We start from the raw sequence: 72,089 nt of genomic DNA, 5'->3' as shown, positions 1-72,089 counted from the left end.
GCTAACTGACACAAATTTTGAACAATGGAATAAGCATATAACAATATCATTAGGTTGCATGAATCTAGACTTTGAATTTAAGCATGATCATATACCTTTAACCAACGATTCCATTGCAAATCAAAAGGTGATCTTTGATAAGCGGAAGTGATTAAATCGTATGTGTCTAATCATAATGAAATGTCCATTCCAAAATCACTTAGAGGTTTGATTATTGAAAATGAAAATGTTAAAACCTTCATTAGAGAGTTAGCAGACTGATTCACCTCAAACGAAAATGTCAAAACTACTACACTTCTCACGAAGTTAGTATCTATACGATACAACAAGAATGGTAGTGGTCGGGAGTATATCATGGAGATGCTAAACTTAGTTATAAGACTTAAGATACTAAAGTTAGATATGTCTAAAAGTACCCTTGTGAACCTCATCTTAATCTCTCTGCCTTTAAGATAAGTTACAACACTCAAAAAGAAAAGTGGACACTAAATGAGCGCATAGCTCAATGTGTACAAAAAGAAGAGAGATTAAGGCATAACACATCTTGCAGTGCTCACTTTGCATTTTCATCTCAGTATTTGAACAAGAAGAAGAGAAAAGATAAAAGTAAGAGTAAGGGTAAACTGTTGGTGCAACCTTAGGTCAAGGTTGACCCGACTCGAGTTGACTTGACTCGAGTTGTATTTTGATGTTTGACTTGGGAAGATTGTCGGTGCAACCTTAGGCCAAGGTTGACTTAGTTAAGTTGCATGTTGATGTTTGACACTCGTGAGAGAGTTCTATTCTTGATATGGGACAAGAATAGATGTTTGGGAGATTATTGGTGCAACCGTAAGTCAAGGTTGACTTGGTTGACCTGATTCGGGAAAAGTCCAAGCAGGGAGCTTGGCACGCGAAAAGTCCAAGTATGGAGACTTGGCATTGGAAAAGTCCAAGTACGAAGACTTGGCACGGGAAAAAGTCCAAGCAGGAGCTTGGCACGCGGAAAGTCCAAGTATGGAGGCTTGGCACGGGGAAAGTCCAAACAGGGAGTTTGGCACGGGGAAAAGTCCTAGTGAGTGAAGCCAGGCAGTCGGAAAATCCTGGTGAGTGAATCCAGGTGAAAATCCTAGTGAGTGAAGCTAGGTGAAGGTGAAAGTCCTGGTGAGTGAAGCCAGGCATTCGGGAAAATCCTGGTGAGTGAAACCAGGTGAAAATCCTAGTGAGTGAAGCTAGGTGAATGAGAAAGTCCTAACTGGGATGTTAGGCAGTTGGAAAGTCCTGGTGAGTGAAGTCAGGCAGTTGTGGAAATCCTGGTGAGTGAAGCCAGGTGAAAACCCTAGTGAGTGAAGCTAGGTGAAAGTCCTGGTGAGTGAAGCCGGGCAAGGGAGGATCAAGGGTGATCGGACATCTGGTGATGGGAAGTCCAAGTAGGTCATAGGAGTGACCGGATACTTGGTACGGAGAGAAAAGTCTAAGTGGGTCAAAGGGATTGACCGGACACTTAGCGGGGAGTCCTAGCAGGTCAAGGGAGTGACCGGATGCTAGGCGCAATGTACCAACAGGTCAAGATTGACTGGATGTTGGTTTGGACTTGGTTTGGGCGAAAACCATGAGCTGGATCGATCTGGTGATCGATCCAGTGATACCGAGAATATTCTGATCGGTCTGGTGACCGATCAGTAACACATCAGTAGCATACTGTGTGTTAACTGATCGGTCTGGTGACCGATCAGGAGTCGATCAGAAGCCGAACAGGAGCGAGGCGCAAGAGGGGCTGATCGGTCTGGGGACCGATCAGCACAAAGCCTGATCGGTCCCCGGACCGATCAGGAGGTTCCCTGATCGGTCCATGGACCGATCAGGGACGGAACAGAAGCGAAGGAGGAGGGAATGGATCGGTCTGTGGACCGATCCACATGGAGCCTGATCGGTCCACAGACCGATCCAGGCACTAGCCGTTGCGACGCAACGGCTAGATTTCTTCTGTGTTTCTTCGTTTTCTTCGCAGGTTATAAAAGGAGGGCTGCTGCTGCGAGCCTCCAACTTCTTCTCCTTCTTCCTGTCCCTAAGTGATGCTGTGCTTGAGCTTTGTTGAGCTCCTCCAAAGCTTCGCGTGAGCTTCCGGCTGGGTTCCTGCTGTTGTAGGCGTCGCTTGAAGTTGCTGCTTCATCCAGCCGACAAGAAGGCAAGCTAGGGTTATTACATTCTTGTATTGTACTTAGTTTCTTGCTGTATTCTGGTACTCCTGTTTATCTTGCTGTTGCAAGACATTGTGGCGAGATTTCTCCACCCAGAAGGAGTTTGATTTAGCCGGTTTTCCCGGGGACTCATCCACCGACGGATTGATAGGCTTCGTCCACCTTACGGACACGCCGAGGAGTAGGAGTATCATCTCCGAACCTCGTTACATCCTTGCGTTGAGGTTTGATTTCTTCTCCTGTTTTCTTTCTGCATTTAGTTTCCGCTGCGCTAACCCTAGTTTGTAGAAAGAAACGCGAGCAATTGGGGTCGGCTATTCACACCCCCCTCTCTAGCCGTACGAAGAGATCCTAACAAGTGGTATCAGAGCGAGGCCGCTCTTCGTCGGATTCACACCCGTGGGAGCAAAGCTAGAGAATGGATCTCTATGGAGAAGACGTCACCATTCCACCCTTCTACGAATGCGGTGACTTCGCGTATTGGAAGGTAAAGATGAAGTACTTTCTTATGACTAACATAATGAATTGGTTTTGTGTACAAGAAGGTTTTATTCCTCCGGTGGATAAGGAAGGAAAATCACTTGAGAAGAAGGAGTGGACAAGAGAACAAATTCACAAATCCGAAATCAACGAAGAGGTAACGAGAATAATTGAATTTTCATTGCCTACTAACATCTTGAGTAAGATAGGTTACAACAATGCCAAGGAATTATGGGATAACTTGGCCAAGTACCATGAGGAGAGCTCCACTTCAAATCATGAAGAGGAGACAAGTGAGTCATCAAGTAGCTCACATCATGGAGGAGATGAATTAGAAGTTGAGGGTTACTCAACATCTAAGGACGAAGAGGAGGAGAGTTCTTCTTCAAGTTCGGAGCAAGAAGAAGAAGCTTCTACCTCCGAAAGGGATGAAGAAGAGAGCTCGCATCCACCCTCAACCCTAGGTAACTCAAGCAATTTAAGTTCAATTAAATTACACATTATGTGCTTTGAGTGTAGGGAACATGGACATTACAAGAGTAAGTGTCCAAAGAGGGTAAGAAAGACTCCACCGGCGCCAAAGGTCAAGGAAGCCGGAGTCCCGAAACGCAAGGGCAAGGAGCACATCGTGTGCTTCCAATGCAAGCAAAGGGGACACTATAGGAGCCATTGTACGAGGGGGAGGCAACCTCACAAGGGCAAGAGACCGGGCACATCAATAGGGGGAGCTAAGGCAAACCCTAAGGTAACCTCTAAGGTTCATTTTTGCAATTCTAATAAAATGCATGCTAGGAATTTTATTGCACTTATCGATAATAACAAGCATGATAACCTTAGGAATCAATACATGTGCTTAGGAGTTAAACATGTGAGTCTAGATAAGGATAATTCTAGAAAGGCTAACCCTAGGATCAACCCATCTAAGACTAAGGATAACCTAGGTAGGAATCCTAAATCAACTAGACACATGCCTAGGAATACCTCAAAGACAAAGGACAAGTTAAAAATTGAGGTATTAGAGAAGGAAAATCAAGTCTTGAGGTCAAGACTTGATAATTTAGAAAAGTCTCTTAAAAACATGGAGAAGTCATCTTTAGGGTTTAAGAGTCAAAAACCCAAGTCCAAGGACAAGAAAGGTTTGGGTCACAAACCTAAGTCCCAAATGGTTAAGCCCACTTATCATAATGTTCCATTCGATTATGGAACAAAACCTAGGGCTAGGAAGACCACCACCAAGGTCACAAGGGGAGTCACCCCTATAGTTGATCTTGATGAATCCCAAATGACCAAGGCTTCAAAGCCTAAGAGGGTCATTAGGAGGGTTGCTAGGGAAGTTATCCCTAGTGAATATTTAGTGAACCCAATGAGCTCAAATAGGTATTGGGTTCCTAGGAGCATCTTCTCTATCCCATAAATGGGTTAGAGAGTGTCAACTCCAATTAGAAGGGTAGTTAACCCAACTTTGAGGAAATTGACACTCAAGGAGCATTTTCGAGGTTTTGATAACCTTTGAAAATGAAAAAGAATTATTATTTACTCCTTGAAGAGTAAATTGTGCCATATTTAAAAAAAAAATATATCGATTTTAATCTTATTTGGCACAATTTAAGAAAATCTAGAGAAATACCATAATTGGGATTTTGGTTTTCTCTTAGGGATATATGGGCAATCTAGGGTTAGATTTTAAGTTAGCTAAGGCTAAGGATACTTAGATAGGGAATCTAGGTATTTTATTTGTACTAAATTGCCATGATTGGTTGACATATGCCATGTCATGACATCATATTTATCTTATTATCATTTGAAATGTCATGATAATGCTTAGGCTAGTTTATATGTCATGCTTTATTTAAGTTTTCAAACCTTATGCCATGACATCATGACATTGGCACATGTTTTTACTTATGATATCATTATATGCCATGTCATCATCTCTTGCATTATAATCAATGAAATTGATTTGAAGATAAACATATAATTTGATATTGAGATCAAATTGGTGTTTAGAAAATGTATGAGAACTTAGCCTAAGTTGACCTTAACCCATATCTCACATCAAATTGACTTGAATGTGGTTTGATACACCTTAGATGTGTGTGAGATATTAGGATCATGAGTTAGGATCAAGGTGCATTGTCCTTGTACCTAGATGACCCTAATTCAAGAAATTAAGGATCATAGGGAAAGCTTGTGTACAAGTCATGTACATCTAGCCCTAAGATTATGGTCCTAAATTCAAATGGTTTTAAAAGCATTTTAAAATTGATTTGAAAAACCTTGATGAAGCTTTCCTAGTGATTGCATTCATCATTGAACATTGTGATACAAAGTTGAGTTAAACTTGAACTATTTCAAAGTTTTTGAACTTTGTATCAAGATTGAAAAATGGAAGTTATTTTCATAGAAAACTATTTTTCCATGATAGTGTATGATATGAGGAATGTATCCTCAAAGTTTCGTAATTTTTGGAATTTTCTTGAATTTATTAGGAGTTTCTGATTTTCCGGAAGGGGAAATCAGAAGTTCTGATTTCAGTGGCTGGATCGGTCCGAGGACCGATCCAAGGAAGATCTGATCGGTCTGCGGACCGATCCAGAGTATTGTGGATCGGTCTGTAGACCGATCCAGTGAGTTCCAGTAGCACGAGTGCGATCTGGTGAAGGGCTAATCGGTCTGGGGACCGATCAGGGCGTGCCGAATTTCTGATTTTTTAGCTGTTGTCTGAAATTTCAGTTATGGAAGTGGATTTTCGAATTTCTAAAGGTTTGAAACTCTCAAAGACATTGTTGGTGCAATGGTCAAGGGGGAGTTGACCTTTAGGGGGAGTCTTAACTAATTGTCAAGGGGGAGTTGACTTTTAGGGGGAGTTTTTACTCCTTAAGACTTTTGAGGATTAGTGATATGGGATTATCACTAAGTTGATTGTTAAGTTTAGTATTAAGGGGGAAATTAAGAGTTTCAATGAAAGATATGGGACTTTCATTAGGAAGAAACTTTTGACCTTGATACTCTCCTTTTTCTTTTTGATATGTGTCAAAAAGGGGAGAGTGTTCATTGGAGAATTATTGGAGAACCCAAGTTAGGTTATCGGGTTAACCTAAGCTAGGGGAAGAATGTCAAGGAATGTTCAAGGAAGAACATTGGAATTCTTTTTGATGTGTGTCAAAAAGGGGGAGAATTATTGGAGAACCCAAGTTAGGTTATCGGGTTAACCTAAGGGGAGAATGTCCAGAGAATGTTCAAGGAAAGAACATTGGACATTGGAAGATGGTTGGAAAACCTAAGTTAAGTTATCAGGTTAACCTAACTTGATTATGGGTTTTGTCAAACATCAAAAAGGGGGAGATTGTTGGTGCAACCTTAGGTCAAGATTGACCTGGTTGACCCGACTCGAGTTGACTTGACTCGAGTTGTATTTTGATGTTTGACTTGGGAAGATTGTCGGTGCAACCTTAGGTCAAGGTTGACCTAGTTAAGTTGCATGTTGATGTTTGACACTCGTGAGAGAGTTCTATTCTTGATATGGGACAAGAATAGATGTTTGGGAGATTATTGGTGCAACCGTAAGTCAAGGTTGACTTGGTTGACCTGATTCGGGAAAAGTCCAAGCAGGGAGCTTGGCACGCGAAAAGTCCAAGTATGGAGACTTGGCACTGGAAAAGTCCAAGTACGGAGACTTGGCACGGGGAAAAGTCCAAGCAGGAGCTTGGCACGCGGAAAGTCCAAGTTTGGAGGCTTGGCACGGGGAAAGTCCAAACAGGAGTTTGGCAGGGAAAGTCACGGTGAGTGAAGCCAGGCAATGGAAATCTGGTGAGTGAATCCAGGTGAAAATCCTAGTGAGTGAAGCTAGGTGAAGGTGAAAGTCCTGGTGAGTGAAGCCAGACATTCGGGAAAATCCTGGTGAGTGAAGCTAGGTGAAAATCCTAGTGAGTGAAGCTAGGTGAATGAGAAAGTCCTAACTGGGATGTTAGGCAGTTGGAAAGTCCTGGTGAGTGAAGACAGGCAGATTGGAAATCCTGGTGAGTGAAGCCAGGTAAAAACCCTAGTGAGTGAAGCTAGGTGAAAGTCCTGGTGAGTGAAGCCGGGCAAGGGAAAATCCAGATGGATCAAGGGTGATCGGACATCTGGTGATGGGAAGTCCAAGTAGGTCATAGGAGTGACCGGATACTTGGTACGGAGAGAAAAGTCTAAGTGGGTCAAAGGGATTGACCGGACACTTAGCGGGGAGTCCTAGCAGGTCAAGGGAGTGACCGGATGCTAGGCGCAATGTACCAACAGGTCAAGATTGACCGGATGTTGGTTTGGACTTGGTTTGGGCGAAAACCATGAGCTGGATCGATCTGGTGATCGATCCAGTGATACCGAGAATATTCTGATCGGTCTGGTGACCGATCAGTAACACATCAGTAGCATACTGTGTGTTAACTGATCGGTCGGGTGACCGATCAGAAGCCGAACAGGAGCGAGGCGCAAGAGGGGCTGATCGGTCCCCGGACCGATCAGGAGGTTCCCTGATCGGTCCATGGACCGATCAGGGACGGAACAGAAGCGAAGGAGGAGGGAATGGATCGGTCTGTGGACCGATCCACATGGAGCCTGATCGGTCCACAGACCGATCCAGGCACTAGCCGTTGCGACGCAACGGCTAGATTTCTTCTGTGTTTCTTCGTTTTCTTCACAGGTTATAAAAGGAGGGCTGCTGCTGCGAGCCTCCAACTTCTTCTCCTTCTTCCTGTCCCTAAGTGCTGCTGTGCTTGAGCTTTGTTGAGCTCCTCCAAAGCTTCGCGTGAGCTTCCGGCTAGGTTCCTGCTGTTGTAGGCGTCGCTTGAAGTTGCTGCTTCATCCAGCCGACAAGAAGGCAAGCTAGGGTTATTACATTCTTGTATTGTACTTAGTTTCTTGCTGTATTCTGGTACTCCTGTTTATCTTGCTGTTGCAAGACATTGTGGCGAGGTTTCTCCACCCAGAAGGAGTTTGATTTAGCCGGTTTTCCCGGGGACTCATCCACCGACGGATTGATAGGCTTCGTCCACCTTACGGACACGCCGAGGAGTAGGAGTATCATCTCCGAACCTCGTTACATCCTTGCGTTGAGGTTTGATTTCTTCTCCTGTTTTCTTTCTGCATTTAGTTTCCGCTGCGCTAACCCTAGTTTGTAGAAAGAAACGCGAGCAATTGGGGTCGGCTATTCACACCCCCCTTTCTAGCCGTACGAAGAGATCCTAACATAAACAACTTGCATTGATTAGGACTTCAGGGTATAAGATGCAAAAGCAACAAGATTCGGACCCAACTTGTTTCTTTTGTAAAAAGAAAGCCTTCTGAAGAAGGATTCCCCCAAATACATTAACTGGCGTGTCAAGAATGCTAAACTTCTCAACTTTGTTAGTTCAGAAATTAATCTAACTATTGTACCTAATAACACTTGGTAGATAGATATTGATGCAACTACTCATATAAGTGTAACTATGCAGGGTTGCCTCAAGAGTCAGATGTCAATTGATGCTGAAAGATTCATCTATACAAAAATTGACAAGAAGGTGAAAGTAGAGGCAATATGTGTCCTTAGAGTTTGTTTAGGGAACAATGTACTTTTGAATTTGGAAAATACATTTGATAGTGTCATCATTTAGACGGAACTTAATTTCTATTTAATATTTGGACAAATATGAATATTGTTAGTGCAGGGAGAACCAGACGATCGAACCTAAGTTTTGAATATATCAAAGGATCTAAAGTTAAGATGTCTTGTTATCTAACAAGTCTGAATGAGCTTGCAGGAAAGTCCTAAGGGTTCTTAGGCAAAAGTCCTAGTGGATTCTAGACAGGTGGAAAATCCTAGGGGGAGGTAACCCTGGGTCCTAGGGTGATGTTGGAAAGTCCTAACTGCGATTAGGCAAGGTGAAGTCTTGGTGGGTCGAGCACTTTGGGCGAAATCCTAGAGTCGGGGACTCTAGGTGAAAATCCTGATGGTCGCGGATCAGGTGGAAGTCTAGATGGGCCATGGAGCAGATGTTCAGTATGAAGACCTGAAGTCTCGGATGCTAAGCAAAAGTTCAGACAGTTTGGAGGACCGATCTGGCAAAACGTAAACTCTCCTGAGAGGAGTAGGTGAGAACGCATTCCCTCGAAGAGGGAACAGTAGACGTCGATTCGACTTAGAGTTTTAATGAAACTCAAAGTCAGAACCGGATAGTCAGAAGATGTTAAATTCATATTATATATATTTTATACTACCTAGACTAACTTTATTTTATAAAAAATAAAATGCTAGAAAAAGTCAGTATGGGTGCCCAGAGCTGGTCTGGGCGCCCGGAAAAGCCTCGCCCAGGGCGGGCGACAAGTGCCCAAGGAGTCCGGGTGCCTAGACTCGATCCAGGTGCCCATACCCGAAAAGTCATCCACAAGCTAACATGGAGTGCGTCGATTAGTCAGGACACGTGGTCTAGGTGCCCGAAGGGGTTCCAGGCACTCGGAACAGCCTATATAAGTAGCATTTGATTGAGAGCTTGAAAATGATATTCAGAATGACTTCTGCATTCGCGCACTACTTCGATAAAGCCTCTACAATATCTAAAAGCTCCGACGATGACTCTGCTGAAGGTTTCATCCTACAAAGTCATCGGTATACTTAGTTTTCGAATTATTTGTAATTAGTTCAAACTGTTCTTGTAATTTTTACAAATTGATTAGTGATTGCCCATCGAAAGCACTCTCACGTGCAGGCCTTGGAGTAGGAGTCACCACAGGCTCCGAACCAAGTAAATCTTGGTCGTGTTAGCGTTGTTTGTTTTTCATTCCTATCTTTATTCCGCTGCGTATTACTCAACTATTTAAACAAACGAATTAGCCATGAGCGCTATTCATCCTCCCCTTTAGTGCAATGATCCTACAAATACTTTTGTTCATTTAGAAATGAAAAGTTTAGTATTTTTTAAAATTTTATCTTGTTTGGTACTAGTTCCTTGATTAACAGACTATACAGATTAAACACTGAAACTCATACGGATAATATTGTGCTGCATAGTATAGGTGTGAAGCATGGTGTGACAAATAAGAATTCATCCATGTTGTGGCATAGGCATTTAGAACATATCTCTAAACTGTATGATCAAAAAGATGCTAGAGAGGGGTAAATAGCGTTCGTTGCTTGTTCTAGAATAATGAGTTAAAACAATGCAGCAAAAAAGAAAGAAACAAGAACACACATAAATCTTTTTTACTTGGTTTGGAGTCTTCGAAGACTCCTACTCCAAGGTCTACACTTGTGAAGTGTGTTGGTGCAATCAAACTCCAAGGTTTTAATGTCTGACAAATATATTTAAATGACCTTGATTAAGGGAAGTCCTAGTCGTAGCTAGACAAGGGTGAGAAGTCAACCGAGTGATTGGTCATAACTGCGGTTAGACAAGGAAAGTCCTACTTGAGGCTAGGTAAGGGAGATCTCGGTAGATCTTGGAAGCTAGGTGAATTCGATAGGTCTGGAGGACCCGATATCGAATCCCTGAGTCTTACTAAGTGAAGTTAAGTGGAGAAAACTCTAGGGGGCGATAACCTTAGGTTCTGGTGACTGAAGTCAGGTGGAGAAAATCATAGAGTGAGATAACTCTAGGTTCTGGTGAGTGAAGTCAGATGGAGAAAATCCTACGGGGAGGTAACCTTAGGTAACGAGAAGTCTTGGAGGAGTAAACTCCAAGCAAGGTTCATTGGATGGTTTCTAGTCGACCGCGCACGGTCGACCAGACCAGCGGATTTTAGTAAATCTAAATTTAGTTTTACCATAGTATTCTGTATTACTATTATTGTTGTTGGCTAATATAGTATTACAGGAAAAGATCTTAGTGAATTAGGGATCAGACACTAAGCAGCAAAGTCCAAATAGGTCTAGAGGACCAATGTTTGGCAGGTAGGTTGAGGTAAACAAACTGGAGAGAAGTGATAGTGAGATCATGTTTCGGGAAGGAACATACTTTTAGATCGTTGATTCAACTGAAAAAATCAGGAAGGTTTTCAAGTTGAGATCAAGATATTGTTACTGTCAATTACTACTCATGCATCATACTATACTGTGCTAACCTTTATTTTACAGGGATATATTACGTTTAACTCTATTTTACAGGAACCGACCTGATCGATCGACCGAACCTGAGATTGATTGATCGAACTAGGTTGACTCAGACCAGAATTCAAACTAAAGCAGAGTCCAGTCAGACAACTGATTGGTCGACCGAACCAGTGGATCGGTCGACCGAACCTAGTCAACGTGGCTCAGACCGGGTCGATCAAAAACAAAGTTGGAAGCCATCCTGATCGATCAACCGACCACAGGGATCGATCGACTGAACATTAAATGCAATTAAAGCTCATTAATGGAGGATCCTGATGAATGGGAAACCAGACTGATCGGTCGACTAATCAAGGAGATTAGTCGACCGAACCATTAAAGCTCATTAATGTGCGAAGATCGGATCTCAGCGAAGAAGGAAAGCACAGGGTTCAGTCGATCGATAGGAGGTTCAGTCAATCGAAGGATTAGTCGATCGAAGAGTTTATCAGTCGACCGAACCATGCTTATAAAAAGGGAGCTTAAGATCCGAGACGGGAACAAAGTTTTCTATTCATCTTTGTGCAAAGTATCTGTTCATGTTATTGCTTCTCATCTCAAACAAGCTACTCCATCCAGAAGTGTCGATCGAGCTTCATCTTTTATTCTTGTCAGTATATTTATTTAATCTTGCATTGTACTACTTAAAAGAATATAGTAGTTTGTTACTATCTTCTACTTGTATTTGTATGCATTGCTTCTTTTTAAAGATTTCGGAAAGAAAAATCATAGTGGATTGCCCAATGGACCTACGAGACTCAACTCCTCACTCATCATTAACAAGGATTCCCGCATAAACTTGGACAACCATAGAGCTGACCAGGGCTCATCTCCCCACTTCTCATAGGCTAGGCTCCCAGCATAAACCCGAGTGGTCATAAAGCATAAAGCCAACTGAACCTATAGAACTCAACTCATCACTCTTCATGAATAGGGTTTCCAGCATAAACCTAGGCGACCACAGAGTCGGTTGGATCTATGAGACCCAGCTCCTCACTCCTCATGAACAGGGCTTCTCGCATAAATCGTGGTGGCCACAAAGCCGGCCAGACCTATGGGGCTCAGCTCTCCACTTCTCGTGGGCAAGGATCCCCTTATAAACCCAGGTAGTCACAAAGCTAGTCGAACCTACAGGGCCTAGTTCCTCACTCTTCATGAATAGGGTTTTTCGCATAAACCCAATTGGCTACAGAGTCGATCAAACCTACGAGACCTAGCTCCTCACTCCTTATGAACAGGGCTTTCCGCATAAATCCAAATGGGCACATAGCCGGTCAGACCTACGGGACTTAGCTCCCCACTTTTCACATGGGCATGGTTCTCAGCTTAAACTCAGTCGGCTCCAGGTAGATCGGACTCCCTCTAGGAGATAACATTGTCAGAGAATCATAATTACGTGTCAAATAATAACAACTACTTACCAGAGAAAATTTCATTTCTAATATATACATACAATAGAACCTTCCTCTACCTAGAGGAAGGTGTTGGAGTAATCTGGGTATCCTAAGTTTTGATATTTGGCCAAATGTTTAAGTTAGGTTTATTGTTGTATTTGATATGCATTGTGAGTGTGCAGGATACAGGTACAACAAAAAAAAGTCCAAGGATGATCTTCGTAAAGGAGAAAAGTCCAAGGATGAGTCTTGGCGGTGTAAGTCCAAGCATATAGTCTTGGCAACGTAAGTCCAAGTGTGACTTGACAATGGATGAAGTCCCGGAGGTGCGACCTCTTGGCAAAGGAAGACCCGACAATAATGATAAGGCCAATGGAAGCTCCAAAAGGCAAGACGTGAAGGATTGGGAGGCATCCGAGGTACGCAAGGCTGATGGAGGAGGCTAGAAAGCTAGGTCTAGATTGGTCGGGCGAGGACGAGTGCTGATGGAATGTACTCGGAGGTTAAATCCTAGGATTAGTGGTTTACTATAGCAGTACTGTATCATAACTGTAGCAGTACTATAACAGTTGACTGGTGTAGTCGACCAGGCAGTAGACTGGGAGCAAACAGAATACTTCTGTTCGTTTGATTAGTGTGAAGTAGTCGACTGATAAAAGTATTAGTCGACTGGTATCGAGCCGTTGGATTGTAACGGTCGAATCTCCATAGAGATCAGTCGACTGATAGTTTTGGCAGTCGATTGGTAGGCGAGATTTTCTAACTCGTGGCCTATATAACCAAGCATTGGAAGCTTGATTAAGGTTGACGAAATAGAGATGGTCAACCCCTATTAGTAGTCTTCTAAATCCTCCAAGCTCTTCTTTTGATCTAAGAGTGTTTAGATCAAGCTTGTTGTGAGGTTTCTCCACCGAGAAGGAGGTTTGAGCTAGCCGAAAGTTTTCGGGGAGTCATCAACTGACAGATTGGGATCGTCCACCTTACAGACAATCGTGGAGTAGGAGCCCTAATCTCCAAACCACGTAAACACCTTGTGTTACAGTTTGTTTTGGTTTATTGTCTTTCCTTATTGTTTATAGGGTTTAGCTTTCTTCTTGTTAGTTTGTATTTTTGTTTTCCGTTGCGTACTAACAAGTGTAGAAAGTGACAATTTGGGTGAGATGCAATTCACCCAACCTCTAGCGAATATCAAGGTCCCAACAGAAGGTTGTCTTACTTCCTCCACTACCCGACATATTCTGATACCTGACATTCTCTAATGTCTCATTATTACGGAGGTTACGAGAGGTAGTATAAAAAAAGGTCCTCTCTGTTGGCAAGTACACATAAGCACGAACACGTATCTATAAGTACCCTAGGGTAGTTTTGATATGGTTAACTAAGTTCAGTTAGGTTCTATTTTATTTGATCATTGTGTCTAAGTATGCAGGATCATATGCCAATAAGAAGTCGAGCGAAAAACGCAGCTAGTGAGAAGGATGACATGGGAAAGGAGCATACGGGCTTGGTGCATCCGAGGGATGAAATGCTATGGAAGAGTACACTAGTAGACTATAAGGAAGTGCGTGGCATTCAAGGGAATAGAAGCCGGGAAGAAACTTGCTCGAGGAGAAGGTCAGAGTTGGGTTCGAGTAAGCTCAACTTCGGTTAGCTGGAGAATCACCTACACGAAGAGATCAGCTTTGAGCTGAGTTGCCCTATGGAAGGCGTCTTCGATGAACAGTACGAAGACGTCTTCCAGCCTTTGAAGGTGCCTTCTCTAACAGTTAGCCGAGGATAAAGTTTTATACTCGGCGGATAAACTCTATCCGATGGAAGGCGCCTTGGATTTCTTTGGAGGCGCTTTCAAGTCAAAGCGCCACCTCAAGCAAACATGAAGGTATGTTTTAAAACTGACTTTGAAGTTTTATTAATAATTAAATATGATTTTGAAGCTCTAAAAGATCAAAAAGACAAACAAAAAGAAGCATACCTTTGGACAAAGAGAGAGCAAGCAGACTTTGTGATGAATGGACAAGCTAAATTCTATTTACTAAGCATACTGCCACCTCAAGAGATCAACAGGATTGACGCCTACGCAGTAGCTCCAGGAACTTTGTAAAATATTCCTAGAGCTACACGAAGGAGCTACACAAAGGAACGTCTGAAGCAAAACTCATTAGATGGGATCTTCTCCTGAACCAACTAATGAACCTCAGGCTAAAAGAAGGAGAATCAATAGCGCAACTGCACACTAAACTGAAGGAGTTGATCATCGAACTCATAAATCTCGGAGAAAAGGTAACAAACCGAGATTCTTTAAGGTACACATTAAATACTTTTCCAAGGACACCCGAATGATCTTTAATTGTCGACTCCTATTATATTTCTAAAGATCTAGAGGTAAGCACATTAAAAAGTTTATTTTCTACTTTAGAACTTCACAAATCTAGATGTACAGAATCAAAGGAGTCAAGTCAGATAATTGCCCTAAAGGCAAGAACAAACGATCCAGATTCTGAAGCATCAATCGACGAAGATGAACCAGCATTATTAGTAAGAAAATTTAGTAAGTTTATTAAATCTAATAAATTTAATAAGTCACAGGTAAAAAAGTACTTTCGGAACAAAAAGGAAAGTACAATGCTACAACTACTAAGGAGAAGTGCACATCAAGGACAACTACCCCGAACAAAAGAAGAAGGAGAAGGACAAGAGCAAAAGACCAACAAGATTGAAGCACAAGAATCTGAAGGCAACATGAGATGAATCTTCGTCCTCTGAGTCCGAGATCGAGGCATACACAGGACTAACCTTGATTGCAGACCACTAGAGGGACATTGAAAGTTCCTCAGAGATGAGCATCGACGAAGGAGGAGGATCTTTTGAAGAAAGCAGTGACAAAGAGGGAGCATCAGAACATGAGGTACGTGCACTATCTCCCAAGCAATCTTTTGAATTTATTAAAATATTATCTAAGAATATAATATAATTAGAAAGAGATAATGCTAGGTTAAAATTAAACTTAGCAAATTCATGCCCCTTAGATATGTTTGATAATCTAAAAATAGAAAATGAAAAATTGAAAGTACCAATAGAAAAACTAGAAAATGACTCTACATGCTTAAATTCGAATATCTTTCGAAAATAAGAAATGAAAATTAATGGTAGAATTAACTAGTACATTAAAACACTAAAAAAAATTTTAAAAATCTCTAGAAATTATGTACCTCCAAAATTTTTAGTAAATCTAGTAGTTAGAAACCTATATTATGTTCTAAAATCTTTTATAGATTAAAAATTCCTAAAGTTTTGAATTATTAGAATAAAAATTATTTTAATTAGAAATTTCTTTTGTTAATTTTTTCCCTATTCGAATTTTTAATCAAAATTTTCTCACTTTTAGAAAAGAAGTATTTTTGTCAAAAGAAAAAAAAAATCAGATTTTTTTCCCTGTTGAGTTATTTTCTATAAAATTCTTAACAAAAATAATATTTTAAAATTTAAAATTATTTTAGAGACTTATTTTTTGAAAAATTATTTTTCTATGATAAAATATAATATTCTCCATCAAAATAAATAATTTTGAATGTTTTGACCATTAAGTAATTTTTTATGAATTTATTAACGAAAATGATATTTTAAAAATTAAAAATAATTTTCGACTTATCTTTGAAATATTTTATTTTTCTAGGATAAAACATAATGTCTTATGTTATAACAAAATTTTTTGATGTTTTTAAATTTTATCATGCATTATGAATTTTGTTTTGAAAAATTAATTTTTAATATTAAAAATTTAGGAAAATAGAAATTCATAAACTTTGATTTTTTTTTTTTTTTTTTTTTTAGTGTTAGACAATATGTTTGCCATATATATATATATATACTTCTAAAAATTCTATAAAATTTTTCTTAGATATGGCAAACATATTGTCTAACACTAAAAAAAAAAAAAATCAAAGTTTATGAATTTCTGTTAAATTATATATCATATATATATTATATTATATTTTAAAGATTTATTGTTGAAAATTAGTTGCTTTACTAAAATAAATCATTTCTATTAAACTAAATAATATTTTTCTATTAAATTTTTTCTACTGGTCTAACTTACTTGCTTAAGTTTGACAAAAAGTTACAGAATATTTTGAAACCAAAACTATTTTTTTATATGTGATTAAAATAGGAGAAATAGGTATAAGTTAAGGGGAAGTTAGGATTTTTTTATTTAAAATTTTTATTTATTTTGCAATCTATTTTTAGTTTACTTTAGTTATGTTATTGTATTTTTTAATCCTAACTTGAACTTGAGTTGATGCATATTAAAAAGGGAGAGTTTATAAGTACCCCAGGATAGTTTTGATATGGTCAACCAAGTTCAGCTAGGTCTAATTTTATTTGATCCTTGTGTCTAAGTATGCAAGAATTTAGGAACACAAGAAGTCGAGTGAAAGACACAACTAGCGAGAAGGATGACATGAGAAAAGAGTCAATGGGCTTAGTGCATCCGAGGGATGAAATGCTCCGAAAGAGTACACCGGTGGATGAGAAGGATATGTGCGGCGTTTGAGGGACGAGAAGTCGAGAACGAAGTCTGCTCAAGAAGAAGGTCAGAGTTGAGTTTGGGTGAGCTCAACTCCTGTTAGTCAGAGAATCACCTACACGAAGAGATTAACTTTGAGCTGAATTGCTCTGTGGAAGGCGTCTTCCATGGTTGGAAGACGCTTTCGATGAACAGTATGAAGGCGCCTTCCAGCCTTTGAAGACGTCTTCGCTAGTCGTTAGCCAAGGATAAAGTTTTATCCTTGGAGGATAAACTCTATCAGATGGAAGGCGCTTTGGTTCTCTTTGGAGACATCTTCAAGCTGCGGATAACTTTTTTCAATGGCTATTAAAAGACCGTTGGATATAGAAAATATTGAGCAACTCTTATTTTCATTTCCTAGCAACTTTCTGAGCGTTCAACGAGTGTAAGAGGCTTCTCCACCTTTAAAGAAGGAGATTTTCAATGTTTTTTTTTGTCTTGGATTAACAACTACCTAGGTTATAATCAAGTAATTTTTTTTCTCTTTTTTTTTAATTGTTGATTTAATTTGGTATTGTTATGCTACTAATTAGAATTGAAAAATCGAGAAAGGTTAATTTTATTTTACAAGCAATTCACCCCCTCTTGTCGGCCTACCTACGCCAACAACATCCATACTACTGTTCATGTTTTTCTCCATTTTCGTCCAGTTACTATTATGACTTGAGCGTCGAAGTGTCTATGCTAGGAACCCCCGTCTAGTTCTCAATCTAATGCTCTCGTTGGTCCTGCCCGTGGTGTGCGTAGGTCCCAACTTTCAACTCAAGTCCGTAGCTTCCAACTCGAAGTCTTTTCTCTGTCAACACTCTTACCACCTCATCGGCCGTCCATCTACTCAGCTTTCGGACGAGATCACATATTATTTATTTGTTAGCTAAATTAATTTTTATAACAAAGATTTTCCACCTCTGAAATATATTAAGAAAATATAAAAAATTTGATGAAGAATGATTACGGTGTCAATTTGGGTAAGTTGAATGGAAGCATAGATATTAAAAAAAAACTCAACTCAATTTGGATGAGTTGAATGGAAGCATAGATATTAAAAAAAAAACTCAACTCGAACAAAAACATAATAATATGAAAACTCTAAATCTGAACCAAATAAACCGACCAATTCAATTAAAAATATTTTTTTTTTACTATTTTCCTTTAATTCTTCAATTTTATTTTAATAATTCATCATTATCATAATAACATATAGATAAAGTATCTTAATTTTTAAAATAAAATTTAATTTAACTAAAAAAAACTCTTAAATACTAAATTCAGATCAATCTGAATTCTATCCGATCCAAATACAATTTAAAAATTTTCCACCTAAAAATTCTCAATTCTAACTTGATATTTTTCAGATCGATTCGAATCGGATTGATAGGAGGTCAAATTCATTTTTGAATTCACCTAATAAATTAATAAACCATGGAATAAAAATGTAAGAGTTATTGAATCACGTTAAATTTACTGTCACTTAGTTTTTCATTTTTGCTATTATTCTTCACAGTTAAGCTCATTATTATAAATTATAATAATTAAATCAACAATTAACTTCACTGTATATTTAAATTAATGAGTTATTTTTAAAATACATAAATTTTGAAAGACAAAAAATACTACTCAACCCCCTTAACGATCTCATAAAAACCTTTTATAATTTAAGCTTACAATGAACAAAAAGATACGAGATAAGATAATAATGATCGCCAAAAAGAATAGGATTTTATATTAAAGACAGAGGAAATTGTGATTAAGAATACTGACATGTGAGATTGGTTTTGAGAGATGATTTGGGGATAGGGAGATTGTTGTTAAGGGTCCAAGGCTAAGCTAATTGGGTGATTGCTCGAGCAATGATTTCGCTACAACGCGATTGGGTTCATAGTTTTTTCACAATTCAAAATGTGTGTTTAGTTTAATTCATAATTTGTCAGAATGCTACAAGTAATATAGATATGAAAGCCTTCAAATTGTTTTAATACGTCTGCAAGTAATATTTCTCCATTTATATTTCACTCAGTCCTCAAGAAATGGAATATAGTAGCAACAAATATTCCTTCAGTTGGAACATAATGCACAATAGCAACAAAGAAAAATTAAAGAATATAACTTAATGCATCCAGTAATGCCTGATTCAGAGTCTGTTAATATAGTCCTCAAACTGTTTTACCACAGCTACAAGCCTGTTAATATATCTTATTGTGGCAATGTAATAAGTTTATCAACTGACTGTACCAGGAATGCCTGATTCAGAGTCAAAAATGTATCCAGAGCCTCTCTTAAAAACATTTCATAATTTATCGAACTGGCTTATGGAATTTAGTATTGCTAACTAGCTCTTCATCTTACCGGGAATGGACGTGAGTGACCGGAGTAGTGCTGGGGAAGGCCTTCTCAGCGTGTGCGTCAGTATTATCATCAATGTCATTAGCGTCAATGCACCTGCTTGATGTGCTGATGCCAGTGAGACCGGAACGTAACTTAGAAGTGTTGATATCCCCAATGTCACCTATAATAAAAAACAATGCATGGATCTAGAGATATCAACCCACAACTATTTGAGGTTTATGAACAAGCCAAAGAGAAAAATCAACTGTGCTGGTCGGTTAAGCATAATGCATGGATGCATAAAAGGCACAGCTATCAACTAAAGATACCTGAAGTGCTGCCATCCCCAATGTATTTCCGATAAGAGCTTGCACAGCAGGGTGCATATCTATTTTTCTAGTAGCATACCACAAACCACCGATTGATGCCAGTGTTGTTGTTGCAAGAATTCGATGGTTCAGCTGCAATTGGCAGAATTACTAAATGAACGAAGGTGAACTTGAATTATTTGAAAAAGATATTGATGTAAGGATGAATTAGTATAGAAATCGGGGCACAAAGCAGATTTTTTTCACAAATAAACTCAGTATGGAAAGTACTATATTTATAGGAGGATGAATTAGTGTAGTTTTGCAGAGATTAAGAACATATATATCAGCATAAACAAGTTATGTCTATTTCAATTTTAATAGTCAACACGAGCTCCATAATGAATGTTGGCAGTGTCCACTAGCAATCATTTTCTTTATATGATAGAAGATAAGATTTGTTTAGCGTTTCTGAACACAGAAAAAGATACATACTCATAAGACAGTTGTTGCGAGCTTTACCTGAACGGTAGCCGTATTTTCAAAGAAGTTGCGTATTAGTGGATCCATGCTAAAGATGTCTTCTGGAATCCAAGTGTCGCCCATTTTGGGAAATGTATTATATGCATGTCCCTAACTTCAAAAGAATGAAAAAATAATGGAAGAATGAAACCATAATGAATATTTAACCCAATATTCACATACCGCATCATTGCCTGCTACAAAAGCACCTGAGATAGCAGTTATGCCTACAAGGACACTAACAGGAAGAGCCAATTTACGAACTCTTCCTGCTCCACGAAGCCATTCTAGTGTTTCACTTGGTGGATCAGGCATGACTACACATAATGCAGTCCATAGAATGCCACAGTAGATGACAAATGCAGATGTAAGATGAGTAGCAAGACGGTAGGGGCTTACTCTAGGCTGAACATATTCTGTAGAAGGTTCCTGCATAATTAATAAGCATATAAATGGGGGGAAAAAAATCTAGTCATACATAGATGGCATTGTTAGTAGTAGTCATTACCTCTAAACCACTTTTAACCATCCACCAACCTATTAGTCCTTGAGCACCCCCAAGTGCAAAAAGAGTGGAGAGTCTGATTCCTAGCTGGCGAGTGATATAACCTTTTGCAAGAAAATACATAAATGGCAAAGAAAACACAACTCCCAAACCCCTACCCCACATACGGTGTGCATATTCCATCCAATAAATGAACTTGAAATCTTCAAGAGACATTCCTCTGTTAACTCTGCAAGAATTGATGTTGCATCGTATTTTATAGCTCATCATTTTGTAGGCTGACATCCAAACCAAATTAAGTAACTAAAATAACATCATAACTTCCACTTATTGCAAGATGGAAAGATATATATAATTTGGTCAAGCAACAACTTGCATTCTTCTATTAAAACAAGCAAGCCTACAAAATGACGTCCTTGTCAAATTTATACCTGAAATGGAAATCTGCCAAGTCCATAGTAATCACAACATATATAGATAAGGTAATGGAAAGTAGTAACACATAGTATAAGCAGTATAACACTAAAATGCTTGCAACAATGAGGAATCAGTCTTTAGGAGCATAGCATAGAAACATTACCAAAAAACATAGAAAAGCGCCAAACAACTAGAAGTTGGGAAATATATATAATTACTAAGAGAACATCTGTGACAATGTAAAAGGGGTTTCATGAACTTTATTTTTCACCATGCCCAAACAACAGAAGTGATTTCCATTATTACCACACCTAAGAGTTTAAGCATCCGGAAACTAATGGAACATCATAACTTCCACTTATTGCAAGATATATATATATACACACACATACAACTTGCATTCTTCTAATCAAAACATACAAGCCTACAAATAATAATTGATGTCTTTGTCAAATTTATATATCGATAACATAGTGCATAGTAGCATATAGTACAAGCCGTATGACACTAAAATGCTGGCAGCAATGAGGACTGAGAGTCTTTAAGAGCATTGCAACATGGCATAGAAACATTCCCGAAGAACATAGAAAAGGGTCAAACAACTAACAGTGGGGTGATATTTATAATAACAAAGAGAACATCTATGTAAAAGGTTTCACAAATGTAATTTTTTACCATGCCAAAACAACATAAGTAATCTCCATTACCCCACCTAAGAGTTTAAGCATTTGGAAACTATTGGCAAACTTAATGAATATGTGCCTACAAAATTGCAACTACACCAAAGGTTTCTTGTGAAGCTGTCTATAAATTTTCAAATCAAATTGAGATGCCCCAAATTAAAATCTAGCCTTTACAGCAACTGAAGCATCAATGGTTCAAGATTAGGCCGAAAATCAGGCTTGCATGCAAGTAAAACAGAATGGTATGTACCATAATGTCTTACCTCTTGTATTCTGGAGATTTCTGATACTTCTCAAACTCAAGTAACCACTGATCTTCTGACAAAGGAGGTAGACTACCAGTGAACTTCCAATCAGTCATGGACAAACCAGACCGTGTGAGGCGAGTTACACCACCTAATACAACTAAACTAAAGACCCAGGCCGCACAACCAAATAGCCATATTCCAACCGCTTTCTGAGCATGAGGCCCTTTATTGACAAGCAATTTTAGACCTGCATTCGCTAACTGTGCATTACTGGAGTTTGCCAGTGGAATTGTAGTGGACATGTTTCTCGAGGATTTTCCATATAAGCTCTAAAAGAAAACACATCAATAGCTATCAGGCTTGTTTAGAGTGTTAAGAATTTTGGGTAGATGAGAAAAAGTATGATTCCTCATACAAAAACATCACACTTTTACGAGAAAAACTTTGAAAAACAGTCCAGTCATGAAGCAGTTGATGAATATTATTGTTGTCAATGGGCATGCTATTAGCACATACATCAAACATGTAGTAAAGGAACACATTTCAATAGAGGAGAAAAAGAAGAATTATTTTGATGCATATCACGATCTGATACCAAAATAAAATGAAGCATTAATCAACTAACAAGGTTCAACAGTAAGGAATCAACAATGGGAACAACCACAATTTCAGCTTAATTTAATGTGTAGCTAATTTCATCTGAAAAGGTCAAACAAACATAAATTGTTCTACATCGAAAAACAAACTTTCAAAGAAAAAAATGGAAACTGAAATGAATTACAAATGAGCTAATACTGAATGGCAGAGCCATCCAACGACTTTCAGAAGTGTTAGCCATCAGTCCATAAAATAGACAACATCATAGCGCTTAAAAGCTCTTAAATAGATGACGATAAACAGCTGACAATTACTGATTAGAATGAGAAATTGCTAATCATTTATCATATAAACATAGGTCATAACTATCTTATTTGCTGAACCACTAATTGATCAAGCAAATTCCAGATGCAGAAAGAACTTATTTCGTTCAGTATTCCATGAAGCTGCAGGTTAGAGGCATGGGCAAATTCCAAGTTCTGTCAGCATTTAGATTTGTCCTACTTTATTATATCCTTTGACACTATTCTAATGTTTCCTGCGTTTTTGCTCTGATAATCTTTGTAGTTCAATAACATACAAAACTATAGATCTCTCACTCTGTCAACTGTATTTTAACCTCATCTCTCGAACTTATAAATAACAAGTTAACCACAAGTATCTTGAAAATCCTACTAGCCACATAAAACAAAGATCTAACGCAAAAAAAAAAAAAAAAAAACAAATTTTTAAGCGGGAAACACCATGATCCTTGAGCAATAACTGTGAGAAGCCATGAAACAATTAATCAAAACCACAACAATTTTGCGAACTATCACGAAAAAGAAACCATGCAGGATGATCCAGAGTAAAGTAGGAGAACACAAGAAGTTACATTAATGGCAGACCTTGGGGATGGTTTTGAACCCATAGAACGAGGCAAATCTGTTGCGGAATCCTTTCTGGAAGGATTCTACTGATGCGACGAAGTGGGAAGGGGGCGGAAGAGATGAGGAGGATGAACTTCCGCTGGGAACGCGGCAAGGTGTGTTCTTGAGATGCGAGGTGATAGGTAGGGTTTTTACCCGTCGGAAGAGAGCTGCAAATCGCCCCACGGACATCGCTGATCCGCTTCCCCACGAAACCCAGAAGAAGTGAAATGTTGGGGGAAGGAAGTGGGGAGCAGCCGGGCAGCGGGTTTTATCGATACGATGGGCGAGCTTGCTAAGATCGCGTGCGATCCTACGGCCCAAATCGATCTGGTAAGAGGAACTCATTATAATAAATGAAAAAGGCCCTGCCCTGTGAAATGGATTTTTTCTAAATTTTAATTTAAACTCATTTTTAGTATAATTATGCCTCAAATGGTTAAATTTAATTATATTATAATAATTAAAATAATAACTACTATTATAGAGATGAGTTATTTTTTATTAATAACTTCATTTTTTATAGTTATCTTAAATTTTAATTTTAATTTTTTAGTTTTACCGAAATTAGGAGGGAGCAAAAGTTCCCGTAAACATGATTAACTGATTGAATCAACTAAATTTCAAAATTTTATTTTTAAAAAATATATTAATTATTTTAGATAATTGTATTCTGTTTTAATTTTAAACTCTTAATTTGATTAAATCGAATAAACATATATTTTCAACTGAATCGAACCATAAATTCATAAACCATGACTTGATCGTGTGTGCTAGAACAATTATTTGTGGTAGCAAGTGACACGGCCAGCCCTTCCCTGTCAAAGGTCAAATTTCTTTTAATTTTATTTGTTTCTCTTAAAAAAATAATTTAATTCGATTTTCAATCAAATTAATCAATATTTTATAAAAAATTTAGTTAGTTCAATTAAGTTTTAAAAACCCAATGGATTCAATTTCAATTCGATGATGGGTCAGTTAAAAAATACATACAGAAAACAATTAAATCGTTAATTATTTAAATATCCAACAACCACCATTTTTTGAGAGATTCGATCAGCATCTGCCTCTGTTCGACATCCAGCTTCACTACCAAATCGTTCACCATTTCCTTCACCTCATCCGACTCATCGGCGCAGTCCAAAAGCCGAACGAGACAAGCATAATGCTCGCCACAGGGGTCGATGCCGTATCGTTCGACCATGGCCCCAAACAACCTCAGGCCTTCCGCCACCAGGCCTTTCCTTAAGCAGGCGCTCAAGACGCCGACGAAGGTTATCCCGTCGGGCTGCAGATTTGAGCGCCGCATCGTCTTGAACAGAGCCAGGGCGCGAGTTCCCTGCCCATGAACTCCCAAGCTAGTGATCATGGAGTTCCACGTCGCCAAGCTCTTCTCTGGCATTTGGTCGAACACTCTCTGTGCGTCCTCCAAGCTGCCGCAATTGCTGTAAGTATCCACGAGCGCGGTGCCGATGTAGACCGATTTGTCGAGCCCGCCGTTCTTTTGGGCGAATTCGTGCACCCGCCGGCACAGCTCCAGGCTCCCGAGATCCTTGCAAGCTATCAGTAGCGCGACGATGGTGAAATTGTTCGGTCGCACGTCCTCCTCCTGCATCCTTCGGAACAAACCGAACGCCTCGTCGGGGCGCCCATTCCTCGCGTAGCAATCGATCATCGCCGTCCAACTCACCACGTTGCGAGCCGGCATGGCCTCGAAGACAGCCCTGGCGTCCTCTATCTCGCCGGAGGCCACGAGTCCGGAGAGCAGAGCGGTCCACGACACGACGCTCCTGACGGGCATTCTGTCGAACACTTTTCTCGCGTCGACGGGTTTGCCGCAGCGGAAGTAGAAGTGGATCAGGCAATTCTGCAGGAATGGATCTCGGGAGAACCCGGACTTGATCGCGGAGGCATGGACCTCCTTGCCCTTGTCCAGGTTGGCGATAATCGAACACGCCGTGACGACAAAGGGGAAGGTGAACTTATCAGGCAGGACGCCGCGGGCGAGCATTTGGTCGAAGAGGAGGAGGGCGTCGAGGGGGGCGCCCCCACCAGCGAGGGCTCGGATGAGGAGATTCCAGGCGATTGTGGGTGGGTTTGGGAAGGAAGCTAAGAGGCGAGCTGCAAGGTCGAAGCTACGGTGAGAGGAGTATATACGGAGAAGGGACGGGAGGACGGAGGGGTCATGAGACAGGCCGGAGCGGAGGATGCGAGCGTGGGACTGCTTGGCTTGTGCCAACGTAGTGGCGGTCGCTCGCCGGCTGAGGAGACGGATGGCGAGAACATCGTCGGCGTGGTCGCTGCTGGAGAAGGAGATGGTGAGGGGCAAGGAATCGAGGGAGAAAGCGAGGCATGAGAGCATAAGTCCGGCGATGGGAAAACCAGCAAAAGCAGCTCAACGTTATCTTCAAGTCCGACTACCGACTAAAATTAGGAAAACATGGAGAGCCGTTTTCAGCCATCCGATCGACGCTGGCTGGATCCTAGCTATTGATTGGGTTTAGATTTTGCACACACGTGCTATTATTATTATTTATTTATTTTTCTCTACACACTTATACAATCTCTCACGTATCCACAATGTAATTCCTAACTAGATCTCTTTTAGTAGGATGATCAACCTGAAATGTTAGGTTGTTAGATTATTTATTACGAGTACTTTAGATTTATTTCCATAGTTAATAAAAAATTTATATAAGATTGGATTGATCATCTTTAAAATTGATCACTTCAAACGTTGAATACTTGATTGTTGGTCAATAGAATTCATATATTTTTATAATAGTATGATATTATTCATTTTTTTATCTAAGTCCTGATAGATTTATTTTTGGACTTTACTCAAAAGACTTCATGTCAATGGAGATATCTTAAATTTTATAATCCCATGATATTTTTTATATATTTTGAATGTGAAACTTTGATTATAATTTCAACAATTCTCCCTTCAAATTAATGACCACGATACTCCAATCGAGATCACTCATTTTCATTGTGTTTGGGCACACTCTTTATATGAAATACCTAGAACACCACTTACCTCAAGAACTTATCATGAAATTTTTACTAAGAGCCCCCTACCATTATTCTCATTTCCATTGTGTTTGGGCACACATCTTATATGAAATACTTGGAACACCACTTGTCTCAAGAGCTTATGATGACTTTTTTACTAAGAGGCCCCTATCATTATTCTCATGATTTGGACCTCCCCCACCTCTTTTATTAAGATTCCCCATATGACTCTATCTTGAGCATGACTCTAATACCAGTTGTTGAGATCATATCGAAACAAACGAGAAGAACCATCGAAGGAGAAACTTAAGAGACAGAAGAATTGAAAGAGGAGAGAAGATGACAATGAATAATCGTGGTTTGACGATATGTCTACTCCACAAATGGCCAAGAACTTTCTATTAGAATTAGGTTTAGAGTTATAATGATCCTATATATGCATCCCAAGTTACACATGGTATTTTGGATCAAAAATACCAAGCAAACAAAAAAAAAATCATAAATTCTCTGGGCCTCTAGCAGGGGCACGGTGCCTATGCCAACTTTCCCAGATTGGGGCATAGCCATGTCGTGCCCCTAGGCATGCTCATGCTAAGGGCTTACCCTTGGGCATGCTTGTGATAAGGGCATGCCCGTTCTCTCATATTTGAACATAGCTAGGTTGCATCCGATGGCACTGTCATGACTATACAAACAAAGCCGGACATAGCCAGGTCGTGTTTGATGGTTTGACTATGCCTCGTACCTTAGAAGCATGCACGACCTGGCTGTGTCTTCGAGCATGGTCATGCCCCGTGATGGCCAAATATGAGTTATCCCCAGCAATCTCCATCATGATGAATATCCACCTCTTTAGAGAACTATGAGCATATAAGAAGAACTCCTCCTAAAACGTTGAGTTTGGGTTGCCTCCCTCTAGCAACTAGAGAAATTGATCAAGTTTAAGCAATGCTTAAACTTTTCTATGGTAACTGGCTTTGTTAACATATTAAGAAGTGTGGACCTTCTCAAGTAGTATTTTCCAGGAAGAAATCAGCTCCCAGATCTTGTAAAATCTCACATCAACGTGCTTGGTCATCGTATGATACACCTGATTCTTCGCCAAATAGATAGCACTTTGTCTATCATAATACAACTTGATGTTAGGACTAAAAAAATTCACATGTCTCCATAATAGTATGATATTGTCTACTTTGGACATAAGTGCTCATGAATTTATTTTTGGGCTCTACCCCAAACGTCTCATACCAATAGAGATATCTTTCATCTTTTAAAACTCATGATCTTTTTCATTTATTTTTTAAAGTGAGATTTTGATTATATTCCTAACAATCTTCCTCTCAAATGAAAGACTACCATTATGTTAGATTTTGAGGGATGCCCTAAGATAATCACCTTATGGTTCTTACTAAATATAGATTCATTATTTGAGTACATATTATATATTTGATTGTCTTAAACTCATTTACTGAATGCCCGCAATACAATTCATAGCATGAAAGAAATTGTGATTAAATCACAATTAGTGATTATCTCTACATGTGCAATTATGAACGTATTGAAATTTTCCTAGTCGTCGCATTGATGCATTCAGACATCATCAATTCTATAAGACTAGCACGGGTTATATTCCTTGGTTCGCCAAGCATCTATTTTCTCACTAGCTGGAGACATTGGGATGTCGAGAGTTAAACGTGGATGCTAGTTATGGTAGCTAATTCATTGGACTGACTCGCTGTAAGACTTCATATGATTATTTATATATATGGATATGTCTGTGAAGCTCTTACTGTAGCTTGAGTGCAAGTTTCTTTTGACTTGAGGTATACAAGTCATCTTGGTCATGGAGACTTATACTTTGATATCTTAAGCAAACACCTCATTAAGGTGTTGACCCGGAATAATTGGGTATAAGTCAAAATGCCCGAAGATGTTTGGATAGCCCACGAAGGATTCACCATTCCTTATAAGGAGACGTATACCCTATGGCAACTCGTTAGGATTATTACTCAAAGTCTTTGACCAAAGCATCATATATTAAGACTACGAGACTTTTAGACACATGTATAAATAATTTAAATCTGTAGAATGAGGAAGTATTACTTGGGTTAGGTGTGACGTAGTCAGTCTAGTGGGAATATACACATAGACCATGTCCTAAACCAAGTGGGTATAAGATGAGTGAAAGGAATAAGGCACGACTCACTGTAGCTGCTGAAGAGTTTAGAATTAGTTCTATGATCAACTATGATTTTTCGGCTAATTGGGAATCATAATAAACTATTAGGTGTCACTCATGATAGTTCTATAATTATACAGTTAATTATGGACGACCAAGATGAATCGGGAACCTATTGGGTGATACGTACTAATGAGTCTCTAAAAGACGTAAAACAAGTTAAAGAATAAGATTCTTAGATCAAGAGATAAATATTTGGTTAAACCATACATAAGATAAATATGAAAATATTTGTTATAATGGAAGCGTGGATGAGTTACATCTCTTACGATAGAGTTAGACCATATTTAGTTTAATTATGAATTAGTCATGAACTAACTTGGTTTAGTTGTGAACCTATGAGCTAATTTTTGGTTAAGGGATAATGGGTTAGATTTGGGCTTTCTAATCCAACTCATTAAAGAGGATTATATATAGATGTAATTATGAGAGAATTAGATACAAATTCTATTATTTGGTTGATTGACTTTTAGAAAACCCAATCCTCCTCTCCCTCTCCTCTCTCTCTCCCACCGCCAACAAGAGGGCTCTCCCTCTTGTTGCCATGACCACAATAAGGGAGAAAAACTCTCCCTTGTGTGCTTCTCTTCTTCTTCTTGATCCCTCTTCTTCGCTCATGGCTAGTAACTTCCAAAGGAGAGGCTTGTACTCAAGGAGTTGTCTTGAAGAGCTCGACATGGATACGAATAGAGGTGAGGTTTGACAACGTTGCTACGGTTGATTCCCTTCTCGTTACAGGTCATCCATAAGATATACCTAGCGTAAATTTACTACCTATAAAGTTTTAATTATGTGATCATGTTTAGCATGTTGTATCCTTGTATGTGTGTGACGTGTTATGTAATAATTAGGAATTATTAATATTTTATTTTCTGCTGCACATGTTTACGAAATGTGTTCTAGCACACACCTGTATCGGGCATATCCCAGTAGTGGTATCAGAGCCTAATCGTATTTTAACATGATCGTAAAATTATTTTATGGTTTATAATTAGTGTTGCAATTAATTTTAAAATTTTTCTAGAATTATTAAGACTTTTCTATTTTTGAAAATTCCTAAATTATTAGGAAATTCTATTTTTAGAAAGTTTCTGATAAATTCTAAAAAAATAAATTTAAAAATATTCTATTCATTTAGAAATTATCATTTCTATAATATTATGAAATTTTAAGAAATAATTTATTTTTATAAAATGTCCTAATTTGTTAGATAATACCAAATATAGAAAGATTATGAAATTTAAAAAAAAAAAATCTAGATTTGAGATATTCTAAATTAATTATAGAATTAATCTTTTCTAAAATTTTAGGATTTATTAAAATATTCCATTTTTAGAAAATTTCTTAAATTGTTAAGAAATACTAAATTTAGAAAGATTTAAAATATCATTAAAAATCTAGATTTCAGATATTCTAAATTAAATTATAGAATTAATTTTTCTGGAATTTTTAGATTTATTAAAATATTCTATTTTTGAAAAGCTTTCTAAATTGTTAGGAAATATCAAATTTAGAAATATTTAGAAAATCATAAAAAACAAATCTAAATTTGAATTATTCTGTAATAAATTAAGAAATATTAATTATTTATTTTTTAAATTGTTAGGAAATTAATTTAAAGATTTATTTCTAAAATAATTAAAGATTCCTGATTAATAGAAATATTAGATATGTTATTTAAATTTGAAAATTAATTTTCTAATTTGATTAAATAAATCTTGATTTATTAAAATTACATTTATAACATATTTTTTATTTTCAGAATAGAATTATAGCATATATAAATTTATATCATATTCATACCATATTATATGTCATGTAGATGCATTAATTATGACATGATTAGATTTTGACATGTGTGCGATGTGATTAGATCTTACCATATGTGTGATGTGTCATGCTATGCTATGCATGAGATGTGTCATGTCATCATTTATGTCATGCGTGCGACGTGTCATGTCATCATTTATGTCATGCGTGCGACGTGTCATGTCATCATTTATGTCATGTGTGTAATGTCATATAGATAGAATATTTGCATGATTTAGATAGACCAAATCCCTTACACAATATTAAAACCTACACCTTCCATTAATATGGTAAGAACCAGAGTTTAAGTTCTTATTTGAGTTGTTCACCAAAGTCAAACTCAACTTAAAATTAAATATATTCAAATTATAGAGATGCAATCTCATGATTAACAAGTCGATTTTAAACTTGAAGCGTTGATTTATCGTGCCAAAGCCATAATCAATTTGGATAAAGGTGAAGTTGAGTGATATGCATTTGATGTATACTTGTTAATGTGTTAACAACCCGATGTTTATGCGAAAATCAATCAGTTGCTGGCATAATGTGATAGTTGCATATAAGTGATATGCAATCAATAAATTTGTTACCTACCGCTATAACTAAGAATGACTTGTTGTCCAAAGTCAAGGTTATTCTTATCTGTAGTAGATATCATCTCACTTAGAGAAAACCTACCATCTCCCAAATTTTAAAATAAGGGTATTGGAATTTGATAAATAAGCGAGCTTTTATGTAAATTGTTTAAATAAATAATATCATATCTCTCATACATTCTCATTTTTGTATTTCTAAGTTAATCATTTAATTATGACTTTTGTTAATGTGCATCCGATTTTGGACTCAAATAAATTGACTCGGCTGAACTTCTTGGACCGGTTTCAAAATTTGAGAATTGTTCTCAAAGCTAAAAAACTAGCTTATGTCCTTGATCAGTCTCTTCTCACAAGTCTTGATGCTGATGCAATTGCAGATTAATTGTTGGCCCTTCAGAAACATAAGGATGATTTTGTACTTACAAGTTGTATCATGCTAGCTGCTATAACTTCTGAATTACAGAAACAACATGAGCATTTGGATGCTTATGATATTGTCTATCATTTTCATGAGCTATTTGATGAGCAAGCTAGATCTGAAAGGTTCGAGGTCTCTAAGCTTCTCTTTTGCTCAAAGATGCAGGCGGGTTCATTCGCATATACTAAAGATGAACGACTAGATAGAGCGTTTACCATCACTTGATTTTACAATGGATCATGAGTTAAGTATTGACTAAATCTACATAGTTTACTGAAAAATCATTCATAATTTGTGATGAACTATTGGATAAACAATTTAGAATCGACCATTCCCAAGATGATTAATATGCTCAAGACTGTAGACCCTTCTGTTAAAGGTGAACAGAAAACTATGATGTTAGTAGACTCCTCCAAGAAAGGCTCTAAGAGGAAACCAAAACATCAGGCTAAGGGGAAGAGCAAACAGTCCAAGATAGTAGAACCATCACAAAAGGGACCATGCCATCATTGTGGCAAGATGGGACACTGTCGAAGAAACTACAAGATCTATCTTTAGTCCGTGAAGAAGAATAAGGCATCTGATGTCCCATCCTTTTAAAGTATTTTCATTATTGATTGTCATGCTATTTCCTCAGCCACGAGGATATTGGATACTAGGTGTGGCTCATATATATGTAATGATATACACGGGCTAAGAAATAGAAGAAGACTCGTTAAGGGATAAATAAGTCTGCGAGTTGGGAATGTGCCCACACACAGAAGATGAGAGGATTTGCATGGATAAGATACCTTATGCATCCGCAATAGGATCTATTATGTATGCTATATTATATACAAGGACTGATGTATCGTATGTTTTGAGTGTTACGAGCAGATACTAGTCTGATCTAGGAATGGATCGCAGGGCGATTGTCAAGACGATCCTTAAGTACTTAAGAAGAACTAAGGATATGTTCTTAGTTTATGAAGATGGTGATATGATCATACGCGGATATATGGATGTAAGTTTCCAAATGGACAAGGATGGCTCTAAGTCCTAGTCTTGATTCATATTCATATTAAACGAAGGTGCAGTTAGTTGGAAAAGTTTCAACCAAGATACTGTAGTAGATTTTACCTGTGAGGTGGAATACATTGTAGCTTCGAAAGCAGCAAAAGAAGTAGTATGGATCAAGAAGTTTGTTGCTGAACCTTGAGTGGTTCCATCCATTGTTGAAGCATTACTTGTTTACTACGATAACACTGGAGCCATTGCACAAGCAAAGGAACCTAGGTCTCAGTAGCGATCAAAATATGTGCTTCACTGTTATCATCTGATCAGTGAGATTATTAGTAGGAAGAGATACAACTCAAGAAAATTTTGACTAAAAGGAATCTAGTGGATCCTTTGACAAATGCTCTACCATAAAACAAATTTGAGAGTCACGTCCATGCTTATTGTTTAGGACACTTTGGCGATTGGCATTAGACCAAGTGGGAGCGTTAGATTTTGAGGAATGTCCTAAGGCAATCTGTAACGACCACCCTTCTTAAGACTCTACTACTCTCTAAGAGTGATCGTTACTTAACTACTAACTCTACTTAACCGGTATGATTAAAAACCACATGGAAACCCTACCGAAAAATTTTGACAGAATCTCCCCTGTACCGGTGACCTTAAACTGATATACAAACACTATATACACAACCACAGGCGGCTGGAACAGATAACAAACTCTCACGAAGTTATAACAATCTAAAACAAAGATGAACTCAAATGACATGAACTATAAAGAACAATCTCAAACGTTTACAGTCCACTAAAACATGGAAAACTTAGTAATAATGAAAGAAAACTAAAAAAACTCTTTTCTAGTCCCAAGACTTCCATAGTCCTGGCATCACACACCATCCGCACCACCTTGTCGCCTTCCTTGCTAGATCTTTTCGTTTCTTTTATCTGCAGTAAGAGGAAATGCAGTGTATAAGCAAAATTTACTTAGTAAGCGCTATCTAACTCACAAAAACACGAATATGCATGTATACAGAAAAAAACTAGAAACTATATGCTCTAAAAGAAAGTAAAGCATAAACATATCTGCTCATGTCAAACTAATAGCAAAGAAAAGCTACAGAATCTACTCATGTAATTCTAATAGCTAATCATGCTATACAAGGATAAAACTGCATGCTAGGAATAAAGCTAAACATGTGAAAACTGCTCATCCAATAGGTAAACATGAAAAACTACTCATCTACTAGATAAACATGGTAGAATAAAGAACTAAACTTGCTGATTTTAGAACTATATGAAACTTATTTCATTTGTTCTAAACTTAATCTTTAATACCTTATGTTTATGTAAAACTCGTTTTACTTATTCAAAAACTTATACTTATAATACTTCAAAATAATAATCAACTTCTTCTTGGGCCCGACAACTGTACTTGCTTTTACTTTTGTAACGACCCGACCCATTTGGTGGCCTATTTGGCAACTCTCGGGTCGTCGACCGTCGACCGTCGGCCGTGCCGTTACTACTAGGTTATCTAAACCTAGGGACGACTATGGGAGCCCAACCCAAGGACAACTGAGAGTCCAGCACAGTGCCACTGATAAAAGTAAAATACTTGTTATCTTTTAATACTTCTATATATAATGCCTCGGCATTTTTCTTTAGCACCTTGTGTGCCAAAATCCCTAAAGTCTTGACTTTGGGATCTACTTAAGGCCTTGGCCTTTTTCTTTCTTTTCTTTATCTTTCCTATACTTGTTCAAGTAAAATACTTGTTCTTGTTAATACTTCTAATAAAAGATTGCTTCTTACAAACTGAAATGTTTAAACAAATTCTGACTTTGAAATGCTTAAACCAAGAATCTGCCTACTATGCTAATAAAAATCTGCACTAAGACTTAACATAAATCTGCACTAATGCTTAACAGAAATCTGTACTAAATTACTAATCTACATCATGCAGTTCCTTTCTTCAAGCATTATCCAGATATATTAAATCATAAATCTTTTCTTTGTTGACCACAATGTTCATCCTGAGATTCAAGATTGAGATTATATTGTTAATGATGAACATAAATATTTACTAGTGAAGGTCATTCTTGTTTCTCCTTTTTATTTTATTTAAAGAAAACTAGGAATTGAATCATTCTGCGACCAAGAACCCTTAACCTTCCTTAGTAACCAATTCCCTTGTAATGTGGAAGAACCCCCCTTCACAACAATTACTCCTGTATAATATTTAATTCCTGACCAGCGCAATTAAATTGTTGCATACTCCATATCAGTCTTTCAAGCAACATCACAAAATATATCATTCCTTCCAATATTAACAATTGCTGCTTCATGAAACTCACTTGAAACTCTTTTTGACTTCACATTCCGTACACTTAGGCATTGGTCTTAATTAAATCGTATCAGATTCCACATTGCAAACTAATTCTTAAGCATGGAGGTCGATCCTCAATCGATTCGAGAATATAAGCAACCTAAGCGCTTGAAGCAGAAATGAAAAGGCAACTACTGTTGTAACGCCCGAAAATTCTCAAAACTGTTTTAGAAATATAGTATGATTTTTCTGGAATTTTTAGATATTTTTCCGGAATTTTCCGAGTAGCGGAAGTAGCAAAAATAAATATAAACGAAAACGGTCTAAGCGGGAATCGAACCCGAGACCTATCGTGTAGAGGATAATGTTAGTAACCAGTTGAACCCAGCAGGGCCGTGCTGAAAGGAAAGGGAGACAATTAAATTTATATTAGAGTTGGTTCGGGTTACCCACTTAATATAAATAGAGGGTTTAAGTGGGGTTTGGTTTATTTTAGTTTTGGTTCGGCAACTTCCTTCTCCTCACCCTAACTCACGCCGATCCTCTCCAAACCCTCACCGCCGCCCACTCCTCTTCCTCTTCCTCTTCCTCACGCACGGCACACCAAGGCAAGGGTCCATAGGTTCACTTTCCGGCGACGACTCCAACACGAAAGAGGTTCTTCTCCGCGAGAGGAACGCGAAGACGTGATCGGATCATCGAGAGGATCATCTCCACCGGAACTCTAGCGAATAGAATCGTAAGAAATTAAGATCAGGAGGTAAGAAACCCCTCACCTGCGGTATAATAGCTCCGTTCGTTTATATGCATTAGTTATTAGCTATATGTGTAGTTTCCGGCACCTAGGATGTGTTTTAACCCTTCTCAAAGATTAGGAATTTAGTTAGCACCTTTAGATGGGCCGGACACGTTTATTCTCCTTCAGTTGGAGATCATAGACGCGGTTGGGTGCCTAGAGGTGTCTTTCCTAATGCAGAGAGGGGTTGAAGCACACCAAGTGTTCGAAAAAGGGGTTAGTTTAGCTAATTACCCTTCAGTTATGTTTATTAGCCCAGTTAAATGCATTAGTAGCATTTAAATTAGTAACTTTGCTCACTACAGCTTATATGGGACTATGGTCCAATGGGTAGGCTCCCACAGTCGCCTCTAGGTTCAGATAACCTAGCTCTAGGTTCAGATAACCTAGAATCAGCATGTTATATCAGTTAGCTAAAGATATTAGTATTTTATTTTCAGTGGCACTGTACTGGATTGACTCCCACAGTCGTCCCTAGGTTCAGATAACCTAGTAAACCCTGCTAAATTCGGGACTTGCAACCCCGGGTCTAGTAGGGATGCGCGCACAGCAAGTACAGTTGCCGGGCCCAACAACATGTTTATTATTTTCACTTATTATGTATTAGTTTCAAACTCAAAATCAGATATGCTAGTGGAGTTTGTTTTCAGTTACAGCTTTAGTTCCAGTTAGCTTAACTTATGATTAGCTTAGTGTTATTACTTGCTATGCCATGATTCCAGTGTATATGCCATGCTTATATGTTATGCCATTAGATTTCAGTATGCCATGGTTTAGCTTTTCAGTGCATGTTTTCAAATAGCATGATTTAAATCCATGATTGCATCGTTGCATGTTTTTGTGAGGTAGATGGTTTCTTACTAAGCTTTAAGCTTACAGATTCTATTTTTCCTTATACTGCAGATAAGGGTAAAGGAAAGATGGACTAGCAGAGGAAGCTGGAGGGCAATGCGAAGATGGTGTGTGTGGCAGGAACTGGAATGAAAGATCTTAGGGATCTAACGAGCTTCATTTATACATTAGAACTCTTTAGCATTTACTTTCAGCACTTTCAGTTTATTAGTTTGATACTGTCGTTTTCATGCACGTTAAGTTGTTAAAATGTGTTTTAGTGAGTGAAATGCCATGAACCAGTTTAGAATTGCCACTACCTGTTATTAGAATAGTTTATTATGCAGTAGGTAGTTGTTGGATTGTATTTTGGCACACCGGAGTCCTGAAATCAGAGTTCCCGGCCGAAATCAGACACTGATCGGTCTCCAGACCGATCAGTGCCTGAGCAGTGCCACTGGATCGGTCAGCCGACCGATCCAGTGAGATACAGTAGCATACTGTATCCTCCTGGATCGGTCAGCCGACCGATCCAGCACGATACAGTAGCCTCGAAGAGATTTTCAGGTACCTGGATCGGTCAGCCGACCGATCCAGGTGCGAACAGTAGCACCGAAAGCCACTGATCGGTCTACCGACCGATCAGGGCACTCCTGGATCGGTCTGTAGACCGATCCAGCCAGGAACAGAAGCAATGAAGCTTCAGGATCGGACAGCAGACCGATCCAGGGTCTTGTGACCGTACCAGTAGATCGGTCTGTAAGGCGATTAGTTTATAAGAATCAATTAGTTAGCAAAAATTTTAATTAGCCCAGCTTTCCACGCAGTATAGCTTAGCAGTATTGTAGCGATTCGCCTTACAGCTTAGTACCCAGAAGGCGGGTCGTTACAGAGTGGTATCAGAGCAGTGTTCCATACTTCCTACACACACATCAGCATTGTACCTGCAGCTTCCAAGTAAGAATACCTCTACTCTCTTTATTGTTCTTGTTTATAGTTACAGTTCATGTTATATGCTTATTGCTTGTTAGTATGTGATAGTTTAAACATGATATCAGAAACTATATAACTGTGATAGTATTAGTTATACATATGTTCCTTATGTCTTTAGAAATGGCACGAGGACGCCCCGCTAGAAGGGCACTAGCTACTGAGCCCCAGCAAGAGGCAGGCAGTTCAGTGCCTCCTCCAGATCTTACAGCAGTAGCTAGCTGAACAGCAACAGGAAATAGCCACCTTAAAGGCTAACCAGCAGAGTACCCCACAGTCACCCCGAACCGAATCGGACGACTCCGAAGTCTTAGAGGTTCCACCCGCTCAGCCTACAGCACCAACCCCAGCACCAGTACTAGCAGCTGAGCCAAGAAAGGAAGCCTATCTGATCCAGTGGCGCGAGTCAAGCCAGAGAACTTCTCAAGCACTAGTGAACCATGGGATGCACAAGCATGGTTCAAAACACTGGAGAGCACGATGGAGCTTCGGACTGGCCAGAACACGAGAAGGTGAAGTGTGCCTCCTTAGCCGACAGGAGACGCACGCATGTGGTGGGAAAGAATCGAACGAAGCGCCCAGTGTCATGGGGGGACTTCGAGAAGGAATTCTTTGAGGAGTTCTTTCACATGCGGGTTACCAACCGCCACTACGATGAGTTCACGGAGTTTCGTCAGGGCAACCTTTCAGTGGAGGAAGCCGTGAAGAAATTCAACAGGTTGGCTCGTCTGTGCCCAGAGCTAGTCAGCACAGAAAAGGAACGGATCAGGTTGATGCTCAAGATGCTGAGGCCAGAGATAGCAGTGAACGTGGCTGGTGGCATCCATAGGCCACAAACCACAGAGGAGTTGGTGAGCAGTGCCTTGACCACGGAGCACTACCAGAACAGCATGAAGCAGCAGAGGCAAGTCTTCTCAGAGGCCAAGGGCCAAGGAAACTCTCACACTCAAAAGCAGCAGGGCCACAGCTCTAACTGGAAAGGGAACTCCAACAGCAAGCGCAAATCAGGGAGTGACTCAAAAGGAGGACCATCTAGCAAGCGACCCAGTTATCCAAAGTGTGCCACTTGTGGGAAATTCCACCCCGGAGTTTGTCGCAAGGGCGCCCGAGGATGCTTTGAATGTGGACAGGAAGGGCACATGGCCAAACAGTGCCCGAACAAGACCAGTCTTCCTCAGCCACAGCAGATTCCGTATGCAGGCCAGCCAGCTCAGTTACATCAGATGCAGGCCGCTCTAGAAGGTCCACTTATCAGCCAGGGCAGATTAGAAGCCCCTCCAGCTTTAGCGAATGCGAGGATCTACGCACTCACCAGAGAGGACGTAGCCAATGCCTCGACGGTTGTCACAGGTCAGATTAGCATTTTTCAGTATGTTCTATTTGATACTGGGGCAACCCATTCATATATAGCCAGGATGTTCTCCGAAAAATTAGAGGTACCTCCAGAGATACTCAGCGGTCAGTTTTTGACGACGCTACCTTCAGGAGAGATCATGGCGTCCACGCACTGGCTCAGAGCAGTGCCGGTCATTATAGCAGACAGGGAACTCTTTTGCGATCTGATAGTGCTAGAAATGACCGACTATGACGTTATCTTCGGAATGGACTTTTTGGTCAAATACGGTGTCTCTATCGAGTGCCGTAAACAGAAAGTCACGTTCCAACCTGAAGCGGAAGCACAGTTCGAATTCGTCGGGGAACCAAGGAGAAAGGCCAAGAGGTTTCTCTCAGCTATGAAGGCACAGAAGTTACTGGATTCAGGATGCACGGGATTCCTAGCACACGTAGTCAGCACCAGTCGGGACAGGGACCAACAGCTAGCAGAGGTCCGAGTCGTTTGTGACTACCCAGCAGTCTTCCCTGAAGAGCTACCAGGCTTAGCACCAGACAGGGAGATTGAGTTTGAGATAGAGCTTATTCCCGGCACAAATCCAATTTCCAAGGCACCATACCGCATGGCTCCAGCAGAACTGAAGGAACTTCAGGAGCAATTACAGGAGCTCCTTGACAAGGGTTTCATACGCCCGAGTCACTCACCATGGGAAGCGCCTGTGTTGTTCGTGAAGAAGAAGGATGGAAGCATGCGACTGTGCATAGACTACAGATCACTGAACCAGGTCACAATCAAAAACAGGTATCCTCTTCCCAGAATAGATGACCTATTCGATCAGCTGAAGGGGGCATCAGTGTTCTCTAAGGTAGATCTCAGATCAGGTTATCATCAAGTAAAGGTTAAAGAAGGGGATATACCAAAGACAGCATTCAGAACCAGATACGGACACTACGAGTTCGTGGTCATGCCCTTTGGCGTGACCAATGCTCCAGCTACATTCATGGATCTCATGAACAGAGTATTCAGGGAGTATTTAGATAAGTTTGTTATTGTGTTTATCGATGACATTCTTATCTACTCAGGAACTCAGGAAGAACATGCAGAGCACCTGAAACTAGTATTGCAGACGCTTCAGCAGAACCAGCTTTACGCCAAGTTCACGAAATGTGGATTTTGGCTAGATCAGGTGTCCTTTCTGGGTCATATCATCTCCAAGGATGGTATTATGGTAGACCCCAGCAAGATAGAAGCAGTAAGTAACTGGAAGAGACCTAAGAACGCCAGCGAGATCAGGAGCTTTCTGGGATTAGCAGGATATTACAGGAAGTTTGTAGAGGATTTCTCCAGGATAGCCTCCCCACTGACCGCTCTTACCAGAAAGAACAGAAAGTTTCAGTGGACAGAGGACTGTGAGAACAGCTTCAGCGAGCTAAAAAGGAGATTGACCAGTGCTCCCATTTTGGCTTTACCAGACGACACCAGCAGCTTTGACATTTATAGTGATGCCTCTAAGTTGGGACTAGGAGCCGTACTGATGCAAAATGGCAAGGTGATCGCCTATGCCTCTAGACAACTCAAGGATTATGAGAAGAACTACCCTACTCATGACCTTGAGCTTGCAGCAGTCGTCTTCTCTCTCAAGATTTGGAGACACTACTTATATGGAGCTCAGTGCAGAGTGTATACAGATCATCAGAGTTTGAAGTACTTCTTCACTCAGAAGGATCTGAATATGCGACAGCGCAGATGACTTGAGTTGGTCAAAGATTACGACATAGACATCCTCTACCATCCAGGGAAAGCCAATAAGGTAGCAGACGCACTTAGCAGAAAATCCAGTGCTACCTTATTATCTCTTACAGCCATGTCGCCGCCCCTACAGAAGGAGATCGTGGATTTCGGTCTCGAGCTCATCGAGGGACAGCTCTCTACTATGACCTTAGAGTCTACCTTGCTTGGTGATATTCAGTCAGCTCGGGATCGGGACCCCGAGATTCGGAAAATCAAGCAAGGGCTAGCAGAATCGAAAGTAGAGAATTCGAGTGTCCGATAGCGGGGTGTTGTATTTTGGCGATAGACTATGTGTTCCGGATCGGGAGGAGCTAGACTGATTTTAGATGAGGCTCACAGACTCCCTACGCGATGCATCCAGCTCCACCAAAATGTATCAAGACCGAAGAAACCGTTTTTGGTGGCCCGGGATGAAGCGAGACATCGCCAGATATGTTAGCATCGCCTCACCTGTCGAGGGTCAAGGCAGAACATCACGACTAGGGGAGTTCTGCAGCCTATACAGATTCCAGAATGGAAGTGGATATCTCCATGGATTTCATAGTGGGACTACCCGGAACCACAAATGGTTTTGACGCCATCTGGGTAATAGTCGACAGGTTGACTAAATCAGCCCACTTCTTAGCTATCAAGGTATCCTATTCCATGGAGAAGCTAGCTCAGTTATATCTCCAGGAGATCGTCAGACTACATGGAGTCCCACGAACCATCATTTCAGACAGAGACAGCAGATTTACATCACACTTCTGGAAGTGTGTTCAGTTAGCTATGGGCACCCAGTTAAAATTCAGCACAGCTTTCCATCCTCAGACAGATGGTCAGACGGAGCGAGTAAATCAGGTACTCGAAGATATGCTCCGAGCTTGTGCCCTAGATTTCAAGGGAAGTTGGTGCAAATATCTGAGTCTAGCAGAATTTGCATACAACAACAGTTATCAGGCCACTATCGGCATGGCACCTTATGAGGCACTCTATGGGCGGAGGTGCAGATCACCAATCTGCTGGTATGAGAGTGGTGAACAGAAGGAACTAGAGCTTCAGACAGATCTAGTAGCAGATACCACAGCAGCCATACAGCAGATTCGCCAGAGGATAGAGACAGCACAGAGCCGGCAGAAGAGCTATGCCGATACACGCCGCAGACCCCTAGAGTTCTCAGTTGGGGATACAGTCTTCCTCAGAGTAGCTCCCATGAAGGGAGTCATGCGTTTTGGAAAGAAGGGCAAGCTAGCCCCCAGATATGTGGGACCATACCTTATCACGAGGAGAGTGGGCAAGGTAGCATATGAGCTAGAGCTACCTCAGGAGATGTCAGCTGTCCACAACGTATTTCACGTCTCCATGCTGAAGAAGCATATTCCAGACGCCACCCAGGTGATTGAGCCCCAGTTGGTACAGGTCCGTGATGATCTCAGCTATGACAGTCGGCCTATTCAGATAATAGACCGAGCAGTAAAGAAATTGCGGAACAAGGAAGTACCATTAGTTAAAGTCAGCTGGCAAAATCACACAGCAGCAGAGGCGACTTGGGAGACAGAAGCCAGCATGAGACAGAAGTACCCAGAATTGTTCTAAGTTCGAGGACGAACTTTTTATAAGGTATGGGGGATTGTAACGCCCGAAAATTCTCAAAACTGTTTTAGAAATATAGTATGATTTTTCTGGAATTTTTAGATATTTTTCCGGAATTTTCCGAGTAGCGGAAGTAGCAAAAATAAATATAAACGAAAACGGTCTAAGCGGGAATCGAACCCGAGACCTATCGTGTAGAGGATAATGTTAGTAACCAGTTGAACCCAGCAGGGCCGTGCTGAAAGGAAAGGGAGACAATTAAATTTATATTAGAGTTGGTTCGGGTTACCCACTTAATATAAATAGAGGGTTTAAGTGGGGTTTGGTTTATTTTAGTTTTGGTTCGGCAACTTCCTTCTCCTCACCCTAACTCACGCCGATCCTCTCCAAACCCTCACCGCCGCCCACTCCTCTTCCTCTTCCTCTTCCTCACGCACGGCACACCAAGGCAAGGGTCCATAGGTTCACTTTCCGGCGACGACTCCAACACGAAAGAGGTTCTTCTCCGCGAGAGGAACGCGAAGACGTGATCGGATCATCGAGAGGATCATCTCCACCGGAACTCTAGCGAATAGAATCGTAAGAAATTAAGATCAGGAGGTAAGAAACCCCTCACCTGCGGTATAATAGCTCCGTTCGTTTATATGCATTAGTTATTAGCTATATGTGTAGTTTCCGGCACCTAGGATGTGTTTTAACCCTTCTCGAAGATTAGGAATTTAGTTAGCACCTTTAGATGGGCCGGACACGTTTATTCTCCTTCAGTTGGAGATCATAGACGCGGTTGGGTGCCTAGAGGTGTCTTTCCTAATGCAGAGAGGGGTTGAAGCACACCAAGTGTTCGAAAAAGGGGTTAGTTTAGCTAATTACCCTTCAGTTATGTTTATTAGCCCAGTTAAATGCATTAGTAGCATTTAAATTAGTAACTTTGCTCACTACAACTTATATGGGACTATGGTCCAATGGGTAGGCTCCCACAATCGCCTCTAGGTTCAGATAACCTAGCTCTAGGTTCAGATAACCTAGAATCAGCATGTTATATCAGTTAGCTAAAGATATTAGTATTTTATTTTCACTGTACTGGATTAGATATCCATTGGGTTGGACTCCCACAGTCGTCCCTAGGTTCAGACAACCTAGTAAACCCTGCTAAATTCGGGACTTGCAACCCCGGGTCTAGTAGGGATGCGCGCACAACAACATGTTTATTATTTTCACTTATTATGTATTAGTTTCAAACTCAAAATCAGATATGCTAGTGGAGTTTGTTTTCAGTTACAGCTTTAGTTCCAGTTAGCTTAACTTATGATTAGCTTAGTGTTATTACTTGCTATGCCATGATTCCAGTGTATATGCCATGCTTATATGTTATGCCATTAGATTTCAGTATGCCATGGTTTAGCTTTTCAGTGCATGTTTTCAAATAGCATGATTTAAATCCATGATTGCATCGTTGCATGTTTTTGTGAGGTAGATGGTTTCTTACTAAGCTTTAAGCTTACAGATTCTATTTTTCCTTATACTGCAGATAAGGGTAAAGGAAAGATGGACTAGCAGAGGAAGCTGGAGGGCAATGCGAAGATGGTGTGTGTGGCAGGAACTGGAATGAAAGATCTTAGGGATCTAACGAGCTTCATTTATACATTAGAACTCTTTAGCATTTACTTTCAGCACTTTCAGTTTATTAGTTTGATACTGTCGTTTTCATGCACGTTAAGTTGTTAAAATGTGTTTTAGTGAGTGAAATGCCATGAACCAGTTTAGAATTGCCACTACCTGTTATTAGAATAGTTTATTATGCAGTAGGTAGTTGTTGGATTGTATTTTGGCACAGGAGTCCCGAAATCGAGTTCCGGCGAATCGAGACATCGGTCTCGGACCGATCGGTGCACAACGATGCTGGATCGGTCACCGACCGATCCGATGAATCTGATAACATCTTGTATCCTCGATCGGCCACCGACCGATCCAGATACTCTGGATCGATCGCCGACCGATCCTCGCTGGATCGGTCCGCCGACCGATCCAAAGACGATAGCGAACCCGGTTGCGGGTTTAAGGATCGGTCACCGACCGATCCAAAGTAACAAGAGCACTGAAAGCACCGATCGGTCACCGACCGATCAGCACTCTGGATCGATGCGTCAGACCGATCCACCAGAAGCAATGAAGCTTCAGGATCGGACAGCAGACCGATCCAGGGTCTTGTGACCGTACCAGTATCAGTAGATCGGTCTGTAAGGCGATTAGTTTATAAGAATCAATTAGTTAGCAAAAATTTTAATTAGCCCAGCTTTCCACGCAGTATAGCTTAGCAGTATTGTAGCGATTCGCCTTACAGCTTAGTACCCAGAAGGCGGGTCGTTACAACTGTATAAATGCCAAGTCCGAAACCAAATGGACCTGCCCCAGCAGATCCAGCCATTAGAAGATGGTAATCAAGTTGTTGAAACCAATTCACAAACACCATGTCATTTCCATAAATTCTTCAACATAAACTAATAAAACCAACACCGCATTCATCCTATAACCCTCTAAATCTGTTTAGAGAATTAGCCATCATGAGGAAATAGATATGTAGGACCGTTGGGCCGGCTAGAAGGGGGGGTTGAATAGCCCTGAATAAAACACAACCCTTTCTCGAACAATTAAGCTAACACTTGAAAAATAGATTAAGCAGAAAATAAAGCATAAAAAATGAGGCACTGGATTTAACTTGGTTACAACCGGGGAAGTTGTTAATCCAAGGAAGATGATTGCACTAAGAACTCCTTCTGGCGGAGAAGCCTCGTTTACAGTAGTGTAGGCACAAAAAGAAAGAAACTAATCAAAGCAGTGGAAGCACACAAGTGTTGTTACAATTTCTGAACTTATGATTAGCTTCTGGACCAAGGCTATATTTATAGCCTTGGTCGGGGCGCCTGGAAGGGTTCCGGGCGCCCTGGGGGGATAAAACTTTATCCCCCAACATTCAGATCGCGTAAATCGTGATCTTGGTCAAAATCAGGGTCCGGGCGCTCGGAAGGGTTCCGGGCGCCCCGGAGGGCTCTAGGCGCCCCGGACTGTTCCGGGCGCCCCGGAGCCCAAAGTCAACAGCCGTTGACTTTTTCGTCCGGGATCTCTTCTCTGGTTCAGTCCCGCCTCGGTCCAGTTCTTCTCCTCCGGATCCGCTCACTTGGGTGATCTCTGCCATCCGGAAAAGGGCTCACCCGAACCCAACTTCCGGTCTTCTCAAGCGGGCTTCCCTCCGGCTTCTCGTCCCTCGGAATTGCCGCGTGTTTCCTTCTCGTCCGCCAGCGTACTCATCCGCAGTCTTCGTCCCTCGGTCGTTGACCTTCTCTCTAGCTGCGTCTCTTGCTCCCCGAGCAATCTTCCGCTCCGGCTTTCGTCCCTCGGAACCACCGCGCGCTTCCTTCTCGTCCGCCGGTGTACTCTTCCGCAGCACCTCGTCCCTCGGACTGCCGTCCTTCTCTCTAGCTGCGTCTTCCGCTCGACTACCTGTGTTCCTAAGCTCCTGCACGCTTAGACACAAGGTTAGAAACAAACAGGACCTAACTTAACTTGTTGATTACACCAAAATAACCTTGGGGTTCCAACAATCTCCCCCTTTTTGGTGTGATCAACCCAAGTTAAGCTAGGGTTAAAATAGACATTAAATAACATTAAGTAAATTAACTTAATTTTCAATTTAAGTGCAAAAAGATAGAAAAGATAAAATCAGATTAAATCTATCTACCTCCCCCTAGACTTATACTTTCCTTTCTCCCCCTTTGATCACAAAAAAATGGGGTTCCAAGAAAAACAATCTAAGGGTTAAAGACTTAGAAAAAATATTTCTAAAAAAATTCCTAAGTTTTTAAGAGATTTAGAAATTTTTTTCTAAATAATTTAAGCTGAGATTTCTAGTTTCAAGAAAAAGTTCTTAGGAAAAAAATTTTTTTTGAGAATATTTCTAAGTAAAAAAAATCTTAACTTACATTTTTAAGTATATATATATATATATATATATATTTTAAATTGAGTTAGGCAAAAAAAAAATTTCTAAGCAAGTAAATTTCTAATTTGAAATAAAATGTTTTGAATAACCTTTTTCAAGCACTAATTAATTCTTGTATTAATGCTTCATTAGTAAGTTAATTAAACATTTATTTCAATATTTTGGCTTCCAGGTCATGGTGAGGCACTAGGCCTTCTTGGTTATTGGAGCAACAACCACTTCCTTAGACAAAGCCTCATAAAGAAATTCTTTGTTTAATTTTCTCACTTAAAGTGCTAATTTTAATTTTAAAATTAATTTAAGCATGACTTCGGAACCCAATATAGGTTTCAGCCTACTGGATTAACTAAAAAGTTTTTAGGAACATATTTTCTTGAAATGTTTCTAATTTGTCCAGGGTGATATTTAAAGTACCAATTTAAATTATTAAATCTTCTAACATTGGTTTTAGATGAACATGGATGGTTTCTCAAGTTATCTACTTGCATTTTCAAATCATCATTTTCAAGTTTCAATTTTTCATTTGCTAGTTTTAATTTATCTAATTCTTCTAAGGGACAAGACTTAGCTAGAATTACTTTTAAATTTTTACTTTCACTTTCTAATTTGCAGCAATCTTTTGTTAAAATTTTAACAAACTTAAACATTTTATCGGGAGGAAGAGATCGTACCTGACTTACCTTGTCGATCTCGTTGTCCGTTTCTCCCCCTGAGCTGCTGCTTTCTTCCGACGTGTCTCCCCCTTCATCGATGCTCTCGATGCTCATTTCGGAAGAGCTTGAATCGCAGTCGTCGTCTTGATGACTCGCCATCAATGCGAGTCCGGAGAAAGCTTCGACTTCCGATTCGGACGATGTATCGTCCCACGTCGCCTTTAGGGCCTTTCGCTTTTGGATAGGCTTCTTACCCTTCTCCTTGTCCTTGTTCTTCAGCTTCGGGCAGTTGTCCTTGACGTGCCCTTCTTCGTCGCAGTGGTAGCAGCGGATCGTTCTTCTCCTCTTTCCCTGCGGATGGTTAGTAGATCTGGATTTACAAAGTTTCTTGAATCTTCTTACCATCATTACCATTTCCTCGTCGTCGAGAGAGGATTCCGATTCTGGTTTGTCTCTCGAGGCTTTGAGGGCGACGTTGTTTTTAGGCTCCTTCATTCCTGCACATCTTGACTCATGCACTTCAAATGTTGAAAAGAATTCTTCTAATGAAATCTTTTCTAAATCTTTAGAAATGTAAAATGCATCTACTAATAATGCCCATTTGGTATTTCTAGGAAAGGAATTTAAAGCGTACCTGAGCGAATCTCGGTTACTTACCTTTTCTCCGAGATTCGAAAGACCGATGATAATTTCTTTTATTCTTGAGTGTAGATGCGCGACTGACTCGTCTTCCCCAAGTCACAGGCTGGTGAGCTGATTGCGAAGCAGATCTCTTCTGGCGAGCTTAGCTTCGGACGTTCCTTCGTGCAGCTCGAGGAACTTCTCCCAAAGTTCCTTTATAGAGTTGTATTTACCGATCCTGTTGACTTCTTGAGGCGGAAGAACGCTTAGCAGATGATATTCTGCTTTGCCGTTCGCTACGAAGTCGGCCTGCTCCTTTTTTGTCCATTTATCTATTTCCTTGTCCTCTGGAGCTTGAAAGCCAAGTTTCATTGTTAAAAATAATTCAATATCTGTTAAAAGAAATACCTGCATATGTTTTTTCCAAGTGGCGAAATCCCCTTCGAATTTCGGCGGGTGAATGCTTGGTCCGGCCATCTCATTGCTTCGTTCGGCGGTTAGTCCTCCTGAAGCACCTCGGCTCTGATACCACTTGTAGGACCGTTGGGCCGGCTAGAAGGGGGGGGTTGAATAGCCCTGAATAAAACACAACCCTTTCTCGAACAATTAAGCTAACACTTGAAAAATAGATTAAGCAGAAAATAAAGCATAAAAAACGAGGCACCGGATTTAACTTGGTTACAATCGGGGAGGTTGTTAATCCAAGGAAGATGATTGCACTAAGAACTTCTTCTGGCGGAGAAGCCTCGTTTACAGCAGTGTAGACACAAAAAGAAAGAAACTAATCAAAGCAGTGGAAGCACACAAGTGTTGTTACAATTTCTGAACTTATGATTAGCTTCTGGACCAAGGCTATATTTATAGCCTTGGTCGGGGCGCCTGGAAGGGTTCCGGGCGCCCTGGGGGGATAAAACTTTATCCCCCAACGTTCAGATTGCGTAAATCGCGATCTTGGTCAAAATTAGGGTCCGGGCGCCCCGGACTGTTCCGGGAGCCCTGGAGCCTAAAGTCAACAGCCGTTGACTTTTTCGTCCGGGACCTCTTCTCTGGTTCAGTCCCGCCTCGGTCTAGTTCTTCTCCTCCGGATCCGCTCACTTGGGTGATCTCTGCCATCCGGAAAAGGGCTCACCCGAACCCAACTTCCGGTCTTCTCGAGTAGGCTTCCCTCCGGCTTCTCGTCCCTCGGAATTGCCGCGTGTTTCCTTCTCGTCCGCCAGCGTACTCATCCGCAGTCTTCGTCCCTCGATCGTCGACCTTCTCGCTAGCTGCGTCTCTTGCTCCCCGAGCAATCTTCCGCTCCGGCTTTCGTCCCTCAGAACCACCGCGCGCTTCCTTCTCGTCCGCCGGTGTACTCTTCCACAGCACCTCGTCCCTCGGACTGCCGTCCTTCTCGCTAGCTGCGTCTTCCGCTCGACTACCTGTGTTCCTAAGCTCCTGCACGCTTAGACACAAGTTAGAAACAAACAGGACCTAACTTAACTTGTTGATCACACCAAAACAACCTTGGGGTTCCAACAGATACAACATTAGAATCAAGTGAAAGCACACAAATCTGTCTAAATCCTAATTCATTAAACATGCTACTGTCGAATTAAAAAGGGGAAAGAAAATCTCTTAAACCTCTAGCAACATTTCTTTAAACATACTACTGCCGAACGCAAGGAAGGGAGGAGAAATCGAAGCTCGAAACTCATCAATTCACAATTCCTACAGCATATTCTGAAATATGAAGAAATCCAAACCATACTCTTATTGCAGCAAAGAAAACCCAAAACACTTCACGGCAAAAACTCAAACAAACAAGAAAACATCAAAATGAAGTCGGAACTACTCTTACTGCAGGTGAGAGCACTTACCCTTCGTGTTCTTGAACTCACAGCCGAAAAGGGAGATCTAGGGTTTCGGATAGATGAGAATCCCGGCGGCTTCTTTGCGTTTCTGAGCTCCTCTCGCCGAGGTGGTCACGCACGGGTGAAGACCGGCCGGAAAACGATGCTCGTCGGCCACCGGAGACATGCCCTAGGTCGTCTTCGCTTCCGCTCGAGAGAGAGCCGTCGCGCGGCGGCCCATTATTACTTGTTTAATAAATCAAATCGAAGTTTTTTATATCTGGATAATGCTTGAAGAATGGAACTGCATGATGTAGATTAGTAATTTAGTACAGATTTCTGTTAAGCATTAGTGCAGATTTATGTTAAGTCTTAGTGCAAATTTTTCTTTAACACCTTGTGTGCCAAAATCCCTAAAGTCTTGAGTTTGGGATCTACTTAAGGCCTTGACCTTTTTCTTTCTTTTCTTTATCTTTCTTATACTTGTTCAAGTAAAATACTTATTCTTGTTAATACTTCTAATAAAAGATTGCTTCTTACAAACTGAAATGTTTAAACAAATTCTGACTTTGAAATGCTTAAACCAAGAATCTGCCTACTATGCTAATAAAAATCTGCACTAACATAAACTATAAAGAACAATCTCAAACGTTTACAGTCCACTAAAACATGGAAAACTTAGTAATAATGAAAGAAAACTAAAAAAAATAATAATCAACTTCTTCTTGGGCCCGACAACTGTACTTGCTTTTACTTTTGTAGCGACCTGACCCATTTGGCGGCCCATTTGGCGACCCTCGGGTCGTCGACCGTCGGCCGTGCCGTTACTACTAGGTTATCTAAACCTAGGGACGACTATGGGAGCCCAACCCAAGGACAACTGAGAGTCCAGCACAGTGCCACTGATAAAAGTAAAATACTCGTTATCTTTTAATACTTCTATATATAATGCCTCGACATTTTTCTTTAGCACCTTGTGTGCTAAAATCCCTAAAGTCTTGACTTTGGGATCTACTTAAGGCCTTGGCCTTTTTCTTTCTATTCTTTATCTTTCTTATACTTGTTCAAGTAAAATACTTGTTCTTGTTAATACTTCTAATAAAAGACTGCTTCTTACAAACTGAATATAAGAAGGGTGGTCGTTACAAAATCACCTTACGATTCTTACTAAATATAGATTCACTATTTGAGTGCATATTATATGTTTGATTGTCTTAAACTCATTTACTAAATGCTCGCTGATCCTGTCAGGAATCTGAGTCAGACGGATCGCCGGGCGAGGTGGATGGAATGTTGACGAAGTCGCGGTGTCCCGGAGGGGGCGGGTATGCTGAGATGGCTTCTACATTGACCAAGTCTTCAAAAGTCCTCTGGTCAATGCTACCTGCAACCAGCGACCGGGTCCCCCCGGTCCCTGGTACCCCGAGGCTCGAGGCGGATCCAACGAACATATGAGTACAAGACTAAGCCATAAAATAATGAAATATGCATAGAATATGAACGGAGAACGTACCCTGGCCTAGGGAGGCGCCCTCGGATGGGACGCCGCTCGAGTTGTCGCGACCCGGAAGAGTAGCCGACTCCTGATCAGGATGGAGAGCTGGATCTAACGACGCGGAGCAAGAAGACGAGCTGGAGATCCGGATATAATACCGACACGCAAACCAGGATAAGGCACCGGCACACAGACCGGGATAAGGCGCCGACACGCAGACCGGGATACGATACTGACACGTAGGTCGGGACCCGAGATCGGCACACAAGCAGGGAAATGAGATCGGCACGCAGGTCAGGAAATAATAGCGGCACACAGGCCGAGATGAAACACCAGCACGCAGACCGAGAAAACAACAAGAGCGAAATACTGCTAAATTAGTGACGCCAAATAATAACTGAGGCACGAAGGCCACAGCACCACAACATGCGAAGCTGGAACGAGATAATGGCACGAAGGCCGGCACACAACGAGACCGGAAGACACTCAAATCAGTGACAACAATAATAGTGGGCAGCTCGGTGCTAGGGGATCTGGCCGGGCATGGCCAGCGCCGGTAGCAGCGCGAGTCCAGCGGCGTTGGCCAGGGAGAGGAGAGAAGGCTGTTGGCCATCTCCTTGGTTGCGGCAGCATGGAGAAGAGGGGGTGGTGGCGGCTGGAGGTTGCTGCCGGCGAGGAGAAAGCTAGCGGCGTCGCGAGGAGGATGGCGGTGTTGTGCGGCTGTTCGATAGCGGTGTCGCAAGCTGCGTGGTTTAATCGATGGCAAAGACAAAGAGAGGGGCGGAGGGCGAGGGAGGTGAGGTCGGGAGCCATTCTTGGCTGCTGAATATGATCGGCGGCTCAGTTGTAGCCATTGTCATCGGCGCTGGGCAGCGGGGAGAGAAGGAACGACACTGACCTCGGCATGAAGAAGAGGCCAGGCGATGACCGTGGGAAGTGATGCTCGGCAACAGTGCGTGGTTGCAGCTTAGCGTGTCGCGATAGTAGCTGGAAGTGGCTGCGACTTTTGAGCGTCAAGAGAGAGAGGAGATGAAGGGCAGAGATTCACTGGCGATGAAGGAGAAGGTGACGACGAAGGCGGTGTCTTCCTCCCTCTGGCGGCGGCGGCGGCGGCGGCGTGAAAAACGCAGAGGAGAGGCCTAGGGATAGAGAGAGAGTAGAGGGAAGAGGGGAGGCGGTGGCCGGCGTCGACGACGACGAGGAGCAAGAGGAGGAAGAAGCTCCTGTGGCGACGGTGCAAATCCACGAAGAAGCCACAAAAACCCAAAACGCCGCCCCTTCTTGAATGCTACAGCCCCCTCTTCTTAAAACCCTACCCATGTTTTTACCAAATTGCCCCTCACTTTTCCACTAATCTCTCCTCTACCCTAAACTGTATCCACATCACCTGCAATACAATTCATAGCATGAGAGAAATTGTGATTAAATCACAACTAGTGATTATCTCTACATGTGTAATTATGAACGTATTGAAATTTCTCTAGTCGTCGAATTGATGCATTCGGACATCATCAATTCTATAAGATTAGCATGGGTTATATTTCTTGGTTCACCAAGCAGTTGTTTTCTCACTGGCTGGAGATATTGAGATATCGAGAGTTAAACATCGATGCTAGTTATGGTAACTAATTCATTGGACTGACTCACTGCAAGACTTCATATGATTATATATATATATATATATATATGGATATGTCTGTGAAGCTCTTACTACAGCTTGTGTGCAAGTTTCCTTCGACTTAAGGTATACAAGTCATCTTGGTTATAGAGATTTATACTTTAACATCTTAAGCAAGCACCTCATTGAGGTGTGGACTTGGGATGATTGGGTATAAGTCGAAATGCCCGAAGATGTTTGGATAGCCCACGAAGGATTCACCACTCCTTGTGAGGAGACGTATACCATATGACCACTCATTATGATTATTACTCAAACTCTTTGGCCAAAGCATCATATGTTAAGAGTGCGAGACACTTAGACATATGTACAAGTAATTTGAATCCGTAGAATGAGAAAGTATTACTTGGGCTAAGTGTGACGTAGTCAGTCTAGTGAGGGCAGACACATAGACCATGTCTTGAACCAAGTATGTATATGACGAGTAAAAGGAACAAGACATGATTCACTGTAGCTGCTGAAGAGTTTAGAATTATTTCTAAGATCAACTATGAATTTTCAACTAATTGGGGATCATGATATACTATTAGGTGTTACTCATGATCATTTTATAATTAAACAATTAATTATGGATGACCAAGATGAACCAGGAACCTATTGGGTCATATGTACTAATGAGTCTCTAAAAGATATAAAACAAGTTAAAGAATAGGATTCCTAAATCAAGAGATAAATGTTTGGTTGGACCATATATAAGACAAATATGAAAATATTTGTTATAATGGAAGCGTGGATGGGCTACATTTCTTATGATAGAGTTGGCCCGTATTTGGTTTAATTATGAATTAGTCATGAACTAACTTGGTTTAGTTGTGAACAAACCAAGGGGTTAATAGGATAATTTTTTGTTAAGGGATAATGGGTTGGATTTGCACTTTCTAATCCAACTCATTAAAGAGGACTATATATAGATGTAATTGGGAAAGAATTAGATACAAGTTTCATTATTTGGTTGATTGGCTTTTGAAAAACTCAATCCTCCTCTCCCTCTCCTCTCTCCCCCGCCGCTAACAAGAGGGCTCTCCCTCTTGTTACCATGGCCACCACAAGGGAGAAACTAGCATCCTTGTCCGTTTGGAAACTAGTATCTGTATACCCGCGTATGGTCATATCACCATTTCCATAAACTAAGAACATATCCTTAGTTCTTCTTAAGTACTTAAGGATCATCTTGACAGCCACCCAATGATCCATTCCAGGATCAGACTGGTATTTGCTTACAACACTCAAAGCATATGATACATCAGGTTTTGTACATAACATAGCATACATGATAGATCCTATTGTGGACGCATAAGGTATCTTATCCATGACAATCCTCTCATCTTCTGTGCTTAGGCGCATAGACTTCAAAAGTTGAATCCCATACCTCATAGGTATGAAACCTTTCTTAGATTCAGATATGCTAAACCGTTTTAGCACTCTGTCTATATATCGACTGTGAAAGACTTAGCAACCTTTTTTACGATCTATCTCTATAGATTTTTATCCCGAGAATGTAAATTGTTTCTCCCATGTCTTTCATGGAGAACGTATTGGACAACTGATGAACCCTAATTTTGTCACAAAATGGGTATCAAAATAATTAAGTGACCGAATTCATTCTACACTAATGTAGCATAGAGATGACTCGGGTCGTCTCCCAATGAATGTAAACGGTAAAATGATAGTCTTAGGATCAATTATTTTTGGCTTGAGTTTTCTGGATAAATTGGGGATTTCAGAATTGACTTTTGAACAAAATAAAGAAATAAGGACCTAAAACTACGCTACATTTGTAAATTCAACTCATGGAAATTAACAAACAAAGAAGCTAACTAATTTAAACTACTGCGTTGAAAGAAATGGCAAACAAGAATAACCTAATGCAACAATTAAGCAAATCTAAATTGTGTAGAATCAAGAATCAAGAACAGTGGCCTTAACCAAAGGTTTCAAAACAATAGCAAGGGAATTCGAATCAACTATGCATCGATCAGCTACAACAAAACTAAAATTCAAACAGAGATGAAGAAACTAGCATTCATAGAATTCAAACTAATCAATTGGAGAAACCCTAGCTTGGATTTGGTGTGCATCGGATGAAAAACTCGGCGATGAAGACAAATAGAGTAACTCAGCATTGTTGATGATCGACAAAGCTTCAATCAGAGATAGGTGCGGAGCTTCAAGAGAGGAAGATAACCGGCCGAAAGACAAAGGAATCGGCTCAAACCACCGAATTGCTTCTCCTTCTTTGCTTCTTCTTCCTCGCATGAAGTCACGGTAGAAATTGGTGTTCAGATGATTGAGATGATGTCGCCAGATGGAAGATGGCTGATGACCGGAGGAAGGGACGCCCTTGACCTCTCTTGACCGCCGGCGATGGAATGGATCGAGGAAGAAAGATCGCCGGAGCGAGCTTGCTCTCCCCTGTGGCTTGGATGTGAGGACTGTAGCAAATTGACGATCCCCCTGTAGCTTCTCCTTTCCCATTTAAATCAGATCTGAAATATATGATGGACGGCTATGATTTCTCCGGATCGATCCAACGGTGGAAATTGCTCCAAATCTGTTCCAAATCTTCAGATCTTGATCAATGGTCGTGATCTACTCCCCTGTGGCTCGGATGGGCTGGATCATGATAGATGGCTCAGATCTCCTCAAGTCTTGAATGAACGATCCATATTACTCCAAAGCTTGATCTCTTCATTTAAGCCCTAGATTTGAACCCAAATTTGGTCTGATCTGATCTAATCCTTGCCCTTTTGATACCTACAAAGAATATATCAAAACATTAGTATCAAATACCGTAATTATAAAATAATTTGCAATTAAGTCCACAAATGAATACAACTCATGAAATATGATATAAATGTGGAATTAAGACATGAGAAGATCAAATGACATGCTTATATGTATCAAAATACCAATACAAAATGATGGTTATCAAATTCCCCCACACTTATTCTTGCACGTCCCGAGCAATCAAACAAAACAAAGAAACAACTAGAATTCATCTCCCTAACATTTTCCTAGCAATACCTAGAAGATGGTAAAAGGAATTTAACTAAGACCATCTAAAGACCACAAACAATTATGAATTCAATCCAAACAATAATCAGTAAGTATGGTAGTTTCAATCCAATTGAAAAAATTGAGCAAATTGCAACCTCACAAGGTATTTACCTATTCTAGCTCTCACACTCAATCATGCATATAAGTGGAGCTCACTCAATGTCACTCACAACATTTCACTACCATAAGCTTGCTTATTTTCTAATTCTCCACCATTATAAAACATAGCACACATGAATCAAAAGGATTTATTGACAGTTTTAATGGAATCAAGAGAAACAATGAAAATGAATGAAATAACAAAAGGAAAGAATTCAATGAAGAAAATGAAAAGATGAGAGTATTAGAGGAATATACTTGATGAGTTAACCATTTTGATGTGAGAAGAGATGAATACCATTTGTTTTTATCAATTCAAAAGACCAAGCTAACCTCCCCTTTAATTTGATGGCTACATAGAATCTTGATACTATATCTCCACATTTGATACTCTTTATTTGTCTTGTAGTCTTTTTTTTTTTACACTTCAATTCCAGAATTTGGAAGCTAAAATAATCTCAAACCACCTTATGAAGAAGAACTCTCCCCCACACTTAAAATATTGTCCGTCTCGGACAATATGACACATCATGCTATCCACTTACTTGATACACTCTCCTTGGATAATTAACCTCAAGATAGAACTAATCTTTGCATTTGCGACATCAAAAAGTAAAGTCAGTGTATGCCTTATACCATGAAACACCATTCTTTGTTCTTGTTTCATGTTCAGCTATTTTCTGAATCAAATCAGAGTTTCAAGGTTCAGCAGGAGCTTCCATTAAAACTGTTAATGCAGCTATATAGTTCTGATCTTGCAGAATTTTAGGGACACTTGATGACTAATTTAGTGTTATTGAATTCTGGATAAATTTGAGTCTTGAGCATGTTGCTGCTAGTGACCAACCCTTAAGCATTTCAATTCTGATTCAGAATTCTAATTCAGTTCTTGCACCAATTCCAGTTTAGGAGCAGGAGTCCTTGATTTAAAATCCACTGTTATGATTCAGCTTCAACATTTGACATTAGAAATGAATTTCACTATAGCATTGTCAATTCGGAATTCACAAAATCAAATCTGGTTCCTATAATCTATTACAAACATTAAAGGTCAATGCAATACAAACTTAAATCCTGTAAAACTTTTGGCATTGCAGTGATCAGCAGAGAACTGGTGAGGAACTCATCACATTCAGAATCAACAACTTAAGCAACTGAATGGCCATCAACTCAGCTTTTATAGTTCTAGAGATTACCATTATTGAATTCATTATAGTGGAGATTAGAAAACAAGATCAGAATAAACCCCTACAACAACATTTTGAATCTGAGTTACAATTCAGAAATAGTTGCAAAAATTCAGTTCAGGAAAACAACTTCAACTGCAATCCAAGCAAACTGCAATCAGTTTTAAGGAAGCAATAATTAATTTAAGAATTAGATGCAGCATCAAGTTCAAACTTTTGCTTCATGTCCAGCTGCAAGCCATCCTTCTTCTCGAATTCAAATTCTGAAGTAACAGCATTTCAGTTTTAGGATTTCAAAATTCTAATTTTTCTTAACTTCAAATTTCAGCTTAAATCACAGAGAATTCAGTTTGGAATAAGACACCATTTAACACTAACTTGATATGAGCATAGATTCACATTGTTTCTGATTAGAGATAGCTTGAAGATTTGGCACAAAAACAGGGCATAGTTTTTGTAATGCAGTTCTTGGCATTTTAATTCCAGAAATAAAGCTAACAGTTCCCTTACTGATCAAGTGTTCTTCATGGGAAGAAAGGTTTCTATCTCATTCTAAATGTTAGGAGCTCACACCAGCATTGGAAAGCTATTTTCAGCAACAACAATCATTCTGCTGATTTCATGCACTGCAGTGGAACTGGACAATTCGAGGAACCTCTTCCATTATAGCTGCATGTTTTGACTCATAGTAGATTTAAGAGACTTGGCAACCCAAATGGTAATGGGAAACCAAATGCTTCACTTGAATTTTACAAGCCAGTTGCTTGTAACATAATTCGGTACACAATTGACACACCAATTTCATATTTCAATTCTGCACATTCTGCAAAATTTCAGTACTCCAATAGTTTGTTAGCATCCCATAACTCTTTTCCTTGAACTCATCTCTTCTAGTTTTTTCTCTTGCACAATAACGAATAACACTAATTTAATTCATCTGTTCACACAGCTCCTGGAATCAGTAACTTCAGCAACAGAAAACATTCAGAATTTGAATTTCTTAGTTAAGCCTTTACAGTTTCCAGAGCTCAAAAAAAAAAAAAAAAATTTCAGCAATCCCTTCGTCCAATAGTTAACCAATTATATAGTGATCATATATCAAATTTAACACATCAGATTCCTTGCAGATTAGTTCAAAATTCCAGCACCAAGGGATTCAGTTTCAGAACTCTAGTTCTAGGAAAATTTCAGGTTAAAACTTGAAGGATTCAGCTTGAAAAGAGATCTCATTTAGCATTGAATTGATAAGACTTGAGTTCAGTTCATTTTCCAATCATAAGCAACATGATTAGTTGGCACAAACATATTTAAATTTGATGCAGTTTCATGTTTCATGGGGCTGATTTCTTGAATGTACTTCCAGTCGATTTTCTCTCTTTTTTTTCTTTCTTTCTTAGTAGAGAAAACATCAAATGACACTACAAGATGGGCACTCTGAAGTAGTTGCAACTTAAGTCTTCAGCAACAACTTGACTTGATGGAATTTCTGCACTGTCATCCTGCTCTCTTCAATTTCTGCAGCTTTGTCTGAATTTCAGATTTCCAGAATCAGAATGCATTGATCCAACTCTATAAGATATTAGTCTCAGAAATCTAATTTAAGAGCAACTTGGCACACATGTAAATCTGAAACAATTGTTGAATTCTGGTTCCAGTTTCATACCTCACTGTTTCTTCCTTCATTTCAGATTGAATTTCTGAATTTCATCCTTCATTATTTTGCTCAATGGAATTTCAAAACATGATAACAAAAGATGACAAGATAAACTCCAAATCAGTTCCGAACTGAAACTGCAAATCTTAATCTGATCTACAATCAGATTGTTTCTTCTTACAGCAGCTTTCAACTATTGTTTCCCTGCATTATGTGCTCACTGATTCGGAATAAGTTCAGAATTTCTGGACCTGAAACTCCTTAGTAGAAGCGTAGGAGCATCCTCTTAAAGTATTGGTATCAAATAGTGCACTAACAATTGATTGCAGCTCTTGAATTCCACATCTAGCAATTTGATTTAGCTTCGGTTTCCAGATTTCAGGATTTTGTTTTGATTCTAGCAACAACCAGTAAGGCCATGTCCCAAACTACATATATATACCCAAACTAATAGCTGCTCTATAGAATTTGTATCTCAAATTGTTCATAACTAGATTGATGTGGGAATAGAGCTTTAGCAATTCAATATTCATAAATCCTTGCAAAATCTTTAACATATCCAGAAATTTATCATCTCATCATCTCTCCCCCACACTCAAAACCTTGTCCATCCTAGCAATCTAACTCATCAAGGATTCAACCAAAACTCTCAATAGAAACATGACAAGCAAAGATGATCAAAGATTAAAATGTTAGATGAGGATGTTTCAAGAAAATTATGGAGAAAGAAATTAAAAATAATGAGAGAAAAAAAATAACAAATATCCTTTATTTCCATACATACATATGCTATTGTGACCTTGAAAAGAAGCTAAGCAAGTTCTAGAGTTTCAATTGTTGTAAGTGCATGCCACACAAAACAATATAATAGCGTATAGGCTTAAAGTGGTCCTCACTAGGTATTTTGATACAATCAAGCTCAATTTTTTCAATTGGATTGAAACTACTATACTTACTGATTATTGTTTGGATTGAATTCATAATTGTTTGTGGTCTTTAGATGGTCTTAGTTAAATTCCTTTTACCATCTTCTAGGTATTGCTAGGAAAATATTAGGGAGATGAATTCTAGTTGTTTCTTTGTTTTGTTTGATTGCTCGGGATGTGCAAGAATAAGTGTGGGGGAATTTGATAACCATCATTTTGTATTGATATTTTGATTCCTATAAGCATGTCATTTGATCTTCTCATGTGTTAATTCCACATTTATATCATATTTCATGAGTTGTATTCATTTATGGACTTAATTGTAAATTATTTTATAATTGCGGTATTTGATGCTAATGTTTTGATATATTCTTTGTAGGTATCAAAAGGGCAAGGATTAGATCAGATCAGACCAAATTTGGGTTCAAATCTAGGGCTTAAATGAAGAGATCAAGCTTTGGAGTAATATGGATCATTCATTCAAGACTTGAGGAGATCTGAGCCATCTATCATGATCCAGCCCATCCGAGCCACAGGGGAGTAGATCACGACCATTGATCAAGATCTGAAGATTTGGAACAGATTTGGAGCAATTTCTACCTTTGGATCGATCCAGAGAAATCATAGCCGTCCATCATATATTTCAGATATGATTTAAATGGGAAAGGAGAGGCTACAGGGGGATCGTCAATTTGCTATAGTCCTCACATCCAAGCCACAGGGGAGAGCAAGCTCGCTCCGGCGATCTTTCTTCCTCGATCCATTCCACCGCCAGCGGTCAAGAGAGGTCAAGGGCGTCCCTTCCTCCGGTCATCAGCCATCTTCCAGCCGGCGACGCCATCTCAATCATCTGAACACCAATTTCTACTGTGACTTCATGCGAGGAAGAAGAAGCAAAGAAGGAGAAGCAATTCGGTGGTTTGAGCCGATTCCTTTGTCTTTCGGCCGGTTATCTTCCTCTCTTGAAGCTCCGCACCTATCTCTGATTGAAGCTTTGTCGATCATCAACAATGCCGAGTTACTCTATTTGTCTTCATCGCCGAGTTTTTCATCCGATGCACACCAAATCCAAGCTAGGGTTTCTCCAATTGATTAGTTTGAATCCTATGAATGCTAGTTTCTTCATCTCTGTTTGAATTTTAGTTTTGTTGTAGCTGATCGATGCATAGTTGATTCGAATTCCCTTGCTATTGTTTTGAATCCTTTGGTTAAGGCCACTGTTCTTGATTCTTGATTCTACACAATTTAGATTTGCTTAATTGTTGCATTAGGTTATTCTTGTTTGCCATTTCTTTCAACGCAGTAGTTTAAATTAGTTAGCTTCTTTGTTTGTTAATTTCCATGAGTTGAATTTACAAATGTAGTGTAGTTTTAGGTCCTTATTTCTTTTCTTTGTTCAAAAGTCAATTCTGAAATCCCCAATTTATCCAGAAAACTCAAGCCAAAAATAATTGATCCTAAGACTATCATTTTACCGTTTACATTCGTTGGGAGATGACCCGAGTCATCTCTATGCTACATTAGTGTAGAATGAATTCGGTCACTTAATTCTTTTGATACCATTTTGCGACAAAATTAGGGTTCATCAAATAGAGCTTTAGCAATTCAATATTCATAAATCCTTGCAAAATCTTTAACATATCCAGAAATTTATCATCTCATCATCTCTCCCCCACACTCAAAACCTTGTCCATCCTAGCAATCTAACTCATCAAGGATTCAACCAAAACTCTCAATAGAAACATGACAAGCAAAGATGATCAAAGATTAAAATGTTAGATGAGGATGTTTCAAGAAAATTATGGAGAAAGAAATTAAAAATAATGAGAGAAAAAAAATAACAAATATCCTTTATTTCCATTCATACATATGCTATTGTGACCTTGAAAAGAAGCTAAGCAAGTTCTAGAGTTTCAATTGTTGTGAGGGCATGCCATACAAAAGAATATAATAGCGTATAGGCTTAAAGTGGTCCTCTCTAGGTATTTTGATACAATCAAACTCAATTAATCAACATAGAATCCATCACCACACTAACCAATATCATGCAAGTAAAGTATTCAATCATGTAAAATGACCTAAACTTGATGGTCAAACTTAAAGAACTTTTACCATTTAAAAAGTATTACTAGAACAATTTCATGGAGGATTTTATTCAAAATGAGATGCTATGTAGACTAGACAAAGTACAAAGTATGGAAGAAAAATGAAAATGTAAGGTATGAAACTAAAGAAAAGTATAGAGCAAAAATAAAAACAAGGAACGAACTCCCCTTTATTCCGGGCGGTTGCAAACGATTTAGAAGTAGCATCCACGCCGGTAATGAAATGGTCTTTCCCGGTGGTTGAAGTTGGTTAAGAAGTAAAATCCACCTAGGGAGTGGAATGTTATGCTTTGAAATCAAAACCTCTCCTTCCACCATATGCTCTTTGAAAATCTGCCCCGGCGGTTGAAGACGGTTCAATTTAAGCATCCACTCCGATAGCCTATAAAGATGGAAGGTAGACATCCCTCGCAAGCATATAAGGTAAGAAAAAGATGTAACAATATTAGTCTCTATAAAGCATGTGTCAAGAACTGCATCACATCCAATAAAGTCAATTAATGGCACCTCTATAAAATTCTCTGATGAATTACAAGAAATACTAACCTTATCATGTTGAAAGGTACCTAGAGATTCTAGAATGGTGACTGTGACCTCCTCATCATCAGATAATAGCTCAGACTCTGGTTTTGGCTCAGGTGAATGTACAACCATAGGTAGTGATTCTTGGGTCCTTGCCTCCATAGCACAAGTCCCTACACTCTCATCAACAACATCTAGTTCAGGTGATTCTTGGGGTATTGCTTCCACTGTGCAATCCCCTACACTTACATCATCATCCACATCAGTACCTGCATCATCAATAACATCTACAACAACAGTATCAGTAGAGTCAGAAATTCTTACAACTATAGAATCATAACAAGAAATGCTAGAGGAGTCCTGTGAAGTAATAAAATCAAGATCAGGTCTGTCAAAGACACTACAATCCCTCTGCTGAAGCACCTCAATATTTGTAGGAAAGGTCTCATCAACTCTTAAGGTAACCGATTGTCCATTTCTAAATTGTTGAGGATTGGCTGCCATGATTTCCAAAAGTTTCATAGCTTCATCAGGAGTTTTGTCAATCAAGGGTCCTCCACTAGCTTTATCCACCATGTACAAATCAAACGACGAAAGCCCATCATAAAAATGTAGAACAAGCAACTGATCACTGATTTGATGTTGAGGACAACTGGAGCAAAGTTCCTTGAATCTCTTCCAATATTCATGCAATGTCTCCTCCTCGAATTGTTGAATACTACGAATTCTTTTTCGCATAGCTATATAATCATTCTGAACTCCCTGTGGGCTTCGATATGCTGGATATTAGTCAATAAACTGACTATGTGCAACCTCAGACCTAAAATTTGATTGATCCACAGGTGAGTAGTACTGATGTTCGGGCTGATAGAACCAAGTCTGAGACTGATAGTACTGATAATATGGATCCATGGTCAAAGAAGTTTCCTGCTCTTACACTAAAATACTAGCAAATAAAATCAGAAGACACAGGAGCATATAATATCAAACACATGGATATATGAACATGAAAGCAATTGAAACAATTTTTTTTTCAAATTTTTATGTAAAAAGAGAAAAACAATCCTAAGGTATTAAACACCGCTACATTCCCCGGCAATGGCGCCAATTTGATGAATCCTAATTTTGTCGCAAAATGGGTATCAAAAGAATTAAGTGACCGAATTCATTCTACACTAATGTAGCATAGAGATGACTCGGGTCGTCTCCCAATGAATGTAAACGGTAAAATGATAGTCTTAGGATCAATTATTTTTGGCTTGAGTTTTCTGGATAAATTGGGGATTTCAGAATTGACTTTTGAATAAAATAAAGAAATAAGGACCTAAAACTACGCTACATTTGTAAATTCAACTCATGGAAATTAACAAACAAAGAAGCTAACTAATTTAAACTACTGCGTTAAAAGAAATGGCAAACAAGAATAACCTAATGCAACAATTAAGCAAATCTAAATTGTGTAGAATCAAGAATCAAGAACAGTGGCCTTAACCAAAGGTTTCAAAACAATAGCAAGGGAATTCGAATCAACTATGCATCGATCAGCTACAACAAAACTAAAATTCAAACAGAGATGAAGAAATTAGCATCCATAGGATTCAAACTAATCAATTGGAGAAACCCTAGCTTGGATTTGGTGTGCATCGGATGAAAAAATCGACGATGAAGACAAATAGAGTAACTCGACATTGTTGATGATCGACAAAGCTTCAATCAGAGATAGGTGCGGAGCTTCAAGAGAGGAAGATAACCGGCCGGAAGACAAAGGAATCGGCTCAAACCACCGAATTGCTTCTCCTTCTTTGCTTCTTCTTCCTCGCATGAAGTCACGGTAGAAATTGGTGTTCATATGATTGAGATGGCGTCGGCGGCTGGAAGATGGCTGATGACCGGAGGAAGGGACGCCCTTGACCTCTCTTGACCACCGGCGGTGGAATGGATCGAGGAAGAAAGATCGCCGGAGCGAGCTTGCTCTCCCCTGTGGCTTGGATGTGAGGACTGTAGCAAATTGACGATCCCCCTGTAGCTTCTCCTTTCCCATTTAAATCAGATCTGAAATATATGATGGACGACTATGATTTCTCCGGATCGATCCAACAGTGGAAATTGCTCCAAATCTGTTCCAAATCTTCAGATCTTGATCAATGGTCGTGATCTACTCCCCTGTGGCTCGGATGGGCTGGATCATGATAGATGGCTCAGATCTCCTCAAGTCTTGAATGAACGATCCATATTACTCCAAAGCTTGATCTCTTCATTTAAGCCCTATATTTGAACCCAAATTTGGTCTGATCTGATCTAATCCTTGCCCTTTTGATACCTACAAAGAATATATCAAAACATTAGCATCAAATACTGCAATTATAAAATAATTTGCAATTAAGTCCACAAATGAATACAACTCATGAAATATGATATAAATGTGGAATTAACACATGAGAAGATCAAATGACATGCTTATATGAATCAAAATATCAATACAAAATGATGGTTATCAACAACCAAACTTTAACTGATTGTAGAACTGTCACATTATTTCCTATAAGCAATATGTCATTAACATATAATATTAGGAATACTACTAACCTCCCACTAACCTTTTGATACACACAAAGTTTGTCTGAATTTTATGAGAAATCAAACTATTTGATTGCCTCATCAAAATGGATATTCCAACTCCTGGATGCTTGCCTTAGTCCATAAATGGATCGTTGAAGCTTACATACTTTATTCTTGTTGACAAATGTGAAGCCTTCGGGCTGTGTCATATACACATCCTTGGGCAAATTTTCATTAAGGAAAATTGTTTTCACACCCATCTATCATATCTCATAATCATGATGAGTTGATATGGCCAGGAGTATCCGAATAGATTTAAGCATGACCACAAGTGAGAAAGTTTCATCATAGTCAATGCATTGTCTTTGACGATAGCCATTCGCCACCAACCTTGCCTTATAGGTAATAATATTACCATCCATGTCAGGTTTCTTTTTGAAAATTCATTTGTACCCTATAGGCATAATGCCTTCAGGTGAGTCCACTAAGTTCCAAACTTGGTTTTCGTACATGGAATCCATTTCCGACTTTATGGTTGTAAGTCACTTGTCCTTTTCTAAACTATTCAGAGCCTCTTCGTAATCAGTAGGTTTCTCATCCTCAATGAGTAACATATCATTCAATTCTCTTACAAGAGATCCATATCTCTCAAGAATATTGCATGTCCTACCTAATCTACGACGAGGTTGTGTTATAATCGATTGTGGTTCTTGACTAGGCATCTCATTAGTGTTTATTAGAGTCTCTTGAACTTCATCAAGTTCAACTATACTCTCACTTGCTTCTTGTAAGAGAAATTCTTTCTCTAGGAAGGTAGCATGTCTTGAAACAAACACTTTTTGTTTCAAGTGGTGATAGAATTGGTAACCCTTAGTTTTCTTAGGGTATCCAATAAATAAACACTAATCAGACTTGACATCCAACTTGTTTTATACAGGACATCCTCATATCTTCAAATAAGATATGAGGGGTTTCTTACTAGTCCATACCTCATATGGAGTAGTTAAGATTGCCTTCGTCGAGACTCTGTTTAGAAAGTAAACAACTATCATGAGTGCATATCCCCAAAAGGTCTTGGGAAGATCTACACGATCCATCATTGATCTAACCATGTCTAACAAGGTTCAATTATGCCTTTTCGATACACTATTATATTGTAGTGTATAAGGCGGAGTCCATTGAGATAATATACCATTAACCCTTAGATAATCTAGAAACTCTTTGCTTAAATATTCACCGTCTCGATCGGATCGAAGTATCTTAATATTTTTACCAAATTGTTTCTCTACTTCACTTCTGAATTCTCTAAACTTTTCAAAGGCTTCAAACTTATATTTCATTAGATGCACATACCTATAACGAGAGTGATCATCAATGAAAGTAATGGCGTAGTTATAACCTCCTAATGCATAAGTTGTCATTAATCCACATACATCGGTATGTACGAGCCCAAGTAACTCATCAACTCATTCATCCTTTCAAGAAAAAGGTAACTTTGTCATCTTGTCTTTTAAATATGAATCACATGTATCTAATTCAAATGATTCGAGAACTATAATCTTTTGCAATTTAGACATGCTTTTCTTGCTTATATGGCCAAGGCGATAATGCCACGAGTAAAAGGTTAATTGATTATCTATTTGGGCACATTTATTGCTCTTTTTGATATTGAGTACATCACTAGATATATCTAACGCGTAGATCCCATTGTCTAATGTTCCAGTGCCATAAAGAATATCATTTAAGGTAATATAAAAACAATTGTTACTAAAAGTAAAATGGAAACCTTTTCTATTTAAGCAAAAAATAGAAACAATGTTCTTTAATGCTGGAATAAAATAATAATTTTCTAGTTCTAAGACAAGTGCACTAGGAAGCTTTAATAAGAATGTTCCGATGGCGACTACAGTAACCTTTGCTCCATTCCCAACTCGCAGACTTGTGTCTCCCTTAACACATCTTCTGCTATTCCTTAGCCCCTGTATGTCATTACATATATGTGAGTCACACCAGTATCCAATATCCAAGTGTATGAGGAAATAGCATGACAATCAATAACGAAAATACCTGAAGAGGATGAGGCATCGGATGCCTTATTCTTCTTCATGGACTCAAGATAGATCATGAAGTTTCTTCTCCAGTATCCCATCTTGCCACAATGATGACATGGGCCCTTTTGTACCGGTTCTACTGTCTTTGCCTTTTTGCTCTTCCCTTTAGCCTGATATTTTGGCTTCCTCTTAGAACCTTTCTTGAAGGAGTCTACTAACATCATAGTTTTCTGTTTACTCTTAACAGAAGGCTCCATAGTCTTGGTTGGTGCGGGAAGCATCCGACGATCGAACCCGAGTTTTGATAATGGCAAAAGGATTCAAAGTTAAGGTGTGGTGTTATTTGATATGTTGATTGAGCTTTGCAGGAAAGTCCTAGCTGAGGTTAGGTAGATGGTAAACCCTAGGGGGTGGTAACCCTAGGTCCTAGGGGTGGTAACCCTAGGTAGAAAGTCTTGGCAGGCCGGAGCTTCGGGCAAAAACCCTAGGTGGTGGTAACCCTAAGTGGAAATCCTGGTGTCGTGAACCAGGTGAAAGTCTGGACGAGTCGTGGAGCGGGCGTCTAGCATGAAGACCGGAAGATTCAAGCGCTGAGCAAAAGTCCAGTCGGTCTAGAGGACCGAACTATCAAAAGGTAACTTCTCCTGAGTGGAGTAGGTGAGGACGTGTTCTCCGGAAGAGGGAACAGTAGGCATCGGTTCGACCTAGGATTTCCGGTTGAAAATCCGAAGTCAGAATTGGACAGTCTAAAGACTGTCAATCTATTGACTTATATGTCTGCTATATTTTAACTTTGTTTTACAGGAGAACGTTTCTAACAAATTCTGTGCAGGGTCAGAATTGACCGGGATCGGTCGACCGAACCGGGTTATCGGTCGACCGAACCCCCAAAGCAGCTGATCGGACTTCTAGCGAGTGGACCGGGCTCGACCAGGGGATCGGTCGACCGAACCGGGGTTTCGGTCGTCTGAACCAGGTATAACTCTTGACCAGATCGAAGCGGAGTGAGCGGATCGGGTGGATCAGATAGGAGGAGACCGCCTGATCGGCCGACCGAACGCGGGGATCGGTCGACCGATCCGCCTCGGGTCAAACCTGATCCCGAAACATGGGGATCCGGATCAGTCTTACAAAGCTTATAAAAGGGAGCCTCGGGAAGCAGCCTAGATCAACTCGATCAGAACATCCTGTGCACTCATACGCTGCTCCAAACGCTCAAGCAACGCTCTGCTGCTTCGACAACTGACGACTAATTTCCATTCATCTCTTGTATTGTCGGTATTGTCTTAATTTGAGCTGTAAACTATTATACTTGTACACTTTCTCGATATTATAGTTGTTGCTCGCCGAAAGCGATCAACGATCGCGGGCCTTGGAGTAGGAGTCACCCTAGGCTCCGAACCAAGTAAACTCTTGGTGTCTCTCTGTGTTTGTGCTTATTCCGTTTATCATTTCCGCTGCTTGTAACTCGAACGTTTTTCTGAATCCGAAATAAGTGAAAGTCACGAGCGCTATTCACCCCCTCCCCCCCCACTAGTGCTTTCGATCCAACAATTGGTATCAGAGCAGGGTATCTTCGATTTGGTGCAACCATCAATCAAGCAATTTTTCGTGGTGTCTTTTAAATTTTTCGGAGTCGATTGGAATTAGCATAAGTGCTATATTCCAATCTGTTGGGATGTATACTAAAAGCCTAGCTTTTGGTATAAACATTTATTTAGAAATAAGAATCACATTGGTCAAATGTCTACATTTATGATAAATGTAGTTGTTCAATTAATTTATATTGTAGATAACATGGTGTGTGGTGTCACACATAGAAGATCATGTTATCAGTTCCTTATAAATTATAAACAGTAGCTCACGATCAAGATGGAAAGGAACACACCATTGGAAGATCGTAGTGTAATTAGGTATTAGTTTATCTTAACTATATAATTACACTAGTACACTTAGAGTATATTAAGTAGGACCATTTGAGGTCGTTTCTTTTATACTGACTTTATAAAGGAACAAAGACCTCAGTTATTATGGAAGTGTGTGCTCTTAATCCTAATATAATAACAAGCACATATATTTGATATTTATTTCTTTAATTTATCAATGGGTGAGATTTAGTTCGATAAATCAATAAGCCCGATAAGTTGGGAAATGGTATCACTTATAGTGTGTTGTTGATTATAGAAGGAAACTGTGTCCTAGAGATACTAGGTTGATAATGTCCTCAAGAGGAGCTCATAAGGATTGTCATGTTAAACCCTGCAGGTGGACTTTGTCCGACATGACGATAAGGTTGAGTGGTACTACTCTTGGACTAAGATATTAATTAAATGAGTTGTCAGTAACTCACTTAATTAGTGGACATTCGATATCTTAAACACAGGGAGACTAACACACTCATAATAAGAAGGAGCCCACAAATGTAATTTGGGATTGGTGCGGTAGTTCAATAATAGTTCTTTAGTGGAATGAATTATTATTGATAAAATTAAGTTGTGTGTTCGGGGCGAACACGGGATGCTGAATTTTATCGGGAGACCAAAACCAATTCCTCCTCTTGGTCCCTATCGTAGCCTCTTAATTATAGAGTACTATACCCACCTATACCCACCTTCTATACCCACCTAAAGGGGGTCGGCCAAGCTAGCTTGGATCAAGCTAGGGCCGGCCTAAGCATGGTTAATGAGGTGGCCGGCCCTAAGCTTGAACCCAAGCTAAAGGGGGCCGGCCATAATAAAATTAAAAAGAATTTTAATTTTAATTTTTCTTATGTGAAAGATATAATTTATTGGAGAAAATTAAAATTAAAATATCTCTCTTAAAAGAATTTACAAAAGATTAAAGAAAGAGATTAGATCTCTTTCCTTATTTGTAGATTGGAAAGATATTTTATTTTCTCTTTGTAAAATTATTCACATGTTGAAAAATAAAATTATAGAAATTTCTTTTTATTAACCATGAAGGGATTTTTGAAGAGAAATTTTAATTTTAAAAATTTCCGGAGATAAATTAGGAAGTTTTAATTTGTTGATTGAAATTCTCCTAATTTTTCCCTATTGATTGTGGCCGGCCAATACATGGATTAAAAGGAAGTTTTATTTAATACTTCAAATTAATTCATGTCAAGGAAAATTAAGGAAATTTTATTGTAATTAAATTTCCTAATTTACCAAGGCTTAGGAATATAAAAGAGGGGGTTGGGGTGGCTTCATGTTGAACAACCTCTATTATTTTTCTCCCTCTTTTCCTTGGTGTGGTGGCCAGCCCTTCCCTTTCTCTCCTCTCCTCTTGTTGGCCGAAACCTATCTTCTTGGTGGAGCTTTTGTTTGTGGCCGGATCAAGGAAGGAGAAGAAGAAGAGAAAGCAAGTCTCGTCTCTAGCATCCCTTGGAGCATTGGTGGTGACCGAAATTCTTCATCCTTGAAGAAAGTTATTGTGGCCGGCCATCCTCTTCTTTTCTTCCTCTTTTGTGGTGGCCGAAACCTATCTCTTGCTTGGAGTTCTTGTGGTGGCCGGATACTACTTGGAGAAGAAGAAGAAGAAGAAGAAGGAGAGAAAGCTTGTATCCCTTGGAGCTTGGTTGGTATTTTATTCTTCGTCCTTGGTGAAGCTTCTTTGTGTTGGCCGAACCTAGCTAGGAGGAGAAGAAGGTGCTTGGTGGTTTCTCATCTCGGAAGATCGTTGTCCACACAACGTCCGAGGTTAGAAGAGGAATACGATAGAAGATCAAGAGGTCTTCCTAGAAGGTATAACTAGTAATTTTTCTTTCCGCATCATGCTAGTTATTTATGGAAATAATACCAAATACAAGAGGCTTACGATTCTAGTATTTCAAATATGTTTTTCGAAGTTGTGTTCTTTTGTTTATTTTTCCTTGTGATTTGATTGTTCTTTTCGGTTAACCTAAAGTTATTTTAGGAAATTAAATATTAGATTTCTATAAAAGGTTTTGTCTAGTCGGTGGTGGTTGTTCCCATATCCAAGAAGGCCATGTGCCTCGCCACGTCAGTACTGGGAACCAATTATGGAAATTAATATTTAATGGAATTAATAACTTAAGATGATTTGGGTCGAACGTGTTAAGTTCCGCAGGAGATCCAAGTCAAAACCTAAAAGAACAAATAGATTAAGTTTTGGATCAAACGTGTTAAGTTCTGCAGGCGATCCAAAATTTAATTTAAAAGAACACATGGTAGCTAGGAAAAGGTTCAGACCTTTGTACAAAATTTTTGTACAGTGGAACCTCTAGGCTTTCCGAGTAGCAACCAACAATTGGTATCAGAGCTAGGGTTTTGCCTCTGTGTATTTGGTATTAGTTTAATTATACACATGTCATACATAATTTAGGCAGGATAATGGTAGGATGTGCTAACTTTGTGGATGCAGGATTCAACTATTATGGCTTATAGTTATTATGTGTGTGATTGGACCCTTGGACATGTCAAGGGCATTTTATTGTGTGTGCATGATTGTATTATAAAATACAGCAGGAGCTGTATTTAGTTTTATTAGGATTTTATTTTTGATCTAGATACATGTACATTCCTTTTATGGAATATAGGATAAAAAAAATGTAAAATTCTATTTATGTCGCGGATCGAATCTTGCAAAGCGTGGAACCTTCTAAGGACCAGAGGCGCAGCGGAACTAGGAGCAAGATGGATGCGACAGCTAGACCTGGTGGTGGTGGCCAAATATGGCAGCAGCTTGGGATGACAACACACGGAGGACAACTAGAGATAAAAGCCATAATAGTTGAAAATTAGATTTTCTATTTATTGCTTTTATATTGTGCTGTGTGTGCATGTTAGTTTACATATTTAGTAGGCTAGCATAGTTAAAATTCCTCATTTATAAATAACTAAGTGGGAGAGGGATTTTTAAGTAAATCCCATGGTCTCCATTACTGGTTTGTAAGTGATGCAAACAAGCTTGCGCGTTGGCTCTGAGTGCCTTCCTCCATAACGGATGAGCTTGTTTGTGGATCACTAGAACATACTTCCATTTTTGGATGACTATAGGAAGTTAATTAAGAGCGTGTGATCTTCCCCAACGGAAGGGGCATAATCTTATTAATGGACTTAGTGTCAAGTAATGGTATACACTTAGACACATTTAATAGTATCCTCCCCAACGGAGTCACTACTATCACTTGTGTGACCAAAGGGAAACCAACTATTGATTTGTCATAAAACTAGATTGGCAATATAATAAAATTAATAAACCCCTCTTACAAATGATGAATTTGTATACTCCACACTAACGTGGCATACAAGATTCATGGTGTTTGAGGTAATTTTATTTGTCAAAAGTTATATTGACAAGATAGTCAATGGGTAAAACCCTCCTCTTACAAATGTTGAATTTGTATACGTCCACACTAACGTGGCATGCAAAATTCACGGTGTTTGAGGTGTTGATGAATTTAAATAATATTGTTTGAGGAATCAATGTTATTTTAAATTTAAAGAGTTTTGACCAAATATTTGATCAAAGATAGATCAACTATTAATTTTATTCGTCATAAAGTAAAGTTGACGAGATAATAAAATGAATAAAATCTCCTCTTCGATTTTGTATACACAAAATTCATGGAGATTTTAAGGAGTTGATCTTGACCAAATATTTTTGTGATTCTTAGGATGTTTGTCAATCCCTAGTAGTCATACTATAGAAAAAGACTTAGTAGTCCCAATTGTAATGATT

General features: G+C 39.6%; 2 protein-coding genes across 3 annotated transcripts; both read right to left on the bottom strand.

The window, feature by feature from the left end:
- Positions 1-18,818: 18,818 nt before the first annotated feature.
- LOC122029647 (cytochrome c oxidase assembly protein COX15-like) lies at positions 18,819-23,476 on the bottom strand. 2 transcript variants are annotated; one of them, XM_042588724.1, is made up of 7 exons: positions 23,218-23,476; positions 21,749-22,062; positions 20,389-20,614; positions 20,064-20,309; positions 19,881-19,991; positions 19,380-19,511; positions 18,819-19,231 (listed from the first exon to the last, which is right to left on the bottom strand). In XM_042588724.1, the coding sequence occupies exons 1-7, from the start codon at positions 23,428-23,430 to the stop codon at positions 19,055-19,057; spliced, it is 1,419 nt and encodes a 472-aa protein (XP_042444658.1). In that variant the 5' UTR covers positions 23,431-23,476; the 3' UTR covers positions 18,819-19,054. The 2 variants fall into 2 exon arrangements, with proteins under 2 accessions (XP_042444658.1, XP_042444659.1); XM_042588725.1 differs by having other exon boundaries at positions 21,749-21,980.
- A 752-nt stretch (positions 23,477-24,228) lies between these two features.
- On the bottom strand, positions 24,229-25,677 carry LOC122028518 (pentatricopeptide repeat-containing protein At3g26630, chloroplastic-like). The gene has a single exon (XM_042587357.1). It carries the CDS (start codon positions 25,598-25,600, stop codon positions 24,257-24,259), a length of 1,344 nt encoding a protein of 447 aa, XP_042443291.1. The 5' UTR covers positions 25,601-25,677; the 3' UTR covers positions 24,229-24,256.
- Between the last annotated feature and the right edge of the window lie 46,412 nt (positions 25,678-72,089).

Source organism: Zingiber officinale, chromosome 10B (assembly GCF_018446385.1).
Source record: "Zingiber officinale cultivar Zhangliang chromosome 10B, Zo_v1.1, whole genome shotgun sequence".
Taxonomy (NCBI): domain Eukaryota; kingdom Viridiplantae; phylum Streptophyta; class Magnoliopsida; order Zingiberales; family Zingiberaceae; genus Zingiber; species Zingiber officinale.
The sequence above is the reverse complement of the archived record's forward strand: the minus strand, read 5'-3'. Positions and strand labels throughout refer to the sequence as shown.

Bases quoted from the DNA above. Each gene is read 5' to 3' on its own strand.
- LOC122029647 (XM_042588724.1), bottom strand. From the start codon at position 23,430: ATGTCCGTGGGGCGATTTGCAGCTCTCTTCCGACGGGTAAAAACCCTA. The intron at 20,615-21,748 runs GTAAGACATTAT...CAATTCTTGCAG, and splicing joins AAATCTCCAGAATACAAGAG to AGTTAACAGAGGAATGTCTC. The intron at 19,512-19,880 runs GTAAAGCTCGCA...TGCCAATTGCAG, and splicing joins AAAATACGGCTACCGTTCAG to CTGAACCATCGAATTCTTGC.
- LOC122028518 (XM_042587357.1), bottom strand. From the start codon at position 25,600: ATGCTCTCATGCCTCGCTTTCTCCCTCGATTCCTTGCCCCTCACCATC.